Source organism: Photinus pyralis, unplaced genomic scaffold, assembly GCF_008802855.1.
Source record: "Photinus pyralis isolate 1611_PpyrPB1 unplaced genomic scaffold, Ppyr1.3 Ppyr1.4_LG4, whole genome shotgun sequence".
In the NCBI taxonomy this organism is placed as follows: Eukaryota; Metazoa; Arthropoda; class Insecta; order Coleoptera; family Lampyridae; genus Photinus; species Photinus pyralis.
Window position 1 is genome coordinate 15,044,311 of NW_022170511.1, and position 72,089 is coordinate 15,116,399.

The 72,089-nt window shown below is 36.3% G+C and overlaps 4 protein-coding genes across 8 annotated transcripts; 3 read left to right on the forward strand and 1 right to left on the reverse strand.

The window, feature by feature from the left end:
• Positions 1–11,005: 11,005 nt before the first annotated feature.
• LOC116167658 lies at positions 11,006–31,921 on the forward strand. 2 transcript variants are annotated; one of them, XM_031483091.1, is made up of 7 exons: positions 11,006–11,111; positions 18,777–20,956; positions 26,660–26,711; positions 26,983–27,207; positions 27,257–27,483; positions 27,537–27,841; positions 29,438–31,921. In XM_031483091.1, exons 2-7 carry the CDS (start codon positions 18,803–18,805, stop codon positions 30,897–30,899), a joined length of 4,425 nt encoding a protein of 1,474 aa, XP_031338951.1. In that variant the 5' UTR covers positions 11,006–11,111; positions 18,777–18,802; the 3' UTR covers positions 30,900–31,921. The 2 variants fall into 2 exon arrangements, with proteins under 2 accessions (XP_031338951.1, XP_031338950.1); XM_031483090.1 differs by having other exon boundaries at positions 11,007–11,111; positions 26,660–26,753.
• A 3,361-nt stretch (positions 31,922–35,282) lies between these two features.
• On the forward strand, positions 35,283–35,681 carry LOC116168097. The gene has a single exon (XM_031483762.1). It carries the CDS (start codon positions 35,283–35,285, stop codon positions 35,679–35,681), a length of 399 nt encoding a protein of 132 aa, XP_031339622.1.
• Positions 35,682–60,239: 24,558 nt separating this feature from the next.
• LOC116169228 lies at positions 60,240–65,106 on the reverse strand. 4 transcript variants are annotated; one of them, XR_004144906.1, is made up of 4 exons: positions 65,065–65,106; positions 63,663–65,000; positions 60,598–61,841; positions 60,240–60,421 (listed from the first exon to the last, which is right to left on the reverse strand). XR_004144906.1 is itself a non-coding variant. In XM_031485260.1 (3 exons), the coding sequence occupies exon 2, from the start codon at positions 64,994–64,996 to the stop codon at positions 63,665–63,667; it is 1,332 nt and encodes a 443-aa protein (XP_031341120.1). In that variant the 5' UTR covers positions 64,997–65,000; positions 65,065–65,106; the 3' UTR covers positions 60,240–61,838; positions 63,663–63,664. The 4 variants fall into 4 exon arrangements, 3 of the variants coding, with proteins under 3 accessions (XP_031341120.1, XP_031341118.1, XP_031341119.1); XM_031485260.1 differs by having other exon boundaries at positions 60,240–61,838; XM_031485258.1 differs by having other exon boundaries at positions 60,240–61,841.
• Positions 65,107–70,126: 5,020 nt separating this feature from the next.
• LOC116169229 (15-hydroxyprostaglandin dehydrogenase [NAD(+)]-like) lies at positions 70,127–71,382 on the forward strand. Its single transcript, XM_031485261.1, has 5 exons — positions 70,127–70,408; positions 70,458–70,584; positions 70,630–70,736; positions 70,786–71,122; positions 71,167–71,382. Exons 1-5 carry the CDS (start codon positions 70,253–70,255, stop codon positions 71,202–71,204), a joined length of 765 nt encoding a protein of 254 aa, XP_031341121.1. The 5' UTR covers positions 70,127–70,252; the 3' UTR covers positions 71,205–71,382.
• The last annotated feature ends 707 nt before the right edge of the window (positions 71,383–72,089 follow it).

The window sequence follows — 72,089 nt, forward strand, 5'->3', positions numbered from 1 at the left end:
TGGTCACGTTAACAGGGCGCCCTAGATCCAGTGGTCACTCTCAAATAGTTGACTTAGAAGGGCAATCATCCCCGTATACAACCAACATATTCTTTCAAGGACGAGTTCAAGTTACCAAGGCATATGTGATTAAACAACAGCATAATGAAAAATTGCATCAAAATTCAAAACAGCCCAGTCCGGGAATTTAAAAACGATCCCTCGTATGATTAACTTGTAACTGTGTATATAGAATCTTTTGTGTAGAGTATTGTCTGTAGGCTGTCGGCTTCTTATGTAAGTATAAGAAAATGTTTTGCTATGGGCCACCGTTTTCGAGTTATTTACGAAAAATTAAAAAAAATGGACCTTTACTCTGAAATATTTAAAAAAAATCGAATTTACGAACTATTTTTTTCTGGCTTTAGTATTTGATGGCGTTGTTAATTTTTTAATTCAACCTTTCGTCTTTGCTCAACCATTATCAAGTTCATTTTTTTAAATACGCCCCTTATATTCCGATATCATATTTTTAGAGCCCTTTTTATCCTTAATTCAATGATGTATAGTTTAGTTAGTTTGGCCTTTTTTGAGCTTAATTAAGAAAATTTCTATTACGGGCCTGTACAAAGATTTTGTTTTAAATAAATAATTACCTAGGACAATTACCAGTGTATGGTAGTTAATAGCAATCCAATGAGTGAATTCATACAACAATTTAATAGAAAAAAAACAAAAAAAGATCTAAGAATTAAAATACAACACAGAACGAATTGAATAAAACAACTAAATTTGGAGCATAAATGTTCGAAAAGATTTCCATTATTTTCTAAACAAAGATAGCACCTTCTCACCGTTGATTCTAATTCTAACATCATAGTCGACATTTGTGGAATAGCTAGCAAATGGTTTCCGAATGCGGGCTAATCACTTTTTCTGGAAATCGCATTGATAGATATTCCAGAACGGGTCTAGAATTATGTGCAGGTGCACCATCCTGCTGTATCCAATAGTTGCGAACTATCACTAAGGGCGTGTTATCAAGGGCATCCTCTAAATCGTTGTGCAGTAAATGGAAATAGTTCTCTGATTGAGGCTCATACTTAAATAGTCCTACCATCCTTGTACTGAAAATACCAACCCGCATCTTAAAACCAAAACAGTTGATGTCTTGACGTTCTTCAAACACAACGTGGATTGGTTTTTGACCAATCGTGGACATTTCGTCTATTGAAAATGCAATTACGTATTTCGTAGGTACCCATACTCTCAACAGAGCATATTAGTTGATAAAGAAAATTCATATCCTCGTGGCATTTTCTAACAATTTGACAAATTATTATTTGTATGGATGTATCCTTTGTTTTTGAAAATACAATGTGTTGTTCGCTTCGGTATACCAACGTCGTGTCCAATCTGTCGGACTGATATACCGGGATCCTCAGTGACAGCCAACAAAACATGTTGTACCGTGTGTTCTTTATTGGTCTTGCGTGTAGAAACTAGAGGGTTTTTTAAGGTACCATCTGCTTTAAGGTTTACCACATAATTTGCTAAAAGTTATTTTATTTGGGAGTTTTTTTTCAACATACTTCTGCAAATACATACGCTCCACAACACCACCATATCAAATTTTTGTTCGTTAGAAAATATAATGCAAAGTACGAGTATATATAAAGTAATATGGGGAAAAAACAACCTTACTGTCAGTTCAAATACCTTCATTTGTTTTCCAAAGCATTCTTTTTTCTTGGTGATATTGTGGTGTTATACTTTTTGACAATAATTAACTGTGTAATAATTAATAATTTTATCTATTAATTATGTTTTCTAATGAAGCAACGCTTCACGTGGTGGATGTTTCATTTCATCAACTGAAACCCTTCAGCAATAGGAATTTCAACCAAATGAAGTTGATGATGGGTCCGCCAATGCGAAACGACGGATTAAAAAATTAACAGCGCTACCTTAAAGAGCATTAAAAGTGTCATTGGTTTTGCTCTAGGTCAAGTATTGGCGCCAGAAAAAATAGTTTAACTTTTCTCCCATTTAATCAAATTTGTGTCTCTTACCGTTTCTGGAATGCCCATAGTGGCCCTCCATATCTCGAACACAATGTATTATGTATAGCGTTTTCCTTTCAAAATGGCATCTGTAATTATAAAAAATGCAAAAATGGCAAAATCATTCATGCAGATATCTAGGTGGAGGCTTAATGGAAGGTTCACTTTAGTTTTAGCATTTACCCCAAGCCACTATGTATGTACTACTTATACTCATTTCTCCATAAAATTCTTTTTACAAAAATAATACCCACAAATTTGGCTGGTCCGGTTGTCAATTGATTTTAAAAAACCGAGCCAAATATAAAATAAGTAAATTTGACACGTAGAGCTCGAGCATTCAATATGACACGCATTCCCATAAGAATATCGGAATCAGTGTGTGATAAATACAGCCGTGAATTTTGAATGAAGTGCTTAACCAAAAAATACAACTGTAAATAAGATAATGAAAATCCACACTTCTTTCAGGAAGATTGCACTCAATTTTAACATAAATCAATGTTCAAGCAGTTTTTTGTGTGAATCAAAGTATTGTGCCCCTATTCGTAGAAGGAAATTTAACAGGGGAATTATGTGTATGAGAATTTTTTGGAAGAAACGATAGACCCTCTTATCATACAATATTTGGACTTTACACTTTCAGCAAGATGGGGCTCCGCCGCATTATGATCTGACTGTTATAGGCAAGGTAATTGACAGAGGGCGTTCCATAGAGTGGCCACCACGGTCACCCGACTTGATTGTTTGTTTCTTTGATGGGGACAATTGCAAAGGGTAGTGTAGAGACTCCACCTGGCAATATTGAAAAGCTAATGTATAGAATAACTGAATGTACCTAAACTTTTATTCTGAACCTATTTTTCACCATCCAAATTGGATTTTGTGTATAATCATGTTTTATGGTTTTTAAAATTATGTATCACGTGTGTGTTTGTGTGATAGGGGTTGTAGAATATAATTTTAAAATGGGGATACAAGGATCTTTCATTATTTATTACAAATTACAATCGGTGGGTCATTCATTAGTGACTACAAATTAATGTCGTAAGGGCCTTTCAGTTCTTGAATTTAGATGAACAATTTAACGAATCCGCTGAATTGTCCTAAATTTATTGAACTGAACCTGACAGGATTCGGTAAACAAATCAAAATCTTTATTTAGTCGGTTGAACTCGGGGTATACATGGGGTCTAAAAAATAAGAATCGGGAAAATTTTCGGTGCCATTCGTTTTCAACTTGCAGAAACATAATTAATTCCGTTTTCATATCCACGTTCCATCTGTAATCCTATACAATCAATATAAGCAGTAGGTCGCGTTTCTGGAAACTCAAGGGAAACTTCCCCAGTAGGTCATTAATTTAATAAATAAGTCATAGTTACAATGCATGGCTGTGTCGCGATTGTCTATTGGGAATGTTGCAATCCGTCATTTCCTTATTTTAAACGATCAATTGTTATTAATTATTATTAGGGCCCGTATTTCTAATCCCGCGCGAAAGAAAATCGAAATAATAACGTAGAACTTGTACGTTGAAAGGTATATTGTAATAATTGTTGGAAATACAGCTAGCTCTAACGGTACCTCGAGCAGATTGACTGTCGAACAGCTTTTTCAATATGCACAAAACACTTGCCGAGCAATTTTTGTTTCTAGTTACTAACGGCGGAAGTACAATTTTAAGTTTTAATTTAAATCCACGAATTCCTTAATAATTTGTGTAGTAATTCTTCTGGTCATGTTAAAGGAAACTGCATGAACGCGTGAGTAATTACGATTTAGCAATAAAGTGTATACAAAGAGTAATTCACTTCCTTGTGTGTATCCAATTAGAAATACAGGAAATTGATCTTAATTTCTACTTTCAAGTTACCTAAGGGTAGTCGGATGAAAAAATCATGGTGTAGGTAAGATATTGCGAAGATTCATGCGGTACCTACTTTGCTCACTTTACGGTAATAGAATGGTAACCTGTGCACATCTTGTATACGTATTCCTTTCTCTTTTCCCATTGAATTGGTAGCAAGTACCGGCGCTGATGTGAATATTAAAGGTATTCTCATATTTATGCTTCTTTGCTTATTGGTAACGTGTAGCGTGATAAAATGTGTTAATAGATGAATATGAACCACCCTAAATATTTCAACCGCTGTAGAAAATCTAATAAGTAGCTATATGCGTTATTTTTCTGCACTGCTGTCAATTTAAAAACGGATGGCAACAATTGTTTATCAAAACTTTGCTGTGCCCATTTTATCCCTCGTTTAAGCAGCGAAAGCTTGAGCATACTTTATGAGATCGTAATGTCTGCCTGAATAAAAAGTTAAATTTGATTCCTAGCCCCTAAAACTACACGACTTTCATTTCAAAACGAACCACCAACTGTAATTAGTAATTGTAATAAAAATCAAAAGTTGCAAAATTGTTATTTATATATCAAGTACATAAATATTTATGTGCACAAAGCTTTATGTGCGACTGCAACAACCCTTAAAAATGAAAATTTCATGGAATTCAATAAACGATAAAATCTATGTATATATCATTGACAACAGATGTCAAGCATTACCTTGGATTGACATCTAAGTACAACTGTCACATTGACAGGCGGCTGTTTTACTTTATCATTATGGACTAAGCCATAATATTGCAAATTATGGCCTCTAATTGCGACTGTAATCACCGCATTATCAAGCAGTCCTACATAAACACGTTTATTTAGATAGGTTTTTGTTTCGTCTGTCAAATCTATGGCTGATGGGATATTCATTTTCGATGCCCCACATTTTTTACGTTGACTGGTGGATCAAATTTTTTTTTCGCTGATCCTATGCTTCTGTTATTGTGGTGAATAGAATCGGCCATGCTTTTGTTATGTTCCATCCTTTTACCTTTGTGTGTTACCTATCAATAGGACTCGAGCGTTATAGAATTTTTTTATTTTTTTATTAAAAAAGTAAGATCAAATACAATATTTTATTATATACAGGGTGATTCCTATAGTACCTGCCACCGTTTGGGAGCGTGTAGGTGGTGCGTAGGGGAGTATTTTGATATAGGACACTTGGGGTCGGAAATCTAAAATAAGGGTGCCAGAGCCAAATTTACCTTCTGGAATTTCGCGCCTGTAGGTAGGCAACCCAACCGGCCGGCGGTGCACACGGAGCGATCTCAGGCGGCGATGTGTGGCTGACACTTGATCAGAATTTTGTTTAAACCCACGAAATCCCGTCTGCAACGACGCGTATCAAGTGAATAAACACTATGGCACGTTTTACTAACACGGAATACGCGGACATGCACTTCATGTACGGATTGGCAAATGGTAACGCACGAGCTGCACGACGAGCGTACGCTGAGCGGTATCCAAACCGTCAGTTACCCTGCAGACAGGTCTTTCAAGAAGTTCACTTCCGACTGTGCGAGACAGGGCAATTGCAGGTAAGCTGACGGAGGCTTAACTTTACACACAGATTCGTGATGCACATCGATACTTGGGTCATTTAAGCACCCATTTCGAAAAGTTTGTTTGTTTACACCGACCTCCTCCTATTTCGCGTCGTTGCAGACGGGATTTCGTGGGTTTAAACAAAATTCTGATCAAGTGTCAGCCACACATCGCCGCCTGAGATCGCTCCGTGTGCACCGCCGGCCGGTTGGGTTGCCTACCTACAGGCGCGAAATTCCAGAAGGTAAATTTGGCTCTGGCACCCTTATTTTAGATTTCCGACCCCAAGTGTCCTATATCAAAATACTCCCCTACGCACCACCTACACGCTCCCAAACGGTGGCAGGTACTATAGGAATCACCCTGTATATAGTACGTGTTAACATATGTAACATATATTGTCTGATATATTGTGATATAGAGGGTGGCAATTTGAAAACTTATCACCCCCCATGTCTTAGTAAATAAACGAGATATTTAAAAAAATCGTTTCGGTAATTCGGAGGGGGAATCACGATGACATTGTTGGCGACGCACCCCCTTCAACCCCCTGCGCCCCAGCCACCCCAACTTTTAAATCTCAAATAGTGACCCCCCATGTGTGATACATCGTTGGAAAGCTTTCCAACCATACCAAATAGCATTACATTTAGGTTAGTAATTGTCGTGCAAATCAAAAAATAAACTAATATGATACATTTTCTAAAGTTGGCTTTTATTTCAATAAATGTTCAAAATGGTTTCCGTTATTGGTAAGAGAGTATAATCTATTCTAAAACTCTTGTCGAACCTTTTCAAATGTAGGTTTTGCAATATTTCGACATTCTTGAATTATTCTGTCTTAGTGCCTGAATACACTATGCATTTTAACCGGACCGGACTGGACCGTTTTGAACGGATTACTGCATCCAATGGATTTAAATGCGAGCGTTTATACTTATGCGGTTCTCCGTTCTACTGTAACTTTAAACCGAGCTTTAAACCAAACTTTATGTTGAATTTATATTGCCATACTCATTTATGCTGGGCATTTTCCCCTAACCACAATGATATTATACCACTTCTCCAATTAGGTAATTTTTTGTTTATGTTATTTATAAACTTTTTTGTATTAATGGGAATAAAGAAACTTATTTATTTATTTATTTGTAACAGCAAAATGTATTTAAATTGTTTATTGTAGTCGCATAAACAAATTCAAATCTCAAAAGACCGCTTCCATATTTTTCCTGCAATTTGTTAAGTAAACTCTTACTCATTTTCAAAGATTTTTCACAAATTTCAAATGCGTTTTTTGAGTTACAAAAAGGGACAACACCTGAATAGTCTGATATACACAGAACTTGTAGTTTTAAAAATAATAAAATAATAATAATAATAAAACTTGAATATTGATTCCAAGCTCTATTATATATCTTTTATCCTGGGTAAAGTAAAAATCAAATACCTTGTACATATTTTTCTGTCATCATTTAGTTCCTATAAAAACCTTCAACTTTTGGTGATAATACCATCAGTAAGATCTTGTCGGGAGCAACCATATTCCCTTTGTCGGTGTCCACTTCTGACATCCCATTCACCCGTAATTCTTGATTAAAGTTTTAACTCCACCATCAATAAGAACTTATCGGGGGCTTTGTCGGTACAAAGTTCCGACGTCCCGTTCACTCGCAATTCGCATTTTGGTGGATTTCGCTAAAAACTCGGCACAAAATAGTACTCAATTTTTGGGTACTTCTCATAGCTCGAGCTTCTATTGGCGACACGAGAAAGAGAGACCGCGATTCAAGCTCTAAGAAACTTTTGGGCGCCCAAAGTCGACTACCCTTCGAAGCGCGCGGTGCAAAAGGTGGTGTATTTCGCCCCTATGAAAAAACTGTAGAAGAAAAAATCTCCAGGTTAGTATAACACGCTCGGGGATGGCGCCCAGATGTCTCCGACCCCACATCTTGTAGCCCCGTCCCTAAAGTTGTTAATTGCACGGCCCCGATAGGTACATGTACACTCCTCGTCTTTTTACAAGCATTCTTCTACGGGCTCGCATTTACTGCCTGCCAGCCAGCCAAAGTGAGATTAAAAGCTACCTTTTTATAAATAAATTACAACAGTGCGCTAAAAGACGTACAATTACACCTAGAAATAAAAAAAATGCATTCAAATAAAGGGGGTTCCATTTAAAAAATGTACCTTTTCAACGTCCTACTTTGTGAACGCACCCTGTATAATTTAAAATATTTGTAAATCATAATACAAAAGCTATCGAAAACTCTTATCTTCAAGACATTAAGTTACTCCGCGCAATCGTTGACTCATCCTATACTTTATGATTTGCCAATTGTAGAATGACACTTTTGCTTATTAAATTGTAATTGTTAATAAAAAAAAGTAGTTTTGGAACTTGTCTTGGGACGAAAACTAAACGCATTGTAGATTGCTCAGAAGCAAAATAAAATCGGCAACAAAAATGAAATAAAATGCTGTTTAATCGATAGTTTTGCTTTTTATGATGCTCTGTAGTAGCCTGTAGCGCGGAAAACTAAAAAAAATACTTTTTTCTACAACTGTCAAAAAAAACCTGTCATTTTCTGACGATTTTCGAAACCCGAAGTACTAGATTTTTAAACGGTTAATTAATAAGTAAGGTTGCTCTTGGCAACGTGCGCGAAACCGCCAACAATGAAAACAGTATATTGAAAGACAAGTGTTACAATGCGACCTATTGTAATACGACTATCAAGATAGGAGTATTACAATAAAGCATTGTAACACGCGTTTTTCATACTATTTTTTCTATTTCGGTGCTTTAATTTAATTAAAAAAATCATTATCAGAAACTATAGGGAACATTAGAACTAACATGTTTTATGTTGGGAACACTTTTTATGCCGTTAAGTTTTAGGTTGGCAGCGTAGTAAGACTGACATTTTGAAGTTCAATCATGGAAGTACCCAACGAAGTACCTACTTGTACTAACTAGTAACTGCCAACTTAAGAGATTAGTTACCAAGAAAAAAGACTATAATCACTGTCTTTGTACAACTGTTTTCGGCAAATCATCATTGTGACACCGAAAAAAAAAAGTATTTCGCACACATGACAAAGTTGAACTTGAACAGCAAATTTAATTAACAATCGGTTCAGTTGTAGAAAAAATATTGTATATAACTTGTTATTATACCATGTATATAACGCTAGTGCGAAATTGAACTTCGCGCTCTTGTTATACATATAATACATAACATACATATAAATAACTATTATCGTTCGCGCTTGTAATGTTCCTAGGGGGCTATCAAGCCGACACTGAAACGTTGACTTACTCTATACTTACCGTTGGCAACTCTGGGAAAAAACGTGAGACATCATTGGGGAGGGAATTAAATAAAAGACAGAACTTTTGTGCGTAAGAAATGACAATAACAAATAAATACACAACAAGACCATGCCAAGGAAATCTTCTACGGGACAAAAACCGCGGCATAACCACACAAATACATGAAATAAATCACCTACAGCAATAAAATGCAAGAGAAAATACACATAAATAAAACATCTCAAATTGTATGATAAAAATCAGATAATCAAATCAAATGCAATTAAACAAGTTCATAAAAATAAAATACGCAAGACATCATAAATGCAGTGGAAAACATGATAACTCAATTCAGTACAAAAACACATCAAAATACCTGTACGATCAATTGAGCTAACACAACTCGTAAAATAATAAATTGCATGTACATAGGAAACATGTAAATGGTGTGGCTCTACTACAGTCTTCAGTTAACATAAATTAATTTAACACGAAAAGTACATGTGAGAATGCCAATTGCAAGTATTCATGTGAAAATCGATTATCGCTCAAGCAAAACATATTTTAAATAGAGTAAAATATGAGAGGGACCCTAATATCTCGCATTGCTAAGATGATAATCCGCACGAGACGAGTAGGCAACAGATACAGCGAACGGTCGAACTCTATTAGGTACCTGCTCCACGGAGACAGAATTAACCACTCGCACATACAAACATCGAAACATCAAATAAGAGAGCCCCCTTTCGTATAGCTAACGCACAAGAACTGCGGCGCGCCACGAATCAGAAAGTAACAGATACAGCGAACAATCAAACTGTATTAGGTACTTCCCTCACGGAATAGTTACGATTCAATCGAACAGAGCAACATCGCACTGATAATCAACTGCTCGTGAATACAGAAACAAAATTATGGCATAATCATCTGTACAGTATAGCAAACACGATTCATCTAACGGCACTCATAAAACAAAAGCATGCGGAGTTACACCATAATTGGATATCGACAGTTTATGCAAAATCAGCAAAATATAAATAATATCAAATTGTGGCAAGAAATTCAATTACAACACAAGAATAAAATGGTTACTACCTGTAAATACACCTTCAAAACACCATCACCAAAATAATCAAGAATAAAAACCGGGAACGCGTGATGCCTTCCGTCGACCTCTTCACCATCTCCTTCATTCTCCCCTAGCTTCGTTACGACAATCCCCTGGTTATATACAGAGCATAAGATTATCACACGCTCAAAAATTGACTCTCAATGTAATTTTTCTTAACTTTTTATGGGACCGAAACCATGTGGATTTAAACATGCTGAAAGTAGTTGCTTTTGCAAGTAATCTGAAAGAAGATATTGATCAAAAATCGAGGGCGGGCATGCCGGTCCAATTTTATTCCTATTTTATTTTATTTTTGTTTCATTGTGAAGCCGAAAATTGGGCCGTCGAGATGGGTCTGAAATATTATGATCTTACCGTTTGAGATTATAGAAGAGCAATTTCCAATAACTATTTACCCAGTGTTTAAGTGACTTAATCCTTCATTTTACCATCCATTTCGTTTGATAAAGTTAATTTTCTTTTAAAAGTTTGTTAATTTGGTTTTAAGTTTTTATATAATACAGCGCACTTACACTACAAATGGGTTTCTTTGTATTTTCTTCCACGTTTGGATATCTATGCGTCCAAGAAATGTGCTTAAGAAATGTGTGTTCTGCACCTCGAATCGAATTTGAGGGCAAGATTTTGGGTATTCACCTATATGAAATAGGTGCATAAATAACATCTTTGGCTCGCTAGAAGCCTATTGCCTCCGGGATCACTGAAAACCAAAACAATTCAACTATCTGTTCTCTTTTTGTGTAGGTAAATCTTATTTGCACAAAGCGAAGAAAAAATGTTGACCTTCAAATCTGTTCTGTAATATTTTCTTGATTTGTTGATTATTTAATATTACTTTGACCTTTATAACTGTATAATCTGAAAGATACCATTTCATCGGTTCTAGCAGATCATTTCATTCAAGAGGTAAGAAATTTTCACATCAATCGAACGTTGCTTTTTGTCTCACTTGGTATAAACTTGAAAAGTACGTGATTAATGCAATAATTTGAGGATGCTCCAAAGTAAAGAATTTGCCCAGAAAATATTTATTTAACCCGATTGTCGTGAAACTGCAAAATATCATAATTTTGGACAAGCGATGGTGTACAAACACCTTTAGGTGAACATAAATGCAGATCTTCATTTATTCAACAACTTCGACATAGCGCATTCATCTTGGGATATAAACAGGTACGTGTAAAAATATTCATTTATTCACCAACATTTCTGTGAGTAAAACAGGAAAATATTGTTTTGATCTTTTGATGCACAGGAACTTTATGATATTTCGTACTATGCCAGATTTGGTCGTCAATTACAACAAATTGCGCACTACCTTAGTCTTGCTCGGGATTTGGGACATAGAACTGTACTTGTGATCTATAGTCATGGGGCCATAATTATAAAATGCTTCGTTGGGTATGAATAATTTTGTTCATCATTGCCGAATTACGTGCAATGCTAATTTGCATATGAAAACTGGAGTAAAAATGCTCTCGTCCATAAACGCACGTACTGTGTAGACATTTGTATTTATCTCGTTTTAATGGAATTCGAATGCTTTGTTATGATATGTATAATGGTCGGCAGGACAGAATGCCGGTTACAGAACACCTGAAGCCGGTCTCCAATCGTATGGTTTACTATGAAAAACATACGATTGTAGACCGACATCAAGTGTTCTGGGACCGCCATTCTCTCCTGGCGAGCCTAATACCGTGCGATCAAAAATGAGTTCCTGTCGAGTCACCTTTGGAACTTTTGTTTACATGGAAATCGTACTTAACTTGAACTTCCAAAGGCTACTCGACAGCAACTCATTTTTGATCGCCCGTTATGTATAGTTAGGTTTAATGATGAACATGATTGAAAATATGTGTCCTCAATTCTTTCTTCTTTAAAGTACCGAGTCACATGCGCAAGTGGAACACGTCAGATTCTCGATTTTCCTAGGATGCGCGATAAAAGTAAAATTTTTGCTTCCACAGGTGTTTTCACTGTATAGTACCTAATTAGTACTTTATACCTCCTGTTTTTGCAATTGTTTTTGTTCAAAGACCCTGTTTCGGCTGTGCTACTATATCGGTGTGGTTTCATGAGTTCTTCAAAGAAAGTTTTCTTTGGTACACAAAATTTCGGAAATTCCCCTCATTTCAGTGTACTTTTATAAAATTGTGTACTAGAAAACTAGAATTCGAATGTATCTGATGTATGAATAATATTTACATACATCGAAAACTTTTGCAATGAACACCTACAGGGATAATTATAAATTTGCAAAATATTTAATGCTTTAATTACACGATTAGTAGGATTCTTGTTAATCTCGCACTCCATAAAAACAACTTTTCTATATGAAAATGCAGTCGCCAATGTCTTATGGAAAGTAAGTTTATTAAGGGCCATTGATTTATTTGGAAAAGCCTTGTCACAATTCGATTGCCCTCGTTTTGATGGTGTATACAGACGAAGTACTTTTCCCATATTACAAGTGATTAAATTCAACGGTTTACGTAATGTTTTGTTTTAATATGACGGGAAAAACGGTAACTAAAATTAGGTGGTTGGTTCGATATCGCCCAAATTGGATAATTATATAGGTAATGTGAACGGGTATTGATTTTTCTTAACTGAAGAACACTCGTTTCTGCTTTTTCGTAATCCAATAATGCGAATGTGTGAAAGAGTTGGGAAGGAACATCTATGCTGAATGACTCGAATTTTACATCTCACGCACAAGCATCGTTCGTTATTTAGAATCCAACGGTCTGATTACCTGCGAAGGTAAAATAATTAGGGCTAAGAATCTTAATCAAATTAACCCAAATTCTCGCTTCTCAAGCCGTTTTAATGCAATTAACGTGATTGACACTTCATCTGGTTCGAAGGACCACTACGTGTTCTTATTGTGGTGTACTTTATGAATCCAATGGTGTCTAAATAAAATTTAAGTTTCAAAGTAAGACTGTAACGAAACAGTATGCTGGATCATGAATTGATTAATCCGAATGAACCATTTTAATAAATTGAATACGGAAAACTTAATAAATCTTTCTTTAAACAGATCTTTATTTGTTTTAAGAAGTTGCATAAGATTAGACGCCTTTCAGAAGGATTTTGTCTCCGTTTTAATGAATAGCACTGAATGTAAAATTCACCTGTACGTGTGTTTGTAGACTGAACTCCTAAACGGCTGGACGGATTTTGATGAATTTTTAGCGCATCTTTAAGAATTAAAAAAAATTTTGGTTTTGCGCATGCGCGGTGCCAACTTTCTTATTTATGGAGGGATTTTAATGAAATTTGATACATAGCCACTTGGAATAAAAGCAAATGTAGCGCCATTTTCCAAATTTGGTTTTGCGCTTGCGCAGTGCCCACTTTCTTATTTATGGAGGCATTTAAATACAATTTGATACATAGCCACTTGGAGTAAAAGCAAATATAACGCCAGTTTCTCAAAATTTGGTTTTGCGCATGCGCGGTGCCAACTTTCTTATTTATGGAGGGATTTTAATGAAATTTGATACATAGCCACTTGGAATAAAAGAAAATGTAGCGCCATTTTCCAAATTTGGTTTTGCGCTTGCGCAGTGCCCACTTTCTTATTTATGGAGGCATTTAAATACAATTTGATACATAGCCACTTGGAGTAAAAGCAAATATAACGCCAGTTTCTCAAAATTTGGTTTTGCGCATGCGCGGTGCCAACTTTCTTATTTATGGAGGGATTTTAATGAAATTTGATACATAGCCACTTGGAATAAAAGAAAATGTAGCGCCATTTTTCAAATTTGGTTTTGCGCATGCGCAGTGCCAACTTTCTTATTAATGGAGGCATTTAAATAAAATTTGATACGTAGCCACTTGGAATAAAAGCAAATATAACGCCAGTTTCAAAATTTTGTTTTGCGCATGCGCAGTGCCAACTATCTTATTTATGGAGGGATTTAAATGAAATTTGATACATAAGCACTTGGAATAATAGTACAGAGTGAGCAACAAAGATTGAAGCGTGCCGCTTCAGCTAAATTGGCAATGTGCCGCTCATAGCATATGCTGATTTGATACAAGATACGAAATACGAATAGACGCACGTCACTGTGACAGCGCAGAACGTCATTTTCGTATACAACTCCATACAAAGAAGGTAGTTTTGATATTAATAGGAACAAGCAGTGATGACGCACGCTTCAATCATTGTTGCTCACACTGTATATTATATACCGCGGGACTGAAGTAGTACTTTTAATCCCGAAGGTAAAGTTTATGGCCCGACCGAAGGGAGGGCCATAATTTACCTGAGGGATTAAGACCACTACTTCAGTCGCAAGGTATATACGATATTTTTCGTACTTCCGAAACCGAAACACTTAATATGTATGGAGTTAGAGAACGCGTTCTTTCAAAAAATCGCTGCTTAACAAGTTACCATAGGAACGTTGCGTTGGTATGACAATCCCTATGCCATGGTAACAAAAATAATTTGGAAACTGTCATTGCTAGTGTCATAATTTTGGTGGTGGGTGACAAAGGTGTATTTGATATTGATAAAAAGCGGCCAAAGTAGGTAAAGAATTGATACCACCGAAATCCAAAAAACTATATGAGCAGCAGTACGATGCGTTTAAGAAGTAGTGCCGCATATAAAATGTGGAACAACCTACTGAAATTGCCTTGTTAGTAATTTCATCCTTCCGGGATTTTCGTCTAATTTTAATCCCGGCAGGACAAAAAGTGACACTTCAGTACTTGTCATAATGGAGTGAAGTTGTTACTTTAGTCCCGGAAGTACGAAAAAGAAAATTTAATACCAGTTTCAAAATTTGGTTTTGCGCAGTGCCAACTTTCTTATTTATGGATGCATTCAAATGAAATTTGATACATAGCCACTTGGAATAAAAGAAAATGTAGCGCCATTTTCCAAATTTGATTTTGTGTAGGATGTGCAGTGCCAACTTTCTTATTTATGGAAGAAATTTCGTAGGGGTGGTTAAAAAAATGCGCTTTACCTGCACAAGGGTTGTGCACAATTTGTACTTGTTTTATGTGCCTCTGTGTCTTCCCGGATGGTTGGGCCACTAGGGAATCATATATCCGTCAATCGTATCTTTGAAGAAAATTAACACATAATACAAAATTTTGGAAACTTAAACTTTCTGTTCGTCCGTCTGTGTACAGGGTGTTCCAAATTGCTTGTTTTCGATGTGTTTCGGGAATATTTTGAGAACTAAAAGAGAGGTATGCGGCTTGCACTTCTCGGAGTTACTGCCCAGATTGACGATGTCACTTTTGACGTATGACTAGCGCGAACGGGGCAGCAGCGCAAAAGTCCAAAAATGCAATAAACAATTTTACTTATAACTCAGTTATTTGTGTGAATATCAAAAAAGTAAAAAGAAATAAAGTTATGTAAAAATAGTCTCTTAGTAAGGGGGTATTTTGATATTTTCAATAGCCTCCTTAGTTTTTAAGATACAGCGACAAGTTTTGTTTCTTTAAATCGAATGTATAACATTTTTAACACCAATAAATTCCTTATTTTTTCGAATTAGAAAAATACATAGTTATCAATATGGTTTGTATGAAAAAAAAATGTGATAAATAGGAAAAACCATTATTCAGTTTTGAAAATGTGGATTAAATACAAGTAGGTCGTGGAATATATAGTTCATATTCATTTATCTCAAATCTGACTGAAACCTATGTCTATGGTTTATTCAGACTTTAGATTGATTTATATTGATTACAGAGACTATCTTTTAGATATATATATAATTTGAACTGAAAAAGATCAATGAGCAAATTGTATTAAAATACTGTTATTTCACACTGCATTTCCTGAAATATGAACTATATATTCCGCGGCCTACTTGTATTTCATCCACATTTTCAAGACAATAACGGTTTTCTCTACCTCAATTTTTTCTTATCAAACTTACCGATAACTATGTATTTTTCTAATTAGAAAAAAATTTTATACTTTCCATTTGAGGCTAAGTAGGCCATGGAAAATATAAAAATACCCTCTAAGAGACTATTTTTACGTAACTTTTATTCTTTCTACTTGGTTGATATTCCCACAAATAACCGCGCTCATAACTACATAACACTGTTTTGCATTTTTGGGCTTTTGCGCTGTTGCCACATTTACGCGTCATACGGTAAATCATCTCATCTCATCTTCATACTACGAATCATACGTGAAAATTGACGAGGTCAATGTAGGTAGTTTTGAAAAGTAATCTGGTGGAAACCGCATAACTCTCTCTTTTAGTTCTCAAAATATCACAGAAAAACTTCGACAAGAACACCCTGTACAACTTTCTTACTTGATTTTGCTGCAATGGAGGCACAACTTAACGTTTAATGCTTCAAATTTCAAGGAATTTCGCTACATCACTGAACTTAAACAGTAGTCTAAATTTAACATCCATTATAGTTTATACAAACACAATCAAACACACTATACTATAAACAGTGATTAATGCATGGCTTATTGATAAAATTGCTTTTAGATATCATGTTTTCATTATGATTTCTGTAATATTAACTGGCAGACGATACCTATTACAATTATCTGTGAATGTATCATTTTGTATAATTTATGTTATCACTTTCTATAAGCGATTTTGTTTTGGATAATAAAAAAAATGTTCACTAAAACCATTAACTAATACAGACCCCCCCCCCCCCCCCATCAATGCTAAAACTAGTAAATTGACGTACGCGTGGCGGGAGGGAAAATTCAATCACTGGGTAAAAGTAATTCTCATAACCTTCCCCATAAATCATTTAAATACGTTGTATTTAAAAAATTTAAATTTAACTTTAATCCAAAATTATTTAAATCTAACGTATTAAAGGATTTATGGGAAAGGATATGAGAATTACTTTTACCCGTGATCGATGCCACCCTATTTAGACAACAGTCCAAAACAACTTCAATATGGACCTAAACAATGATAAATAAAATTCACATAAATTTTAAAAATTCCGATTTATATCAAAGATGATCATTACTTTACTCCAGGCTAAATAGCTCTAAAATAATTTATTTTCAAAAAAAATTATTTACCGGGCGAAACCGGGGTTTTCAGGCAGGTGAAATGAATAGAAATTGGGAAAAAATAATTAAAACAGCTGAATTTTTCCGCGGGTGAAATCCCGGGGGTTGAAAGGGGTGGAAAGTGGGGTTAGAAATTTGGAGAGAACATAGCTTGTTTTATGATAAAAAAGAAGATAATTTTTGGGCCCGTAAAGTTGAACCGGTTCCAAGATCTCACGATTTCTGAAAAAATCACCTCTTTTTCAAGGGGATGAAAAATCTATTATTTTTTTTCATCGTACAGAGGTGCGCGGGGTATCAAAATTTGCGTAACAACTTACATTTTAAAAATAAAAAATAAAAAATATTATTCCAATAGAAAAATTTTAAGAAAAGCGGCAAAAACCGAGGGAACAGTTTTAAGATATACCGATTTTGACAGTAGGTAAATAGGCTTTTTTGCAAATAAATTACCGTATTGAATCCGCGCTAATAAAAAGTTTTTGAAATCTGTCTTCTCTCTCCTCTCTAATGTTGCTAAAATATTTTCTTTTGTTTCCTAGTGCCCAACTGCCTTAATTAAAACATATTTTTTATATCTTTTTTCTGCATTTTTACCGCAATAAAAGCAATTCGAAGTAAAATCGAATTCTTTTGCTTCCTGAACAATTTGTTAACTAACTCTTCTTCCTGCCTGTTTTACAGCTGATGGGATTAAGCTGGGCCTGTTGATCGTTAATTTACAGGAATTATGAATAAAATCATCATAAATTTCCAGGTTCCAGGTTTTACATCTCAAATCATTTGATTTGACCCGTAAAACTAACGTTCTTATTGCAGATTTTGCAAGTTTATCAACAGGCCCAACGCAATTGCATCAGCTAAACAGGCAGTGAACAAAAAGAAATTGTTCAGGAATCGGGAAGGAAGATAATTCGATTTTATTTCGAATTGCTTTTATTGTGGTAAAAATGCAGAAAAAAGAAATAATAAAGATGTTATAACTAAAACAGTTGAGCATAAGACAACAAAAGAGAATATTTAAGCGCTCATTAAAGAGAAGCAAGAAGATAGATTACGAAAAAATCTTTATTAACATCCAACATGTTGATTTATCATGTCAAAAACCGTGTATATCTTAAAACTGTTTTTCCAGTTTTTGGCGATTTTCTCGAATTTTTGCTATAGGAATACTATTTTTTTATTTTTGTTTATTAAAATATAGGTCTTCCCGAAAATTTTTCTACCCCGCGCACCTCTGTACGATGAAAAAAAAAATAGATTTTACATCCCCATGAAAAAGAGGTGGCTTTTTTCAGAAATCATGAGATCTTGGAAACGGTTCGACTTTACGGACCCAAAAAATTATCCTCTTGTTTATCATAAAACAACGACTTTTTTTCGCAAAAATAAGAATAAAAAACGAAAAAACCAGTTTTTCTGGTTTTTCTAGGAAAATTGGAGGTAATGTGAAAATAGTGTAGATAAAAAAGTTGCTCATTTTTTTAATCTCTATAACTTTTACGTTGAACATTTTCGTCTAAAATTAATAGTTTTGCCAAAATTTGCAAAACACCACTTTCAACCCCCGCGATTTCACCCGCGGAAAAATTCAGCTGTTTGAATTATTTTGTCCCAATTTCTATTCATTTCACCTGCATGAAAAACCTGATTTCGCCTGGTAACTAATTTTTTTTGTCAAAAAATATTATATAGCCTGGACTACTTGGGGAGCTTTGCATTTTTATTCATTTTTATCTGCAATACTATGAATGCCATAGTAATTAAAATCGTTTCTTTTGTTTAAGGTTCCAAAATTCACCATACAAATGTGATGGCCGGTCGTGAAAAGAAAATCGCAGTTGGTAGAAAGCAATCGACCTCATCGCCTGTACCATCGAAAGAGTCTACTCCTGAAGCTTCAAAACTGACTGTTGTAAAGACTGAATCAAATCAAAGCGAAGATGTTTCCACAAAGCCTACAAAAGCGGCGGCGACCAAATCCGGCATTAAATCTGTATCTGTTAAAAACGCCAGTGCTTTGTCAAAGAAAATTACTAAGACTGTTGGTAGAAAAGCAATTGGTAAAGCTCTAACCTTAAATATTAAAGCTAGGGAAAAGAAAAATGTTAAAATAAAACAACAGATCGCTAAAACCTTACTCAATAATGCGAAGAATAACCTGGAAGGTAAGAAAGCGGCCCTGTTGCAAAACGGAGTGAAACCAAAACGGGTCCGACGGAAAAAAATTGAAATAGAAATGGAAAGGAGGAGGCTGGAAGAGGCGAGACTTGCGAACCTAGAAAACGTAGTTAGTGATCCTAGTGTAGAAAAAAAAATTGTAAAAAAACGAATTAAAAAAGTGCCTGCTGGTGATAACACAAAGAAAGCTAAAGTAGAAACTACTAATGATTACTCTAGTGTAGATGAAACAATTAATTCTATATTAAGTCAAATTGTGGCGGAGGAGGATGCAAAAATAGCCAAAAAACAGAAACTAAAAAAGCCTAAAATGGATACAGCCGAAGAGTCTATCGAAGATGTGGTTAAAGATCTAACATATTTACTTAAAGCTGATGAAATAAAACAGGAGGAGGATTTAAAAACTGAAACGGTCAGGGCGAAGAGGCCGTCCACTAGGAAACCAAAATCGGACGTAGCAAAGAAAAGAGTTGTAAAAAAAGAGAGCCAAGCAAATCAGCTGGATGAAATCACTTTGGATGCATCCGCTAAACATCTCATCGACATGTTAGATCTTAGTGTAGATAAGGCTAATCAATTATTGTTGCCTACCTCCCCCAGGCGACACAGTATAGAGAAATGTTCTGTAGATATTAAGAATACCGTAGACGGTGTAGGTAATTTAAGGGCGCCCACGCCTAGATCGAAGCGTACATTAAAAGTTAGGCAAAGTGTGGATGCCAAATTAACAAATGCACGTTCTGATATTGTGCCCGTTCTTCGCAATGGCAAAAATCGCAAAAATTCGCTTTCGAACAGCACTGAATCTAGAAAAAGGAAGCGCTTAGGCTCCGATCTTAGTGGATCGGAAAAGTCGGTGTCTAAGCTATCCGGTTATGAATCAGATAGTAGTTTTAATGACGTAGCTTCCGGTGATAAAATGGACCAAAAAGATGAACAGTTTAAATTAGATTCTGCGGATAATTCACAACGAAATTCCGGACCAAAAACTGAAGTGGACTCTTCATTAAATGGATATGAAGAAGACAATATTAAGAAAGAGGACGTTACAGATAGTAACTCGAATGTATGTTCGGATATGAAAACGGAAGTTCCTGAAGAATCGTTGTATATATTAAACAATGAGGAAATACGCCATTACAATGGAGGTGTTAGCTCAAAAGTGCCTGAAAAGTCAATTATTTTAAATAAAATGAAACAAACATTCAATGATGTGATAAGTGAAGATCAAGATAAACAAACTGTAAATGTGCCCAATAAACCACCCGACAGTGCAAGTGTGCAAGTTACAACCTCCACATTTTACGGACACCTAACTAATAAAAGTGATATAATTTGTGATAATACCGAAAAAACCGAAGACCAAACACTAGAAGACGAAAATATAAAAAGCGACGACGACAATACCGTGGAACAAATAGCGGCCGATTGCGCAAGTATCATCGCCAGTTTGGAGGAGGAGGAGGAGGACTGTATCGACGCATCCCAAAAGGTGGACGTCGGCGCCCCATTGAACAAGGATGAAAATGTCGAAAATCTGACGCTGAAGGGCGACATTCTGCAGGCGTTAGGTTTACAAAGTTTGAAGGAGGCGGAGGAGGCGAAAAAGGAAAAGCCGAGTAAAAGTGACTATACTGGGACGCTGAAAACTGTGATTAAACTCAATCGTGGCGAGAAGAAGAAGGGGCGCGGTAGCTTCAAACTTACCCTCCAAAAACATAAAGGGAAGGCGAAAGAAAATGAGCCCAACGGAACTGGCGCCGATGATGAACAGAAAAACAAAGAGGTAAGAGTAATTCTGTAATATTTTTTTCTGAAAATAATTCTTGATGGCCACAACGCCCACTAGTGACATCTTCTACTGACGTTGATGATAGGTCTACTTTATTGTTATTCCATGACAACTTAACTTTCATTAACAAGTTTCAATTAAGTTTGCTATAATCGATTTAGTAGAAATGAATTCTTCTACCCTGGTAAATAAGGGTAGATTCTTGATGCAATTAGTTTTTAAATTTCATTCGACTTTGATTTAAAAGAAACAATCGAGAAACAAATGCTATTGTGTCATAAATCAAAAATATCTACAGTGATATTTATTAAGAAATAGACAGGGATTTTTGTATTGTGACCCCTATGTCTACTTTTATATGGCAAAATCGCTCCTGAAGGGCGCCTAATTTTATGCAACTAAAATAACTTCTTAAAACAAATAAAGATGTGACTGTCGTAGGTATTAATTAATTTGAATATTGTTGCTATTTTGCTTCACAGAAATTAAATCTCTTAACACTACCTTAAACTGTTACTGGCACTATACCAATTACGGAAGCCAAAGCAACAATATTCAAATTAATTAAATGACAGCCTGATCTATAGTTTTAAGTTATTTTGGTTGCATTGCCATTTAAAAGTAGACATAGGGAAAAATACATGCCGTAAATCCCTATATCTATTTCTTAATCAATTTCAATGTGTTTGGTGTTCGTTGATGAAGAGAATAAAAGAGATTACTATTTTTGGGAAAAACTGAGTTTTCAAATTTTTAAAAATAGCTATAGCTGAAGATTCTTAAACAATTACATATTAAAAGTCGAGCAGATGATAAGCAAAATTCAAACCTTAACGTTGTACTGAGTACCCTCTTTTTTTCACGTAACTGTTACCCACAGGACTGATGTTGATAAAATGAACCTCCACTTAAAATTATTAACCGATGCAACTAACCATTAATTTTGATGGCCAAAGCGAGGGCCAACTCTCTCAAAACTTTTTCAATGATTATTATGATATGATTCATTATGAGATACTTAACACATCAAATGAAAATTATTAACACTGATTTATGAAAAAACGAAATTTCAGCTAAATTGTATGATGTGTTGCCTACGAGGTTGCCTACACCATTGATTATGTAGGCAGCACGCAGTGCATTGTACAATGTAAATATTTTCAAATAACTTTTTAGCTCATTTTCCAACTCATGTTGGAAGGCGCTATTATGACCACTTTCTCCGTCCGTCCGAGGCCTTAACTACTACAGTGCTTAAGCCGAGGCTTAAGCGTTCTTTTTGCATTCGGTAGCGTATAGCTCTGATACCTCAACCTAGAAAAATCTTGATGATTAATGTGCGCATGGGCAGACTTTCTTATTTATGGAAATATTTTTTTGTAATTTTAACCATACATGCTTCTAGTAAAGATAAGCATATCACACTATAAAAAGCATATGTCCGCATCAATGTCATCTTTCTTATTTATGGAGATATTTTTTTAAATTTTAACCACAGACGCTTCTAGTACTTGATGTCAACTTTTCTCTTTCTCTCTCTTTCTCTCTCTTTCTCTCTCTCTCTCTCTCTCTCTCTCTCTTGCTCTGAGCAAAATAAATTTTTAAAAAAATGTGCTATTGTTTGCGTTTTGTCCGAGGTTTTGTCCCTCGTTTTGTCCCTTCCGTCCGGGTCCACTTCTGCGATTTTGAACTTTTTACAGAAATTGTCCTAGAGTTGGGGAATTTTTTGCACATGTTCCATTTTCTACCCCTGACATTGTTTGTGATTTGTTTCAAAACTTTTTGGTCTCTTGTCATTTTTAGTGAACTTTCCAACTCATGTTGGAAGGTGCTATTATGGCCACTCTCTTCGTCCGAGGCTTTAACTACTCTTACAGTTTCCAAGATATTTAATTCGTTCTTTTTGCATTCGGTACCTTAGGTATAGCTCTGGCACCCGAGCCAAGAAAAACATTGACGATTTATGTGCGCATGAACAGACTACGCAATGTGAACTTTCTTATTACTTATATAGATATTTTTTTGAAATTTTAACCACAAATGGTTCCAGTGAAGACGAGATATCGCATATCCGAAAAATCAGATGCAGATGCGCATACTGTGAAATGTGCAGTTTTTTATTTAGAGATATTTTTTTGAAATGTTAACCAAATATTTTTCTAGTAAAGGGAAACATATCGCATATTTTAAATATATCAGGTGTGCGTATGCGCTGCGCTTTCTTATAGGAATATTTATGCCTTTTTTTCCTTGGTAGACATAAATACATGACCTTTCGAGAAGTACTGATTAATTTATGGAAAATGCGTTAAAGATGAAAACTTTCAATTTCGTATTTGTGACCGTTATCGAGAAAAAAATAAAAATCATTTATTTATATTGTGCAAATGGACAGACAGGCAGACAGCAATACAAAATTATAAACGATCTCGAGGATAGTTAATAATTTAGTAGAGTGCATTGCCCGCCCCGCCCGTAGTGATGGTCGTCACTTTTATAAATGCTCAACGTGACCACAAAAATGCTTAAAAATGATCGTGTCATCGATCATTTTTAAAACTTCTCGGTCGTTTTTAAAAGTGACCAGCTTTTTCACCAATAATATTTTCCTAACCTCAAAATGTTAACTTTCAAACAGTAAACAGTAAAACTAAAAGTGTTTGAAGCTCTTCCGTAAAAAAACGGTAAAAACAGACACAATTGTCTGGAGATAATACAAAAAACTATTCAAAAATCAAAAAAATATGCTACTTGTACATTTTGTGGTATTCAATATGTGAATCATGCACCAAGAATGTCTGATGTTGGCAGTCTACTATCAGTGTTTAAGTTTTGTTTTAACTTTTAAGTATTAAGGGTATTATTTTGAATATGTGAATAACAAGTACAAATTGTGCACAACCCTTGTGCACGTAAAGCGCATTTTTTTAAACACCCCTACGAAATTTCTTCCATAAATAAGAAAGTTGACACTGCACATTCTACACAAAACCAAATTTGGAAAATGGCGCTACATTTGCTTTTATTCCAAGTGGCTATGTATCAAATTTCATTTAAATTCCTCCATAAATAAGAAAGTTGGCACTGCGCATGCGCAAAATCAAATATGGAAAATTGCGCTACATGTGCGTTTATTCCAAGTGGCTATATATCTAATTTCATTTAAATCCCTCCATAAATAAGAAATTTGATATTGCGCATACGCAAAACTAAATTTTGAAACTGGCGTTATATTTGCTTTTATTCCAAGTGGCTATGTATCAAATTTTATTTAAATGCCTCCATAAATAAGAAAGTTGGCACTGCGCATGCGCAAAACCAAATTTTGAAAAAGAATCGGTAGGTTATATTTCTAGTTCCACCCTCCCCCCCCCTACTTTAATAAGAGGACAGAAAGAAGGGCAGTACTCTGTAGAAAACTGTTCTTTTCATTGAGACCTTTAGTTAGAATACAATGAGGGATAACATTAATTTTTAACCCCCCCCCCCCCCCTCAGGCCCCGTCGCTCACCGGTACGCGTCAACTCGCCAGGGGCGACTCGCCACCGGACCACTCGCCACCGACTGACTCGCCAACGGGACAACTCGCCAACGGACGACTCGCCACTGCGACAACGGCGAGTTGTCCCGTTGGCGAGTCGGTCGGTGCCGAGTCGCCCTTGGCGAGTTGACCGTGTCCCTATCCCTCGCTCACTGATCTCGAAAACGAGTTGCACGGGAAGGTTATACTTTGTACAAACCAATTTATTTCGATGAGACCTTTCATTAGAATACCATGAATGGTAGAAAATGTGCCCCCCCCCCCATTTTCCAAAGTTTAACTTGGCACCACTAAAGGCATGCGTATGCAAAAGCTGAGACCAATTGGTTGTCGTACTACAGTTATGCACATTTTACTTTCAAAAACAGCATCTCAGGAAATAATTTGTGGGGGGGGGCCCCCTTTTAGACAGCGAAATTTGATGGCTGTCTGGCACACCTTCAAGGTATTTATCGACCTGTTTGTGCTATCGTCGTTCGTAATTTATCATTTTGTTAACGAGCTACAAAAAGCGAGTTTATGATTTTGGACTCTCTCTCTCTCTCCTCTGTGGACACGATAACTCACAAACAGTTTCGAATTTTCCAATTCTGTTTTTAGCAATAGATAAACAATGGTCAAGGGACTTATTGATTAAATTTTGATTAATATTCGTCAACCGGAAGTGACTTTGTCTCTCGTTGTCATTATTGGTACAGTTTATTTCATTTATGAAATATGAGAAAATTTGTAAAAAAAAGTTTATGGTTCAATAATCGCTTTTCCAAATAAATTCTAAAATGTTTCCTATGCGAGCTACGCCCTCGAAAATCTCAAAAATTGCGTTTTTCTCTGTAATTTTGGAACATGCGGCTTTGCATAAGTTTGTAAGTACCTGTGCTCTTTCTGTTTTTTTTTTGTCTAAATGGTGCAAATAAACGGGGGTGCGAATAAATATCGAATCCAAAATCAGTTTTAGATAATTCCGATTGCTTTGAAAATTAGTCTACATCTCGGTCTACATATGTATGTATTATAAGGATATAAAAAAGGCCGCTGTTGTTTTTTTACAACTTAGGCCACCAGGTCAAAAAGTTATAGTCCAAAAACAGCTCACACCTCCAGCAAAAGAGTTCCTTTTAAAACTCTTGCTAGAAACATTGATTATACACACTGTATAATCAATGCTCAATGCTAGAAATTATACAGTGCGAGTGTAAAGTCTGGAACTATCACAATACATTTTCAGTAAACGTTTTCAATAAAAAAATCAAGTAACCATGTAATAATTGCCGTTAAAATGATGATTGTTTTATTGTGTGGTTTTTGTGTAAGTAAGTGATGCGATATTTGACTTTGAATGAAAAAGAGCGAATTTGAAACAATATCTCGAATATTTCGAAATAAAGTATCATACTTTTAAGCGTATTTCAGTATAAAATATAGGGTGTCCATTAAAAAAAATTGTCGCTTACCTACTTCAGATCTCAAATACAAAAGACGATCCTGTACTGACAATTGCAGTGAAATATATCTCATTTAAGATAAAAATTGACGTGTTTGAGGATTTTTTTCAAAAACGTTTACTAAAAGTTTTATTGTGATAGTTGCAGACTTTATTTACACTCACACTGTAAGTATTTGAAGCTCCTGATTTCTCACCTCACCTCAAGCAACGATGCAGGATAAACTTTATAAATCACTAATACGCGATGTACTATGTATTTTTGTTGTCGATATTATAGACCGTTACAGAAAATCTTAGAACTGTTCTAATTCAAAAAATGCTTATTCTACCTTTCTTTATCATTAAACAATAATTGCATAACAAAGCGCCTGAAACGCATGCTGTAAGAATTCCAACTTGGATCATTTGCCATATTGGTAGGGCCACCTTGAAAATGGTAGGAGTATATCTCAATTTTGTATACCTCAATTGATCTCATACAGTTCTGTCTAGCAGGTAGCAGACCAGCTTTTGTGAAACTCCCAACTTGAGCCAAAATACTTTTTTCTCACAACTAATAACTCCCACTCTCCCAATGCTTTTTTAAAGTTGTTTTACAACTATTGCTTGTAAAACCTCAATTCAATAAAAAAAACTTCTTCCAAATTATCTGAAATCTATTAGTTGCATTTTCTGAAATAAAATTAAAAGTATTTTATTTTCTTTGCAGATTACGGGAAGTAGTTGGCGATCATATGGCGTGCAGTCATCTGACACCGCGGGTGCGCTTCGCAAGTCTCACTATTCTAACAGATCTAACATGGGTAATTAAAACACGGTTTCGGGCCTATCACTCTGTAATTACGTAGTTCACTCTCGGTTTTTTGTAACTGTAACTGTTGTAGAATCTTGCATGTTATGGTTATGGTACCTACCAGTAGTTTAGATCATTTCTCTTTTATCACTTGCACTACTTTAATTTGGAGTTGTATTGCACCCGTAATAGTTTATCGTTTAGATTTCATCCAACTTATAAAAACCTACCTTTAACAGATGGTAGCAGCGAGCATACGTCCGATGGAGATGGGGCAAACATCGACGGTGAAGATGTGGGAAAAATTCTCGTTATTCCGGAGAAAGCTAGTTCGTTTAGCATTCATCCGGATAGGCTGTGCAAGGATGAATGTTCGTACTGTTTTGGAAAGTTCGGTTTATTCGACACTCCTTGTCATATTGCGCAGATGAAAAGCATCGAAAGGCAAGATAAGATATTACAAAGTAGGTCAAATGCATTCTAAAATAATAATAGTAATAAATCATTTTTTAGCTGAAAAGCATTTAATGCGAGATTCGTGTTTATGTGATGCGTGCTATCGTCATGTCGACCGTAAGTCGAACACCCCCTCGTATTTAAACAAAGGAAGTAAACGAAATAGTATTGTTGCCCCCGGTCCGCGCCAAAATCACTGCCATGTTCTGGGATGCGGTATCGTTGCAACAAATATATTGCGACGCAAGTGGCTTATCAAAATGCGGAAAAGCGTCCGAGAAGTGGTAATGCTCCCATAAGAATTAAGAAGCCAAAAATACTGTGTCTTTTTCTGTAGATCAACATTGACTTAGAAAATCCAGGGCTTCATTCGATACCGATTTGTTCCGAACATTATCTCGCAGTCGAACATCTGATGGTCTGTGCGATGTGCAAGAGAAAACTGGCCCGAAATCATGTACATTACTTGGGCTCCGAGCTGACCGAATTAAGCGCCGCTCTTTGCGAGGAAGGCATACCTGTAAAATTAATTGATAGGCCTGTAGTTTGTAAATTGTGTAGATACTTTGCGTCTTTAGTTATGAAGCCAATTGAGGAACGTTCAGAAAATACGATAGAGTTCTTTACGGAGTATAAAAAGAGGTAAGTTAACACTTCGACTGTATATGTTTTTGTATGCATTTTTGTGTCCTGATGACACTATATAGCGCAGTGTAAAAAGAATAGATAGTGAGACAGACATAATATGACCATGGCGCGGAATCAATACAATTATTAATGATTATTTAGGTCCCAATAAAATGTCCGTAGTTTCTATACAGTGCTATTCATTATGAAGTAGACATAGGGATTTGTGCGTATTGTTTTCCCTGTCTACTTTTAAATGACTAAATGTCTTCTGAAAGACGCCTAATTTTCTGCAACCAAAATATTTCATGCGCACGCACTCTGCACTGCCATTTTGGATTTTGCAATGCATTACTAAAAGAATTCATATCTTAGTTGTTGTTTTTTAAATAGGTTGTTTGGCGACAGGAAAGAGTAGGTTAGGTTGTGATGAAAAGGTTATTAAATTCGGCCGCTATTTACCTTGAGTTTGTTATGGAATTCTCTTCCTCAAAAATTAAAATGTTCACTTTCACATCCTCCGTTAAAAATTAGGGTTGTTTACGGTGTTTTATGTGCATCACATTTAGACAACCACAAATTTTAAAGTAATCAACACCGAAAATAAGTCTCTTTACGCTCCTTAAACTGTTATCGTCACTATACCAATTGGAAATATTGTTGAATACATTCGACACGAACGAAACTAGAAATAAAGAAAGCCAAAACAAAAATTACATATAAAACTAACTGGAAATAGTGTCTAAAAACCGATTGCGCATGCGCCCTACATGCTCTCTTTGTTTATGAACCAGTTTTTCTGAAATTTTCACTGATTCTACTTCTTATAAAAGCGAATTGAACACACACATTAAAAAAAAGGATTTGCATGCCCAGAACCAATTTTTTTTAATGGCTGAAAACCAATTCGGCTGAGGTTTCAGTACGATTACTTTTGTAACTTGTGTTTTTAGTTTTATTTCTTCCTTTAGCGTTTGGTTCCACCATCTCATTTGCTTCTTATCTTACTCAATCACGATTGTACCACATATCTCCTTTGCTACCAATATTAGGACCTTCTTCAATTGCGGCCAGATATGTATAACCTAAGGTTAAGGTCAAATATATAACTATAGGAATAGGAATAGGAAAATGCACAAATACAAAAAAATAAAAGACCACTTTCTCATTACCACTTTTTGAGCTCTACAAGAGACTGTTGAGAGTTTTTCAATACAATGTTTCGTTTTGTGAAATAATTGCAAAGTTTATTTTTTATATGGCCCTTAAAAAATGTAGCATTTTTTATTACAAATATAAAAAAAACAAAAATTGATTTCAACAGGATGGTGCACCCGCGCAGAACGCCCTAATTGTGCGAGAATTTTCCAGGAAATTTATCCAATAGGTATTCTCGCACGATTAGGGCGTGGAGTTGTGTGTGACTGAATCGGTATCCCTTTTGAGGGTGTGCCAGACGACCACCGAATTTAGATCCCCCCCATGGATTATTTTGAGAGTTACTGTTAGTGGCAACTAGACTACCTTACCTTGTGTAATCGTCTCACTATCTTTTGTTTACTGTATGCTTGTACCCAACTTCGAATATTGGAGCATGTATTTTATTTTCAGATTGTTGAATGTTTATGACGTCGAAAAGGGCGAAGAAGTTATCGAAGAACAAGAGGCTGATCGAGTTAAAGATAAAGTTGAAAAGGAGCCGGCAAAAAGAAAAAAACGCTTACCAAAAACTTTATTAAATGGAGAACCATCTCGATTAGAGCAGGACATCCATACAGAAACAAATACCAAAACATCCGCAGACAGTAAATCTTCGCGTTCAGAGTCCCCTTCTGATTATATGGTTGACTATCATACTCTAATCCCCAGTATAGCGATGGATTGCGGGAGTGACGTTGAAAATTCGAAACGCGAAACAACTATCTCTCCCACAACCAAATACACCTTAAAAACTGATTCAAATGTTAATGAAAGAACGCACCCATCTCCAATCAAAGCTAAAAGTAACAGTCATGGTAAAAATACTGCAGTCGAACGACTAGGCTGTAATCCTTGCATATCTGTGCGCCAGTTATTCCCAGGTGAAGAAGAGCTAGGTCTGCAAGGTTACATCGAGTTCGGTAACGTTAAAGAAAAGACGCCGGAGGGTTGGGAGAAATGTTGCTCTATCATTCAGTACGATAATGACACAAAGTTACTGTGGCAAGAGTTACAAAAACCTTACGGCAATCAAAGCAGTTTTTTAAGACACTTGGTACTGTTAGAAAAATATTTTCGCAGTGGGGATTTAGTACTCTCGCCCACAGCGAGTCATCACTCTATTAATTATAGCGAGTCAGTTCAAAATCGTCTACGCGCATACGATAACGTACCTCATAATATTAGTTACGTGCAAACCGTAAAAAAAAGTAATCCTAATATCATATCACCCAAGCAATTGTCGCTAATTAACGCTGCCAATATTCCTAAAAATACACCCATTACAATATCACAACTTACCAATATCGCACCCACAAAAACACGCATTCCTCCTGGCTTAATTTCGTTACATCCTGGCACAACGCGCCCGGTTGCGCCGTCTCTGATGAAGGTTCCCCAATCTCAAAAAATTAAAATACCAATAACTAAGAATTGGCGACCGAACTTGATTCCCATCGACCCGAGTAAGTCATCGGACGTTGATAAGAAACCGGGCTTCGTCAAAGTAATGTCAGGTGGCAAGCCCTACCACATTACGATGGACGACTACAATCGCATGTGCGCCATTAAGAAAAGTTACGATTTAAAACAGAAGCGATTAGCGCATAATGCGAGCCCCCACTTTCGTCCCATTCTGCCACGTAAGAGTATACCCAGTACAAAAGCTACAAGTCCAAGTAAAAATGATTTGGAGACGCCGGAGATGGAGAATAATTTAGACAAATTAGATAAAACTGTGGAGAATCTTGAGAGTAAACTCGCCGAGTCTTCGAGCATGCTACTGCCGAAAATACCGAAATCGCTAACCGTTATTCCACAAACAGTTAGCAATAAATTATGGAATCCCAAACCAAAGTCTAGCACTAACTCATGATTGTTTCAAAATGCATTTAAGTGCCTCATTAAGTGTTAATATTTATTGCTAGAGGTTTACAAATTCTAGTGACATTTTGTTTGTTGTTACAATTAATATATATTTTTCTGGGAAAAATAAATTAGACTTACCTGTTATTTACACAGTTAGAAGCAAAATATTTTTTTATTGTTAGAGAATGTAAATATGTATTCTGTACCTACATAAATCACACTAGTTATAATATTTGTATATTGTAAATTGGCAACTTTATAGTTTATCTGCCGTTGAAATTTGCTCACGTGAAATTATATTTTTGCGGAAAATTTACTTAGCAATAATTCCAAAACTCTCCTTTTTGTTCTAATTGATATATAGTTGGTACAAAATAGTTGATATTACACTTTTCATTATAGAAAATGATAACTTTAGTAATTATTGGTGCTAAAGGGTTTCCTGCCACTTTCTTCTCCTCGTAAATTGTTCTTAGTGATTATGGTGAAAAGGTTTGCGCAACCTAGTCTTGAAATTACGATTTGTAGGGAGCCTATTCCGATTTCACTGAGTTTCAAAACGATGACCGTTGGGGTTGCTAATATCTTCTCGTAATCGCAATTTATTTATTAAACTCTATTACACAACCATTTTTTTTTGTATATCACATTTTTATTTATTGTAAAGTAGCTTTAGTATTATTTATAATAGTTGTAGATTCTGCTTATTTTGTAACTGTTCGATGAAGAATAGAGGACATTGTTGAGAGAAATTTAGATGTATTGACGATCGTTCGAAACTTACACTTTACGATTTGTTCTTTGAAAGGGAGTGATTTATTATATTGATCAACTGAAGGGAAACAATTTGATCAGAAAGATTTGATCTTTACAAGGCTGAAATGTTTTAAGAATGAACCGTTTATGTTACTATTAACTCACTTTTTCCTTAAATTGTTAAGAGTTGACTTTTTTTTAGTACCATGTATGTAATTATTTTAATAATGTATATATCTGGGCGTTCTTTTAAATAAATATTTAAATCTTAAACTTTCTTCCATTTCCTTAATCCTTATTAAATTATAATTCAAAATAACTATTATAGTGTCAATATTTAGTATCTCCTTCAAAGAGATTTTTTTTGTAAATGTTGGTCCCTATAATTCCATCTGGGTGCGCAGAGGCGGGTGGAACCAACAATTTGGGGGGGGGGGGCAAAAATTTAGAGGCGAAATTCGAATCTACCCCTGTCAAAATCAAAATAATTTGAAATTAACAATATTGCATAATTCGAATGTGACCATGATTATAATTACACACTGAAAATTAACACAAAATACGTTTATTTTAACATTGTCAATATTTTTTTGATAGAAAAGTCCTCTGTACTGTCAGTAAATAGCCTTCTGAATAGCACAAATGTTGTATTTGTAAAATATTACTTTGGCGTGAGAAGGCAGATTCAAAGTTATCTAAGTTTGAGAATTAAGAAAATAACTGAAATTTATTAAATTAGTTTGAATATTAATTGCACACCAAATTCAACGTAGTTTCCGCATATATGACAAGCGTGCAGTTAATTATGTTTAAATTTTATTTAGCTTTATTTTATAATAGGGGAAATTCCAACCAAAGGTACTATATCACCTGACACAAAAATTCCTGTAATGGAAAAGCTTAGTACCATAATGTGTCCACTAGACCATGTGGCGATGCGCAACAAAAAGACGAAATGTGCTACATATGGTCGGACTTGTGGAAGTATAAATGGTGGTGGGTTGTGAAAAAAAATTTAGTTCAAAAGTCTGCAAGCGGCCCCAGTGATATATGGTTGGAGGTCCATAGAGAAATGTTGCAGCATTGTATAAAACAATGGTTGCAGGCAATACCATAAAACAATTTTTTGGACAGTAAAAGTTTATTTAAAAATAGTGGCTGATTAGAAAATAAATAATGAACATGTGCGGTATTAGGGGTTTATTCAAAACGAGATGCTTGTGGCGGGCCCTGTGACGTAATAAGCCCGACCAATCAGCTGCTAGAACCATTCAGATGACATACGACTTGGCAATATTACAGGAGAATGTCATTTGTCCCTTGCGTCTGTCACAGGCACTTGTTGTTCGCTTTCCCGTTTTGATGCAGTTAAACTCGATTAGTCTATCGACATAAATGCAAGTCCTAGAATTAAGTTGGCTGTACCTTTTATAATAAAGAGAGTCATCCACCTGGCCCCGACATCTCACGCCTCCTCTATAAACTCATGGTTCTGGAATGAGGCATACGCCTGTCTACTTTACAACAAGTTACCTTCTGTGCTGCAAATTGCTGTGTAAGGATACCTCGTCCATCACTCATGTTCATGCATACTGCGTTCCCCCCTTTCTTAGTGATACCGACGTTTCCACCCCAAGCCACGAACGCCACACGAGCCAAAAACTCGTCGACCTCTGAAGGTACCGATAGTAATCCCGACGCCCCTTGGATGTCCATAACAAGGGATTGAGCTTCTTCTGCCTCAATTACGTAACTGGGTTCGCTGCTTCGGTGAAGCCCTCTCCCTTACCTGGCGCAGCCGGAGCACTCGCTTTCATCTCAAACGTGACGTCCGAGACCCCCGTCGTGTGTGTTTGAAAGTTCTGCTGCTGGAGTGCCCGATAGGATGAGGAAGAAAGTCCTGAAGCCAAGATTTTGCTTCTGGAGGCGCTTTAAGATTATGACCGTGACATGGATAGAAAATGTCTGAGGCGCATTGCAAATTGAAATTACCCTCAAATTTTTTCCAAACTTTTCAATTGCACAAAAATTTTTGCTATCTAACATTCCTAATTTTTCAGATTTCCACAAAGTAACACGTTTCGACATCAAAACAGACATTATTAGCGAACAACTATATAAATATGCTTGTTTGATAAAAATATGATTTACTTTAAACCAGGGACCCGGATCGGACCGTAAAAGAACCGAAACCGGTATTTTTTTCTGGACCGAAAACCGAACCGAAACCGTTATTCCTTCAGAAATGGAAACGTATTGAGAACCGGAACCCATATTACTTTTTTCGGTTTTTTTACGGTGGATTATAAATGTTTAATAAGGTGTCGAAATTGAAGGTATTACGGGTGGCGGTGGCGCTAATTTAGCAACTACTGTAAATGCAAATAATAAATGGAGGGGCGATGTTTTCGAAAATAAAAATAAAAAACAAGTCGTATTTTTCTTACTTTTTGTGTATTTTTCTGTTTTTTAGTAATAAATTAAGTTTAAATACACATTTCCCTCTTCCTCCTTTATTCCCCTTGTTATAAATTACTAGCCACACTGACGATACGTCACGTTTTGGTATTCATGACTTCTTTTTCGCACCTATTAATTAACAAATCACGTTGTTATAATGAATTTTTTGACTGCCATACTTTCTAAAAGACTAGAACCGCAAATAACCGTTATGGACCGAAAAAAATGCGCAGAACAGAACCGTTATTTCTTTTTAAAACCGAAACCGGACCGGAACCGTTATAAATATTTTCGCTTAAATATAAACAGAACCGGAACCGACATTTCATTTGGGTCCGGATCCCTGCTTTAAACTGATATTTATGGAGTTTTATTTAACATTGACTTAACAATTTGAATTCGTCTCTCGTCACTTCATCACTCGCGACCGCTTCCAGCCGCCATTGGCACTCGTTTTTAGAGATTTTCATATTGCTCTCAAAAATTAGGTAATGTTTGGGTTGGTTAATAAAATCTGCAGATTGTAACTCAAATACTGTGTAACTTTCCCCATTTATGTTTTTAATTTAACAACCCATCTAAAATAGAAACTCGGATCTTGTCATGCGGGATAATGACATAGCTTTTTTTGTGCAAATGCAACCTAATCGTGATTGATACATCAGTCAGGAATGTTGAGCACATACCATTATTTATAGCTAGATACTTATTTTTATAAGACGAATCGAACCCGTACGATTACGGATTCCGATGAACGAGTTACATGTTCAACTATAAAGTTCCCCCATAATTTGTCATTTTGTAATATAAAATTGCTTTCATCTTAATTTTGAATACAAAATTATATTTAAAGGTCATGAGCACGCCACTGGCGTGTAATGGGGTGTCGCCATCTACGTTTGTTAAAAGGAAGCAGCGAATTTATCTGAAGTCTCGACGTTGGGGGCAGCGCTGTTCCAATGTTTATTTCCGATTGAAACGCATTTCGTTTTCCTCCCCCACTTTCAATTTCAACCAATGAGGTTTACGTATGTAGTACACTACGTCGGCGGCGTACATAAAAGCAAAAACTAAAAGTGCAATGCTTCATTCTAGAAAATTTTCATGTGTGGTGTTAATCGCGTGTAATTTCCGAAGTGTCTATTCAGCAATAAAAAAAAACCCGAAGTTCGAAATGGCTTTCATGATGCCGGTGGTTAAAAACGACTGGGATATTTACAAGTGCAATCGAAGCCGCCGTATATCGGAGTGTTCGAATACCCAATCGTGTAGGTCAAGAAAAGTGTCCGAATGCAAATCTGAGGGACCGAGTTTGTCGACATCGCCGGGGTCCGATTTTATGGTGGGTTCGCCTGGAAATCGCAGTGGCCCCGTGAACATGTCCCGCCAGTACTCGAGGATGAGTTCAAGAACGTCACAGAACAGTTTGCAGAGTCCGTGTAAAAGTATGGGGTCGTCGCCTCCCAAATCGGACTCGCAAACCAGTTTAAATAAGTTCCACAATCGTCTTTTGGACAAACTGAAACGTTCGTTAAGAAGTAAAGACAGTGACGACGAACGCACCAGTTCATGAAACGGACGTATGGATGTTCAGTCATCGAAAGATGAGCATCCCCAAAAGTAGTGTTTACCCTGTGGTTGGGTTGGGTGCTTCTGCGACCGTCACTACTCCACGATAACGACTACGTTGGGTGTTCAGGTTAGCATTGAAAGTGACCTGTGATATCTATGTAGTTCAATAATTCAAATGGGCTTTAATACATGTTGTAAGTAGTACGGTCAAATTTGTTTTTCATTGGGTATTTGAATGGGTGTAACATACGACTTTTGGAAGTTTTTACCATAAGACTGCATATTATTACGTTTTGCATAATTTATAAAATGTTAAGCTTTGCATAGTTAAAATACCTACAATTCGGCTAAGTACTTGATTGATAGCCGTGCAATGTTTGTAGCACATTCCAGGTAATTGGTGTGAAAATACGTTTTATAAGTAAACGAATATAATAAGTACAATAAAAGCTTGTTAGGCTGTTTTAAAAATCAAATTATATTAGGTATAATTACATAGATAATTAGCTTAAAATTGTTCGATTGTATTAAATAATGTGGCTTTATCGCTTCTATAAATATACCTATTAGTAAACAAGTTTTTCAAGTTTCGGATTATACACAAAATGTAATAAATAATAATAAATGATATAATAAAGTGGTTGTAGCCACTCATATTTTTATATCTAAGTACGTATTCAATTTTTATTTTGAGTGAAAGGAAGGCGCATTAGTCAGTTATTAGTTTTTAAGTGACATAGTATTATTATAGTATATTATGTTGATACTTTTGGTTTATCAAATAAAAATGATATGTAATTTGTCGGCTTGTGCATACCGTTCCTAATATTTATGCAGTGGAAAAGTACTGGCAATGACGTGCACGTAGCGAATTATAAATAGACATTTAAAAGCTGTAACGGTTGTTTTCATTCTCCGAAGTCCGAACATTTCGTCAATCTTTGGGGGGGGGGGTCTAAGTAGGTAGGTATATTATAATTGTGTATCCCCGCGGCCGATTAATAATTTTATTTATAAACAATTTTTTGAAAAATGCGGCAATTGATTTCGCAGTTTTTTGCCTCGGAACTTATTTGTGTGGCCCTGACCTAGCCCTCTTTCAATTAAGAGTTCTGAACCTGTATACGTAGTGAGTATAGTGAATGGTTGGTCCAGAAAATGAACGAATAGGTAAGGTAAGTGAGGCTGAGGGTAACTTCTAAAACTATTTTGTTAGGTAGAATTTATAAAAAACAACTATAACTCGTTTTGATTATTTTTTTTTTTTCTTTTTACACTTTTTTATTTTTATGTAAACAAAAATACCAAATTAAAATAAAAAAAACAGTAATAATAAACACAGTCAATTGTTTTGGATTAGGATTACTAATAAAACCATGTGCCAAATTTTCCTTACAGAACAGCTTCCTAGACTCAAACCAAGTATTGAAAAAAAACTTTTTTTACAGTCTTTTGAGTCTTGCATGATACATCCTTTATTTCTAATGTACACAGCCAAAAGAAATATTAATTTGCTGATATTTGTGTACGCCGCCAACACACTAATTGTTCAAATTCCCGCAGGAAAATTTTTGTTGACCTCTTACAGAATTCAACGCAATTTGGATGTTTTATCTTAAAGAATTATTAATTACGGTCAATTTTTTTATTGGTACATAATTGAAAATTGCCTTGTTTTGGATTCCTTATTTTGTTTTGAGCATCTTCTTCTTAACAATGGACAACGGCCATACCACGTTGAAAACACCAGTTCTCGTCCGTGCGCGGTCAGTACTTGGATGGGTGACCGCTTGGGAACACCGCGTTCTGCCGAAAAAATATCTTAATTTTTTTACTGACATTGCCGTTGCGGTACTCCAAAATGTTTTTTTCAAAAATTTTTGGTTTCCGCATGCCTAGGTTCATATTCAAAATTCGAACAAAATCCATCTCGAGCTAAGTGACTATTGCGATCACCATCTTTAGATATATGAAACTTTCACCAAATGTCGACCTTTTATATCATTTGCGAAGAAACTTTTAATGAATAAAAATGTTTTCCGTCTGTATGTATGTACCGTGTGTCCCATTTTGATTGAGGCTTCAGTGGTTTCAGCTGTTTTTAAAGATAGAGACTTGCGGTTTTCGATTCACACACAAACAGAATCACACCTACAGGTTTTAGAATGATAGTGACAACCATACTACAGGACCATAAAGTGACATTCTCCATTTCCTTAGCACAGTAGGTAGTGCTATCTGTTACGAATAATATGCTACTAGAAATTATAATTTACACTCCATTTTACGTGTTCTATAACGTTATATAGTAGTGACAACCGTAGTCACTGTACGGTAAATTCGTGGGGGGAGTGTAAAGGACGTCACTATTATAGTAAAAATTTGAAATCGAGTGTTATTGGTTGCTACTATCATTTAAGTCTAGACTGTGTTTAAGAATGCAATGTTGCCACATCCCATTATTCTTACCCTTTATGTTTAAGTAATATATCATTATTAACCAGCTCCTAGTGAGTTTGAAATTTTGTAGTGCCTGTCCGTCCGTTATCACGAAATCTCGAAACCGAGTTCACCGATGACGATGAAATTTTGCAGGTGGATTCCCTATCAAATTTGTAGATCAGAGTTCGTGAATTGGCAATGTAGGCCAAAAAATAAGGAAGGCCCTTTTGACTTCTCCATTAGTTATGAACCGAATTGCATGAAATTCAATATGTGCATAGCTTTAACCATATCATACGCAATTCCAAAAATTAAGTTTAATTGATTCAACATTCACAGTGCCCTCTACGCATTTCGACTAGTCAGGCGAGATGTAGAATTGCTAAATCAATCAATCAAACCTTATCAACGCCGTTTGGCAAAACTTTTTACACTTCTTACACTTCTCTTCCGGCACTTCACTCCTGCTTCTCCTTTCCTTTTCCACCTCCTTACTTTCCCATAGCATGTGATCTTTCCCTCTCCACATATTATACATTTCCTTTCTTCTTCTGGTCCCCATTTTTGCACCCCTCTCTCCTCATTTCCGCATCTAAACCTTCCCATTATCTTAACACTTTTTCTTCCCTCCCATACGGTATTTCGGCAACTACCCTCTTATTAGCTTCTTGTACCCACTGTTTTCTCGTGAGCTCTATCTTCACCCTCTGTTGTACTTGTACATCAATATCCCCTTTTGTCAGCTCATCTTCCATCCTTTTCCCCATTTCCCTACTCCTTTCAACCTCAGTCCGTCCGTTCTTTTTTGAAGAAATTTGTCGTTGTTGTCCATATTGGTTCGAACTATGAACATGGCCTTTTGGTTCAAAATCATCTAATCCATGCTCTAATGACATCTTGTTAACAACAAATTCAAAGAGATCATTACCAAACAGTTTTGCTTATCTTCTTCCAGTACAGGTACGGTAGGTGGTAACCGCTTGTAAAAAAGCAATCATAAGAACTCTAAAGTTATTTGTTTATAGTTACATGTAACTTAATAGGTTGTTCCATATTTGGTAATGAAATTTGCAAAAAGTTCTTTTTTGAAGAAATTTGTCGTTGGCCATTTTGGTTCGAACTAAAATGAATGACATCTTGGAGATCCTTTTGCTGGTTCAAAATCATTTAAAGTTATTTGTTTATAGTTACATGTAACTTAATAGGTTGTTCCATAAATGAAATTTGCAAAAAGTTCTTTTTTGAAGAAATTTGTCAACAACAAATTCAAAGAGATCATCACCAAACAGTTTTGCTTATCCTCATCTAGTGCAGGTATGGTAGGTGGTAACCGCTTGTTAAAAAGCAATCATAAGATCTGTAAAGTTATTTGTTTATAGTTACATGTAACTTAATAGGTTGTTCCATATTTCGTAATGAAATTTGCAAAAAGTTCTTTTTTGAAGAAATTTGTCGTTGTTGGCCATATTGGTTCGAACTATAAACATGGCCTTTTTGGTTCAAAATCATATAATTCATTCTCTAAACATAATGGTCCATGTAAAATTACAAGATTTTAAATTCCATCTTTTGAACGATATTATCTAGACCCTGGCGCTGTTTTCTTGGACTTGGAGTGTTTCTCAAAGAAAAATCCGATACAACTGAATACCGAACGATCCTCGAGATCTTCATACATATATCATTTTTACAATATACCGAAGGGGTTGACTGTATCCCACCAGATCAGCATAGCTTGTAAAACAAATTTTTTAAATCTGCATTAGTTTTACTTTTATTCGAGGTGCGTATATACAAAATTTCATTTAAACATCAACAAATAAAAAAATCTGACTGCGCATGCGCAAAACATATTTTTCGATTCGGCATTTGTTTTATACGAGGTGCCTATATACAAAATTTCATTTAAATATCTTAATAAATTAAAAAAACCGACTGCGCATGCGCAAAACATGTTTTTCGATTAGGCATTTGTTTTACTTTTATACGAGGTGCCTATATACAAAATTTCATTGAAATATCTTAATAAATAAAAAAAACCGACTGCGCATGCGCAAAACAAATTTTTTTGATACGACATTATTTTTACTTTTATTTGAGGTGCCTATATACAAAATTTCATTTAAATATCTTAACAAATAAAAAAAATGGGATTGCGCAAATACAAAAGTTGGAATGCGCAATATTTTTTTTTAATCTGCTTAGTTGCCTAATATTTAAGGAATACTAACACAGAAAACCGGACATTCATATGTTCTTTGTAACAAGAGTTATAAAAGAAACCCTTTTTGGAGGTTTGGGCAGTTTTTGGGCTGTAACTTTTTGGCCCGTTGGTCTACGTAGCCAAAAAACAATAGCGACCTTTCTTATATCCTGAAGAACATTTGTATCAATTTTCAACGCGATCGGACGTTTCTACACAAAGTTATCGTGCACACGGACTGACGGACAGACAGACAGCAATACAAAATTGTAAACGATCTCGAGGATCGCAGAAAGTATGTAGGTACCATTTTATAACGACGTACGAATCTCTAGATTAACGCTAAAAATGCTTACCAATCATATCATGATGAGTTGTCACTTTATGGTGTGTACATGAAATTAAAAGTAGTAACTATAAAAACGTAAAGTGACACCTTACACACCATCAGAGCCACCGGCACCCGGGTGCTGCGATAAAGGGGGCGCCGTGGCCGTGTAAGGGAAAAATAAAAAATATATTCACATACGCATTTCAAATGGATATACTCGTATATCAAAAATGCTTATAAATCGTATCACGATGAGTTGTAACTTTATGATGGTGTGTACATGAAATTAAAAGTTATAGTAACTGTAATAACGTATAGTGACACATTACACACCATCAGGGCAACGAGCACCCGGGCGCCGCGGCCTCTTAAACCATTGCAAAGCCAGTTCAGTGAAACCAATAAATTTTAATTCAGCTAAGAGAAGCCCATGGTTAACAAAGTCGAAGGCTTTGCTTTGATCAAGCAGTACCAAGATAGTACCCATAGACTTATCCATGGCGAAATGAATATCATTGGTAACAGATGCCAGTGCCGTTTGAGTACTGTAGTATTTTCTGGTTTCTTCATTTTTTATATCTGTCCAAATCGCAGTAGAAAAAAATTAAAAAGAAATCGGAATATTTCAGATTTTCTGGCATATTTTCGGAAGTAATCGGAATTTTCTGGCATGATCATAGTTCTTTAATTGCGAAACTTACTTCTTACTCCTTGTTTAATCAAATATTTAATGCTTTTTGACTCATTTTGAGTTCTAAATGTCATTTTAATTTTTTTAATTTGTGTCTGTGCCTTATTCGAAAAAATCCTTTTTTGCGTCCTTTATTTACCACAAAAAAATTAAAATAAAAATATATTATATAGTTTGAGATTAATTCCTATATTATGACAACTGTATACACATTAGACGACTATGTTGCAACACTGTAATGACGTAATTTTTGAGTAGTCACCTCAATGTGTGTTTCTACCAGTACCTACCGCCGGTATAAAGGGGTCGCCACACTGAACGCGGTCTGCCCGCCGCGGGCCAACGTTACACACGAATGCTGTAACTCCGAAACGAAGGGGTAATTAGGAGAGGTGAAATCGCTAGATTACTAAAACGCCGAATAGAATCCAAGAAACAACTCATCGGATAGTCATAAGACATTATCGGACAAATTATAAGCAAAAGATATAGTGACAACCGAGTGTAAGTTGCCACTATAGAAACTGTTGCCACTTTACAGGAATATTCACACACAAGTTGTCACTATCATTGTGAAACATACACAATCTCGTTACGTTTGTTTCTGAGATACAGGGTGAATACGAAAAGTTTGAGTTTTGCCAATCTAAAATTCTCGCACATATCCTTTAATATAGAATTACGAGCATGTTATGATGAGGATTCAGAAAGTGTAGGTTTACGACGCAAGTGAATTTATTATTTAAGGCTTATTTGTGTTTTACTTTACATATGGCGTTATACGGTTATCATACATACACTTTTTCTGGGCCGAAATCCCCTAGTTCCCTAAATTCGGCTAATCATTATTATTCGTACCTAAATGATGCGGTAGTGTAGAAAAAAATGTTAAAGTACAACTGTTACTTATTGAACAAATTATCGAATAAAACTCGATAAATCCGTGAGGTAATCATGTTTATGGTTTGAATTTGGAGCGTTAGATTTGTGAGTCGACCGATATGTTTATTCAACAACATTCTTACGTTATTCACATAAAATTTCTAAATTACTAAAGTAGCGATACCTAAGTGCGTGTCTATAACCGTAAAGTGGCACGATTTCTAAAAACTTAATCTCAAGGAGAAATTCCTCTGTTAAAAATCATACGGAAACACTTTTTCTTGTAAATTTGCCATCTAATCATATGAAAGGTATAACGAACAGAATGAACATTGTCCACCGAAGTGAATACCGATACCATTAATATCGATTACGCCACAACGTATCAAATCAATATCATAATTACAAACTCAAGGTAATCTGATGGACAGTTGCTAACTAAACATGCCAATTTTCCACTTGTCGCCTTCGTGTTATTTTGAATTGTCTAAAATTAAAAGGCTGCTCAAAAAGTAACAAATTAAAGGAACGCGACAGATAAACTACCTACCTACTGAAAAAATCGCAATACGTATATCTTCTAAAATGTCGGAAAGCGAGTATTTTTACTAAGGGAACTAGACTACAGGGTGCCCATTATGTATGGAATATAGTATATGTATCTCGATAAAACAGCTGTATACCTAAAAAATTTTCTACATAAAAGTTATGTAACATTTTATTTCCCATAATAAGGCAGCATGCAGTTGTTTTTATTTCAGAAAACAAATGACTAACGAAACACAATTGAATTTTTTAAAATGGCAGTGCACCTTTTCATTAGGCTCAATTGATCTATTCTTTTTTCGATGATGTAACATGTTACTACCTCGGTTACTACCCTAATACAAGAAAATTTTTGTCAAAAAAATTCATTATAATTACGTCAATAACATTAATCTAGATATCCTACATCAAAATAAAACAAATGAACGTGTACGTTTTTTGAAGGCAACACGAAACTATAGCAATAATTGCCGCAGCAATTTCTCCCAGAATACCTACTAAGAAATTAATTGCAAGCTTTCCGTCATAGGTTAGTTCGCTGCCTTGCAGTTAATAATAAATTTTTGGAACAGCTATTGCAATGAAAACCATTTAATTGCTAATTTCATTTTGTTTTTAATAAGAAACGTACGCACGTTTATCTGTTTTATGTTGATGTAGGGTATCTAGATTAATGTTATTGATGTAATTATAATAAATTATTTGAAAAATTTTCTTATATTAAGGTACTAACATGTTACACCACCGAAACGAGAAAAAATCTCGTATCAAATGAGCCTAATGAAAAGGTGCACTGCCATTTAAAAAAATTCAATTATTTTATTTTTAATTAAGTTTTTTTTTCTGAAATAAAAAAATTCTCTATCAAATGACACAAATAGTAAAAATGACTTGCATAAGGGAAAACAAAGTTGATGATGGTTGACTGGAGACGAAATGTCTAACTTAAAATTTAAAACTAGCATCTTGTAGACTGTAGAGGGAAAAAGGTGGATACAATAATGTGTCGTTTATTTTGAAATATCTTTTTAAATAATTTCAGTAAAAAATAAAAACGAGTTTGCAAAATTTCGCTTTTTCGAAAAGTGTCTTGAAGGTCTTTTTTTCACTATTTCTGTTCAGCGAACAGATAATTATTATACGTGATTAAATGGGAGCTCATTACTGGCCAGACTTCAATTATTAACAAGTATAAATTGTGCACAACTCTTGTGCAGATAAAGCGCATTTTTTTAAACCGAAATAGCTTTTGTTTTGGCATCACCAATGGACCCTCTTCCGACAATCCGTTCTTGAGGTATAACGGAATATACCCGATCACGATAAGAGGTCGAGGAGGAGCGCTATGGTTGGTAGAAATTAATTCTTTTCGTTGAGATCTTTCATTTGAGTACTATGAAGGATAAAACTAGTTCCACCCCCTCCCCCTCTACCCCGTACTTTGATAAGACGACAGAAAGAAGGGCAGTAGTTGGTAGAAAACGGTTCCTTTCGTTGAGACCTTTAATTAGAATACAATGAGAGATAAAATTTATTTTTAACACCCACCCTCAGGCCCTGTCGCTCATTGATCTCGAAAAAGAGTCGCACGGGAAAGTTGAGTTTGTACAAACAAATTTATTTCGATGAGACCATTCATTAGAATACCATGAATGATAGAACCCCCCCCCCCATTTCCTAAAGTTTAACTTAGCATCACTAAAGGCATGCGTATGCAAAATCTGAGACCAATTGGTTGTCGTATGTAAAAGCTATGCACGTTTTACTTTTAAAAACAGCATCTCAGGAAATAATTGTTGGGGGGGGAGGGGGGCTACTGCAAAAAATTCCAGGACTCTAGAACCATTCCCCTAGAAGTAGTAGTTTCAGCAGTTTCCGGACGGACGGACAAAACACAAACAATAGCACATTTGTGTCGAAGAGAACCTCCTCATAGAATGTCCAGTATATCTCGGACTTTTTAAATTTGCCACATGTTGTAACGAGTGGTTTTATTTCGCGCCAAATTTCATTAAAAATTTCGAAATTTCTTGTCATGATAGTGCAGGTCACCCTGTATATTTCATTATTTGTTCCGGTTAGAAATTTTGGGTTTGGGCATTTCGGTTCGCTCAAGACTATGGTCCGATAGATTTAATTTCGCTCAGATTTAATTTCGTCGTGGGAAGAGTGCAAAGCTGATTGACGTCATCATGAGTAATGCGAGTTTTTTTGTCGTTCATTTATCAACTTTGGCGCCGTCTAGACCGAGAAAAGGAGCGGATGTAGCACCGAGCTATCAGAGATAAGGGGCCTTTTTAACGTCATCAGCAGAAAACCGTGAGATCAGTTGGTCAGCAGTTCTTTGAGGTTAATGACGAAGTTAGAGTGGGTTAAGTCTTCTTTATCTGAACCAATGGGAGAATTTCTAGCGGGAGCCATTTTTGTTTTATGGTAATTTGGGTGTGGTTTTTTCATTTCAATTCTGAAGAAGGGGATCGTTTTAGAGAAGACTCGCGGTGAGTACATCGAGGGGTCAACACGTACTTTGAGTGATCGCGTTTTAGAGAAGACTCGCGGTTAGTATTTCAAGCGGTCAACACGTACCTTGAGCGATAGTTTTGGTACACTTGGCGGTTTGAGCCACCGGCTTTTTTCGGTTGCTCCCAGTTGCGTGCTTTTTGCACCCGTTCCGAAGTGTTATTTTCTTTGCGCGTTGATTTTTTGGCGAAGAAGACCCAAGTTTCAATCAGGTGATATTTTGGCGAACCCTTGAGCTTCACCCCAGTTTACTTTGGATGCAGTGAATCGCGTTAGGATACGTTGTGTTTTCTCGAGGATACATAATTCAAAGTGCTGATGCCCTAGTCCTCAAGGCGCAGAATTTCGGGATCCGCCCCAGGTGGAATTTCCTACTAGTGCCGTAAGGTCATTTGTCGAAGGAGCGCTGCGTTTCTGAGAGATATTTGCCCCAAGAAGAGCTGGTGAAATAATACCTTGAATCATCGCGGTTTACCGTCGGATAGTGATCATAAAAGTTTGTGTTCTGCCGTACCGCTAACTCAAAAATCTGTATTCCGCAGGCGGTCAAAGCTAATAAACTAATAAAATAAAATTAAATACACTGTGCTGTGTAGAAACTTTGGCAACTAGCCGTCTCCCACTCGCCACGCGAAGGATTTCCGGGACTAAGTTTCCGTTTCAAACACTAAACTTTGCTTTCGTTCCGAGGAAGGATAGGCACCGTGGATTTTTGTTTCCGTGTGTTAAATTCAAGCCACCCCTAGGAAGTCACAGAGACCTAAGTGTCAGGTTTCATCACATCCACCCTGTACCAGAGGAAAGAGCAGTTCACAAGATCGGCTGTACAAATGTTGTAAAGGTTAGTCTAATTAAATTTGTAATATTCTGTAAAATTCCACTTTTTGGTAATTAAGGTATAGTAAAAAAAAAATTTTTGAGTTATTGTTTATTAAAGTCCAATGAACGATTACCAAAGAGTAGGATAAATTTTTGTGTTTATTTAAATAAGTCCCAGCCCACGCTGGATTAAAAACGATTACCTGTTGTTGCAATTTTCAAACTGTAGAGGATGGCCACCCCTTGAGTAAATTAGTTTCACCTGTTAGGATTTTTTAGTTAGTAGTTGTCATTGTTAAGCTAGTGTTTTTACAAGGAGAAGAGAAGAACTGCTAGATCCCTGTAAATTGTTTGTATCGCTAATTTCATTTCAATATATTATCTATTTGGTTTCAACGAAGAACGAGGGGAAGGAAAGGGAGGAGTAGGAGTTGAGGCAGGAGACTGGTAGGCGGCAGTTTAAGGTTTGTTACACAGTTTCAAAAGAGTTAAAAGCCCACCGATTTGAGTTAGCCAGAGCATTTATTTTTATCGATTGAGCAGCCTAAGAAGAAGACGGTTTGCCTTGCCGGGCGGAACCGATGGTAATTTTCAAGTCCAGAAGGAACCCCCGTAGCAATGTGTGTGGGCAGGCTTGAGGGGAGGTTATATCAAGTGAGAAAACGGGACCTCCAGCGACCCCATCTTGTTGTACCATAGTGTCAGAATAGAATACACTATGGTAGTACACTGTAAAAACGAGCAGGCATAGCTAACGGAGTCGCCCTAGTATTTCAAAAGAGCGCTCTGACCTTACTTAATTGAATGCAAAATAATCATTTCATAATTGAAACTGATTGCCTACTCTGTCCAAGTATAAAACATTGTTGTGCAAATGATTGGCGAAGATAACGTCTGATTGTACTGCTTTTCATTAAGACAATATTAAATTGAATCAGGTCGCTGTTCCATGTTTCATATCCAATTATGTCAAATTGGGCGTAAAGGATATTTTCTAAATGAAAACCTCAAAATTTCCTCGTTCCCAACACTATAGATAGGTATGATACCGTTTTTTCTAAATAAAGCCAAATATTTAAATTACCTACTCAGTATTTCATTAAATTGCAATTAATTTTAATTTCCAATTGGAAGGTCACTTTATTTAGTAAAATGGAGTTTTCCAGGACTTCATCTACGAATACATTTAAATTAAGGAGATTACGAATCATACGTCATTGTTTTATTGTCTACGTAAAGCATTATTGAAACTGACGCATCTTTATTACGTATTGTGGTTGAATTTGATATGGCGTATTAAAGAACGACCTTGCATGTGGAATAAGTACCTACAACAATTAATCAGTTTTTGCGCACTTACCCTATCGATTATGTATGAGTTGCCATTTCAAATTGTTTCGCCTATTTTGAACGTTCGATTAAATGGTGATATGACTAGGGCAATCTATTTCAAAAATTGTGTAATTATGAGCAATGTAACGTACTACCATTGTATTTATAAACGAATATAAATACAATGGTACTACGTAACACCTTCCAATGAATAGTGGCTGTGAACATGGAACGGAATAGGGGAATAGGAATATTTTGTCGTACACCCCAGAAAACTAGCCCACAGAAGATTAACTACCGGAAGAGTCGCCCTCCGAAGATTTTTTTCCGAAATATTGGTCCCTGGCCCAAAATTGTGCCCCATCGAATTACTAGTTCCAATGGAAATCTAGGTACATTCAAAATACCCAGACCTACCTCTAAAGAAATAACTCTATTAACTAAATACTGGTGTACTCAATTCTACACTTTCCTTCCCTTTGATGTAACTTGTAAATTTGCTTCCGAAACATCCTTATCCTTGTTTGATTAATATGCAACGCCGAGTACATTTGGAGTATTTCGACTTTCCTTAATAAAATTGTTTTTAGGTTAGTAAATTAGAACACATGGTTGCAGACTGTAGACTGTATTAGGGACCATATAATTAGATTTTGCTAGTAGAATCACCGTTTTCCTCAAACTAAGGGTTTAAAGTTGAATTTCTTTAAAGTTGTGCGGTTTTAGGGGTTGAAGTTTATAAGGTATACGGGGCCGTTTCATTATAGGGGAGGTTTTTCTAAAATGTCGTCGCTCTGTTGTTTTCATCGCAATGGGTATGCAGTAAATTTCGTTCTATTATTATTAAGACAATGGTTTCTAGATTAATTAATTAATTGCGTGAGAAAGTTTGGTCGCACCAGTGACCAGTCTGGTGGGAAAAAAGGGAGTTAAAATGCCGGTTTCTGATGAATAAGATCCGTTTCGCCACTGAGGGAGAACTGCTTACTCAGGGCTTTGACTTCAGAGGTTTCTGTCTAATGGCTTTTCAAAACGAGGAATTGGTTAAGAAGAATGAAGTTTGTTGGTTGAACGAATAATCAATTAGCCGCCATTTTCAAAGTGTTCTTGAAAAAGTTGGAAAAGTGGAGTTAAAGCCGAGGTGCGTGATCCGAAATTAATTAAGGTTAAGCGAGAACACGATGGAGTTCCTAACGATAGGTCACGTGTTAGAGACTCGACGGCACGTGACCACACTCATAGAACCATTCTGTCATCGAACCGAATACGCAGAAAATTTTTGTACCAATAAAATAAGATAATAATTCTTGTGTATTAGTGTATTCAATCCATTTCCGTGACTTTAAGGGTAGAAACGATTTAAATTTTTAATATTTGAATAGTAAGAAATGAAACCCTTAAAAGAACGGCACCTTCATGCTTAAATTGTATTTGTATATTAATCCAAACTCGCCTAAAAGTGTGTATAGATGGTTTCCCACCTAAAAGGTTAATTTTCAACAGTAAATATCTTGTAGTGGCTTCATAACTTTTAGTTATAATCCCGCGAACTGTGCTTCAAATGATAGGTGCAATTTGGCATTGTTTAATTGGAAATTATATAGGAAAGAGGGGTGGCCACTCAAGTAGGTTATTTACGTATCGATAACGGGATCAGTAGTTTAAAGAGTTAATCAACTTATTATGTAAGTAAAGGAAGAAGTTGCCTTTTTTTAATTATATTTTCATTTTTATTATATAATAACCTACTAAAATTGACGCTACGGATAATACACGCAAGTAAGTTGGACAATGGAACCAAAACTAAATAAAATTAACAGGTCTGGCGAGAAATTAATACATTAATTAAACGGAAACCTAACAGGAACATAAACGGAAAGGTAATTCAGGTCCCTGGTCTAGTAAAACAGGTACGGGAATAATAATAATTAAGGTTCTGCAAATGTGTTGTCTAGAATTTAGCGGAACACCATTCTTGTCGGTAAGTAATCTCGGAAAAAGTTCATGGTGGAATACAAAATCATGCTTGTACATTTACAGGGACAAGAAGGAGCACAGACAAGTGGGGAACTAAAAAGGAATTTAATTTCAAAGGATGGGGACGACACAGGCGACATCTAACGTAGGTATTTTACAACACTTATTACAGTGGTTTAAAAATAACATTTCGACAGAGTTTTCAATATCCATGTTTTCAAGATCTAACAAACAAAAATTTACTTGTAACAGGACGGTTATTTAAAAAAAATATTGAAGGTCCGATAATCCCCACTCTTGAAATCAAGAGGTCTCTGATGAAGCTGTGCGGCTGTTAGCATATCCTGTAAAATGTAAGTGTTGAGTAACGTGTGAGAAGGTTATCCTCTGAATGTTCTTGGACCACAGCAACTTTGTAAGGGTAAAAGAAAAAATCATGATTGAAAATCTGTCAAACTGACCGATCTGGCATGTGAAGGAAGCGAGCAGATAAACTTACAGTAATAAAAGAAGACCCGGATGCGGCCGTTTGAAGTAAGATGGTTCCAAAAACTAGGACACTGTTGTTACCTCCCTCTACTGCGGTGATGCCAACTGAACAATGTTGCCGGATTTCTTAAAAGTCCTGGGCTGGTAGTCTGCATATTCAACAATCTGTCTGTCTGACAAATCGGCGGTTTCCACAACATACTTTTTTAACCCCTAACTTGACACCCTTAGGTATCAATTGTATCGACAAAATGCGTATACACCATGAAATTGGAAACGTCGCCATAAAAGCTATGCTGGGATGAAAACTTCGAAATTCGAAAAATCGAATGTTTCAAGAGCAAAGAAAAATATCGTGACGCTCCCTCCCGTTGCAAATGGGAAAAAAGAGAACTTAAAATGGTTACATCATAGTAGATACTCAATTTGGAAATTTGAGTATCTTCAAACATATATTTGTATGATAGGTAGGTCATACAAAAGCATAAAATTATAGTAGGTAATGCAGAAATTGAATATTTGATATCGCTACTTCAACTTCAAGACATTAGTCAATACCTACTCGTTCCTCTTAACTGTAATGCGTAGCAGGATTTCTACTCGCCCTGTGCATTAAGTATGATTTATGGTTATAGTGTATATAACGTGGAAACATGTAGAAACTTTGACGTGCTTCCCTATCCCTAAGGAGACTCGTTCACGTAAAAATGAGATAGTAGTACTTATCCGCGCGTAATTGTGAAATTTTCGTATTGATTAAATATATTTTTGCGTTGGTGAAAATTCCACAATGTACGGCGACAACTAATCGAAACTATTCATCATTTCAGTACAAATGCTCTCACTACAGGGTGGCTTATGCAGGATTCACTTGCCATGTCTCTTTTTTATAACTCAACCTACTAAAGTGGGGAGCGCTAATGTCCTCGATTTCTTTTCGCGCGTCCTATCTGTGCACTATAAAATGGACCCCCCATCAACCCTGAATTTTCGCGCTATATCGTAGCGTATGCTTTTAGTGCAAAGCACAGAAAGCTTTCTATGGGAGAAAGTAGGTACTAACAAAAGAAAAGTGGATGTATCCGATAGTGAAGTCAAAACTTCAACCGCGAGTATCTCGAATACGAGGTGTCTGAAGAGTACTTACAAAGGAAAAATGGGGGATCTTTTGAAATCATTTTCGGTGAACAACTGCTATGTGATTTTTAAGGAATGAATATTCGTTTTTTGTAAAGAAAGCGTTCGGTGGGGAATAAAGAGTAAACTTGCATAGTAGACATGGTCAATTTCGTACTATTACGAGTCGAATATGGTTCGATTGTATTATGTAATTTAGTCGAGCCTTAATTAGTGGATGGAATTCATCGTACGAGTACTGTTTACTGTTAATTAATTTGAATGCGTAATTCAATAGTTTGCCTTTTTTAAAAATTCACGAAACTTGTGTAGACAAATTGCCTCGAAACAAGTGGATAAATGTAACCAATGAGAACATGCATCGTGGACATGATTCAATTAAATGATTAATTAAAATTTAGCCCTTGTGCAACCATGCGTTCGGCTGTCAATTAAATGTAATTGGAGTTAAGTTTTCCAATTACGCAAGCAACTAGTAAATTATATTAAGCTTAGCTGAAAGGATTAATTAATTCCATTTGCTTGTCCCTCTTATAATTCACTTATATTCTAATGTTATCGCTTCATGCACACTATTGGATTAAGGTTGGTTGTAGAATACTTATTACAGCTGACAGTAAGGTCAAATTGTGCCTTAAATTTGGTTCTGTAAGAATTTTACTGTAGTCAGTGAGGCCATCGAGCCCCAACTTTGGTTCTGAAAACCGCTACTCATTTATTTCCTATAAACAGTTCCCCGTTCCCGTGGACAATCGGTCTCGAGTACTGTCATTTATCAGCCGCTCGTAGTAGACCGCAAACTTAAGGGCTCAGTCAACGACAACAGTAAGTATAAAGTCGCCACCGTTTCACCGTTTGCTGAGAAACATAAAATGGCATACACCAATAAAATCTGGTCCGAAAGCATGGAGAGTCGGGTGACGTTGCGGTCTACCTACCATTGTCTACGTTCGGTACCCAGGTGTACCACTGTAATTTAGAACGCGCAACATTTGGTTGACTTTGCTGTGTGTGCTGTGTAGCTTATGCTTAGATTAAAGCATGAAAAGCACTTTTTTGGACTGGAAGAGATATCCATAGGAAAACTGTCTCCTTTTCACGGCGTTAATAAAGCGATGGAATAAATGTATTATTGTAAATACAGACTGGGTTGAAAATTAAAAGTTGTTTTTATCTATTTTATTACTTTTTGTGACCGACTTACGGACTTTCTCGCATATTGTTGCTAAAGTTGGCGAGATAACTGGTCCGGTTACTTATAAACTCTTTGATTTAGATATCTGGTACATAAAGACCTAAAACCATTTCTTTCGGAATTAAATGAACCGAGGAATGCGGATATGGAATAAATTTAGGTTCTAGGATGTCGTACTACAGTTTTAGGTTAAGTTAGGTGTAGATTACTTAGCCATATATTTGGGATTAAGTCAATCTCTACAACCATTGTACTTAAATTTAAATGAGGCTCCCCAAAAGCATGTTTGTTGTCATCTAATTTCAAGATATAATTGTTGTCACTAAGAGTATCTTTGTGCTCTTGCTTTAGTGTTTCCAAAAGAAGTAATACCTCACACGAACTTATAAGCAAACTGGTTGGTAGTTACTCAGAATCCGGTTAACTTTATTTTTGTTTATTGGGACTCACCAGTGAGTTTTACAGCAGTAGGTACGTTTTGTGAAACTTCCATTTAAATTGTTCGTACGTATAATATATTGCGATTTTTATGAAAGTCGCTGTTTTGTTAGTTTCGATTACTAAATGAAGTAGGAGTAACATCGAAGTATTTTTGTGCATTTGTTGAAATATCTAACATATAAATAAGAATTAGTCGGTAATTGTTGACTTCTCTAATCACTTCCAGCTTTTATAGTAATGCCAACTACTTGCCAATTGGCAAATGAAACACGCGATAAAAAACAACAAAAATCCAAAACGTAAAAAGTGCATATAATAATTATTATCATTCGGTAATGTCGGTCAATGTTGTGTGCCCAATCGGCGCCAAAGGTTCATAAATTGTAAAATTACATAAATTTCGCTTTCGATCTGCTGTGGAACCTACGAAAAGTTCTAAGTTGGTACGGTACGAAGATGTAAAGATTGTTTATTGCAGAACGCCTCCGCTGACGCAATTTGTGTGGTTCTCAAAACTTGGCACAGAGTGTGAATAATTTGGCTAGATATCAGAGACCAAGAAACGACACTGGGCGTGATTTTAAATAGCTTATAATAATAGAAATCATTTTTAGATTTTGAGTAGGTACGTTTATGGAAATTGGTTACAAGAGTAGATACATCCGGTTAATTTACTTTTTCGTTATTTAGGACGTAGATGCTTCCATATTCCCATCTCCACGCGTCGCGGATGACTCAGTGGGGGCTTTTCAGTTTATTGCCAACAATTTTCCATTGCATTAAGGTCACGTCTGTTTACTAACCAGGCTGTTTTCGAAACGCGCATTGTATCTCGAGGTTTACGACATCGCCCAACGGCGCACCTGCGATTTTTCGAAAGTAGGATCCTTGTGTGACTTGATCAAAAATCATCAAATGTCATAAAAAGAATACTATCGCAATATATTACCAGAGCCGAGCATACCAGAAGAATACGAAAGGGTTCCAAAAGATGCCGGAGATTATTCCATAATTGACTCACAGAATAGCAGGCCGGGGCTAGTGGTCACAATTTTGGTTTCAGTCGTTATAACTTAGACGCCTTTTAATATTTTTGAACCAAAATTACTCTAAATACTCAGTTGGTATGTAGACTGCCCCTTTACATTTTTTTGAAATTTAGATACCAACTATTAAAATATAACTCTCGCCAGGAAAGATTGCCGGTCACAGAACACTTGATCCCGATCTACAATCTCTGTTTCTCGTAAGGTGCTAGCGACTTCCGGGATAGTATCGTGTCACTGTTGAACGAAAAGACTTTTTGTTCAACATTAGCACGATCCTATTCCAGAAGTCGCTCGCATCTTAATAAAACAAAGATTGTAAATCGACACAAGGTGTGCTGTGACCGGCAATCTTTCTTGGAGAGAGTTATAGTATGGTTTTTTAACCTTCAGTAGAATTCTTGTGACAACATGCCCCTAGCTGGGGCATGTTGTCATCACAGTACCTGAGGCAAATTGTCACAGTATTACAAAAATAAAGAAAAAAAGAAATCAAAGGGTTGTATTCAGAAAAAGAAGTTACAGTGTCGAAGAAGTGTTACAATCGTCTTCTGAGTCACAATTGTGACATACATAAAACGATGAAATTTATTTTCTCTTAGCCTTTGGGTAGAAGACAGATTTTTTTAGCGCTTTTAAATTATTTTACTACTTGCCCCGTTTGATTTCTGACAACCTGCCTCACTTCACCTCTCGAAACTTAATGTTAAATAAAAAAACATTTAAATAATAAATATATCAAAATATTCCTACATATATGTAGTCTACAAGGTTTGGCTTACCTTGGTTTCACATATACACCCACAGCACGAGCTGATTACCGATTAAAAATTGTACTCGAGCGACGGCAAAATACACTTATGTAGGACTGCTTGATAATGCGGTGATTACAGTCGCAATTAGTGGCCATAATTGGCAATATTATGGCCTAGTCCATTATGATAAAGTAAAACGGCCGCCTGTCAATGTGACAGTCGGACTTAGGTGTCAATCCAAGGTAAATTCAAGTATTTTAGAAATACTTGACAAATGCTTGACATCTGTTGTCAATGATATATTCATTTATTGAATTCCATGAAATTTTTATTTTAAGGGGTGTTGCAGTCGTACATAAAGGTTTGTATATATCGCGTCGATAAATAGGCTTTATGGGGACTCGCCTTGTTTAAATAAACGGCTCGTCCATAAAGACCCAGTTTATGTACTTAATATATAAATAGCTATTACGATCATAAAAGAAATAATTACCGGCCGATGTCAGAATTATTTTGTGTGGAATTGGTGATAAGTAAGTCCTCTCGACTGTAGGTGGTGGAGTGTGATGCTTTCGTAAATGAGGGAGAAATCGACATTGTGACAACTTGCCCCTGTGACAACTAGCCCCGGTCTCACCTACTTTTATTTTTCTATACAACGCCAGCAATGTTATTTAAAAATTAATCTAATTAATTAATTAGAAGTTTAAATGTAACTTGTGGGTCAAGTTACATTTAAACTTCTAATTAATTAATTAATATTATTACGTGCAGCATCTAGTGGACGCGATCCGAAGCTTCCAAGACGTTTGAAACAGAGTTGGACTGGGTCAAGCATACAGTGACCCGGTGACCCAGTTAGTTTACTGACCCAGTGACCCGGGAACCCAGTGACTCGGTGACCCAGTTGACCCGGTGACCCAGCTTGACCCGGTGACCCAGCTTGACCCAGTTTGACCCGGTGACCCCGCTTGACCCGGTGACCCAGCCTGACCCGGTGACCCAGCTTGACCCGGTGACCCAGTTTGACCCTGTATCCCAGCTTGACCCAGTTTGACCCAGTGACCCATCTTCACCCAGCTTTACTCAGTGACCCGTCTTGACCCGGTGGACCAGTAATTAAATTATTGTTAGGTATCGTCCAAAACAATTTCAAGTAACTTTTAATTTAAAAAAAAACTTCCTCAATAATATTCGTCAACAAGCACGTAGCCCAATTTCATTCAAGAGAACTAATACCTACCTAAAAAAATCAAATGCATTTGTTTATAGTTTGTAGTCAAGTAGTCAATGAAAGTATTTAGAGAAAAGATTTATTTGGATTAAGCTAACTGGTAGAAAAAAAATTAAATGTGAATGAACACCTGTAAGCAAACTGGTAAGCCCTGAAGCAAAGAAACGAAGGAGGGAACTGTTTAGAACTAACATTATTCTAATACAATTCGGGACATGGAAAGTTTTTTACGGCAGTATTAAAGCAAACAGCACAGAAATGGCAGTTGTCAAGCAATCGAGTATTATTTTCAACAAACCAGCATTTCATTTATTTCATAATCTGTACACTTGAACCGAGGGCACTGACTTAACTGCGTTATTCGATCAAACTAGGTTACTGGGTCGAATTGGGTCTCCGGGTGAAATTGGGTCGCTGGGTCAAACTGGGTCAAACTGGGTCACTGGGTCTAACTGAAAAGAGTATGACGTGACCCAGTGACCCAGTTTAATTTAGTGACCCAGGTGACCCAGTTGACCCAGTGACCCAGTCCAATTCTGGTTTGAAAGCCTAGTTAAAGATACATTTCTTGTTTCAGAGATATCGCCAGATATTTTCCTCGCGATGTATACCGGGTCGGGCAACACAACGACACGTTTTTGGGTTTTTAAGTCATATATTGCAACGAATCTTAAGAGCATAAATCAAATTTGGACACTAGCTGAATATGGGGATTTATTATCAACGTCTGGTAAATTTTATATGCAAAATCGTGTCAATTTTCAAGAGTACTTATTGTTTTTTTTAAATGATTTTTACGAAAGCAAAAAATAGATCAAGACCAAAAAGAAATAGATAAATAGGTATTCATTTCTTTAAACATACTTTTTATTTGGATTTTCAGGTGTGGCCCGTGGCGCATATGAAAAATTTTATTTTGGCGCTTTGGAAAAAACGTTGCCCACGCCTGCTCTAATATGTACAACAGTTATTAATTACACGCATGGTATGGCAGTGTTGCATATCAGTTTTTGAGAATTGGTAACATTTATGTTAAACTTTATATAACTGTTATGTAGGAAAACGTATTTTGATTAGGTAGGTACTACTACACTCAGTAATGTGCCGTTAAGTTTATGTCACCCACTGCAGGGTGATTCGTGGCTAACGATTGGAATCTCCGCACCGGTAAATACAACGTAGGTAAAATTGGGGCAAAGTTTCCCCATTTTGTGATTAAAAAAACGGTTTTAAAGTTTTTGAAAAATCTTTGACTGTTTAAACTGGGGAAAATGAAAATCAATGTGGCATTTTTAGTTTTTCAACTGTACTAAGGACATGTTATTAATTTTGGAAAAATGACTGCACAAAATCTGTATTTTCAACTAACAGCGCTGGAGAAAGATAATATCCAATCTTGAAAAAAATTGTTTGTTTACGGCGAAAATTGTTTATTTTTGTAAATTGTATACACTGCCTTCTCAACTTGTTTTATTTTTAAACATTCTTCAGCACTAGTTTGTATACAATTAAAAAACATAACAACTTAGTAATCACTAATTACTGATACTCGATTAAAATTACCGACATGACGCATCATAAACATTATACATGATTTTAAAAGTTTCAAACAAAGAAGTTGTGTAGATTATACAAAATACTTTCACGGTGAATGTTTTTCACGATTGAAAATTGCAGATATTGTTTATCTTGTTTCTTTCCGGTTTAAATACTGCAATATTGGTTATAGGTACCTACATAGGTACCTATAGGTGATTTAAACTGTAGTTCTGTTAATATCTTAATCTGATTTGTACTCTTCAAATTCGACTTCAACAGTCATGTCTTCTTAGATTTCTTCTTCTTCTCCTTCTTCTGGCTGGATGAAGGATCTTTATCCGCTTGATCGCCACAAAATAAGCTCTTTCGATACTTGCATCAATCAAAGTTTTCATTCCACGACTAATAACTGTAAAGACCCTGCCAGAGAGAGTGCGTTCTGCGATATTTGTATTCTATGTAAATGTATTGTACCTGTCAGAGAGCGGTTGTAAAATTTTACAGGACTCGCGCGGTCCCACAGGTATTTTGAGTTGTGCTTACAGATTATAGGATGTCTGATCACACTGAGAGATTGATTTCTTTCGTTCGAGAGTTGGCCCCATTTCCCCTTGCACCCTTGAGTTGATGCAAACGAAAGAAGTACCTCTTCGTAGGAAGGATTGATAGACATTTTTTTTAAAGTACCTACTTGACTAAAAACACTGTTACAAAATTTAAGCAAAAAAAATGATAACAACAACCAACCACACTCGATCAACGACAAATATAGACAAATATCGCCAACCTTAGACCGGCTTCTGCGTGGTCACTATACTCACTATACAGGGTGTTTTTTTGGGAGCTTTAGTTAAAAGTTTCTGGGAAAGTAAAATAGGTAGGTTTTTGAAAATTTGCACTTAGGAGTTACTCTGATGGCCGAATAGATGTAAAATATTTTCAAAATGGCCGCACTTCCGGAGACACCGGAAGTAGATAGTAACTTCGTTATTTTAAATGGCAACCCCTATTATTTTTTATTGCATTTTTGGATTCTACGTGAAATTTCACTTCTTTTGATACCCATATATCGATATCTACCATTTATGGTTTTTAAGTTATTTTGACTTTAAGAAAAAAAATGGCGGACGCAGATGGTACCTTGATAATTGATTACTTGAAAACGGTTGTAGTCATGGCAACCTATTTTTAGCAGTGCATAGAGAATGCTTTCTTTTAGTGCACTTAAAAAAAAGTTAAGTTGCGTACGACCGTCCCTATGGATATCCAAAGACTAAAAACTCAGTTTTTTTTAAATGGAATGGCCATGTTCTTACTATTCCATGAGATAGAGAATCGAAATGGGCATATTTTGACAATACATGTTCCTATAGCTATCTTTAACAGTTTCTGACTTATTCCCATTTTATTGAATTGACACTATTTTTTTCGGATTTTCTTTTTAGTAGTCGGCCATGATTCTATAACAATTGAATTTTAAACAAATCTAGTGACACTAATCCATCACCCACTGTTATAGGTTAACATAAGTTTTTCAAAAATCGAAAAATGACTCGCAGTGGTTTCACCTATTTTGGAATTTAATTGTTATTTATGGTGAAATGGGCAGAATCGCGGCGCGTGCTTTCGGTACATTCATTCGAAACCTGGAACGAAATTGTATGAATTTTGGAAATTTTGTACCCCCAAATGCACTACAAATCGTTGAAGCACAAGTGATACAAAGCTCTACAAGAGAATATTTAAGAAAATGAATTGAATTGCAAATGCAAGATTAGCAAAATAAATTCAATGCAAAATATAAAAAACTTCGTTGAAACATTTTTGGTATGGAATTGTTGCTAGAACAGATATCGCATTACCTCTCTTAATTTCCAGACTTATACGTTGTTTAAGAAATTCAGTTGAACGACTGTTTAGATTTTTCAAAAATTTTCCGTCCTATATCCTTAATAAATGAGTTATTTATTAATGAATTATTTAGACTAGAACTAGAATCAATGGTATTAAAAAATCCATTCCTTGATTTGTTTAAAATTCGATTGTTATAAAATCATGGCCAACTACTAAAAAGAAAATGCGAAAAAAAATGGCATCAATTCCGAGATCAATTCAATGAAATGGGAATAAATCAGAAACTGTTAAAGATAGCTATAGGAACATGTATATCAAAATATGCCAATTTCGATTCTCTATCTCATGCAATATTAAGAACATGGTCATTCCATTTAAAAAACTGAGTTTATAGACTTTGAAATTTCTTAAATTTGGATTTCCATAGGTGCGGTTGTACGCAACTTAACTTTTTTTTAAGTACACTAAAAGAAAGCCCTATTCATTCTCTATGCACTGATAAAAATGGGTTGCCATGACTATACCCTTTTTCAAGTAATCAATTATCAAGGTACCATCTGCATCCGCCATTTTTTTTTCTTAAAGTCAAAATAACTTAAAAACCATAAATGGCAGATATCGACATGTGGGTATCAAAAGAACTGAAATTTCACGTAGAATCCAAAAAGTAGAAATAAAAAATAGGGGTTGCAATTTAAAATAACGGAATTACTATCTACTTCCGGTGTTTCCGGAAGAGCGGACATTTTGAAAATATTTTACATAGATTCGGCCTTAACAGATTCACCTTCAGCCAATGTTTCAAGTAATGCAGTATCAAAAGTATTCTAGAATCTTCTCTTTGAGAGTTACGTATTGTAGACCCGAAGCGGAATTACATATTCAATGGTTTTTCGTCACTCGTTTTCTCTTATTTCACTACACTGAAGAGATCTAATCTAATCCATTCGTGCATTCATGTCATGTCGCTCGTGATTGGAAACATGCAGATAGAAGCAAATTTATGCGTGAGTTAATTTTGTACCTTTCTGTAAAATGAAGACAATTTAAAATATTTGTGCGTGACATGAGACACGAACCTAGAATCGTTAATAGTATTTATAATTATACGATTAAACGAACTTACCTAAGTGAAGTTCGATCGTAATTATATGAGGCGTCCAGTCCGAATATATTATCTTGATTATTTACCATGTAGTCCGCTCCCAGCGCTACTCTGCGTGCACCATAATAAACTAAGAAAGCAAACTTACTCCCTTTTCCCCTTACCACGTCTAAGCGGCCACCGCCGGAAACCCGTTACTCATTCTTTAAAGAAGTGTTTACTATGAGCAACTTGGGGTACTTTCGAACGGGAGGGCGGGAAGATAATATATTCGGACTGGACGCCTCATATAATTACGATCGAACTTCACTTAGGTAAGTTCGTTTAATCGTATAATTATATTCGCGTCCAGTCCGAATATATTATCTTGATTATTTACCATGTAGATGTTCAAAGAAAAAAAGTTGCGAATAGAAGAACACCCCACACAGGTAATCTTGTGAAAAAAATGTATTATAAAGATACATTGTTACAGTAAACTAAGTCAGAAAATAAAGTAATTCTAGAAAAAAAAAACTTTAAATGGAAAACGTAACAAATCGAAGTTAATAACTTCGTAAAGCTTAGGTAAGTATAAATTAAATGTATGTAGATACACTTATATATAATTCAAGGTCGTTTGGATAACCTTAAGATTGCATTGGCAAAAGCAGTTTTATCGCCAAGGGGTCGATTGTAGAACTTAGCGAACGTCCCTGTTTGCTCTGACCATCCTACGGTTCTACATATTGATTCTAAAGAAACCCCTTGTCTTAAAGCAGCTGAAGAAGAGGAGTGCCTCGTAGAATGAGGTTTGAATCTTGAAGTATCAATGCCAGCTGAGCCTAAGGCATGCTTAACCCATTTGCTTAATGTTTGTTTAGATGCAGTGGAATGAGGTCTCTTAGTTGTGACGAACAAAAAGTCTTGATTCGGTGCTCTAAGGGGCTTTGTTGTTGCGAGATACTTCTTTAAAGTTGACGCTACGCAAAGACTGGGCTTTTCACTGTAGAACGGAATATGAAGCGTGGGCTGTTCCTTATTAAGTCCTGATGTTTTTATTGGATCCGTGATATTAATCTGGATTTCCTCCTGACTTTCACTTATATTTGAGAGCCTAATCAGGGAAAGAGTTTGAAGCCGACCTCCAGTAATAAGCGCCAATAGAGTAATTAACTTTTGAGAGAGCATTCGGAGGCTCAATTCCTTCGGTAAACCTTCGAAATACGACAGCAGCAACTGAGGATCCCATGTGTTTGAATATCTTGGTTGAGAAGGCCTTAAACGAGACATTCCTTTCATGAATCTTTTAATGATCGGATCTGAACCTAGATCCTGATTTAAAATAAGGCTTAGTGCCGATCTATGGCAATTAATAGTTCCGTATTTGGTATTATGCTTCTCCGAAGTTGTTTGTAGAAAGGTCACCACCTCCTTGATCGAAGGTTGAAACACTGGGGTCTTCTCTGCCAGACAAAAGGCCCACCAAAGGTGGTAGGTTGAATTATATTGTTTAAATGTAGATTCCGCGATCGACGCCATCGTGGTTTCCACTGCAATCTCCGGGACACCTTTTCTTAAAAAAGACTCCCGGATAATCTGGCGGCCACCAGGGAAAGTTGGTAGGCCAGAGGATGATTGCTGCTAGAAGGCAAAGACAACAAATTAGGGGCAGGGTTTAGATATAACTTTTTCCCTATTATTAGTCTGGAAAAGAGTGGATACCAGGCCTGAGAGGGCCAAAAGGGAACCACTAACATGCCCTCAGCCTTGTCTTGGATTATCTTTTGTAGGCTCCTTAGAACTAAGTTAAAAGGAGGAAACGCATAAAAATTTAAGTCTTTCCAGTTCAAGGTAAATGCATCAACAGCAAAGGATCCTGGGTCTTTATGCCATGAAACGTATTTATCGCATTTGTTATTAATATGTGAAGCAAAAAGATCAACCTCAGGTTTTCCCAAATTGTCGGTTATAAGGTAAAAGGCTTCTTGGGACAATGACCATTCATTTTCAGAGAAAATCTGTCGGGACTCTTGATCCGCTACAAAATTGTCTGCAGAGCTTATATACGATGCAAAAATCCAAATATTCCTAACTTCGCACCACTGCCAAATCTCTCTCGTTAACTTGGAGAGCTTTGGAAATCGAACGCTGCCCATACGGTTAATGTAAGCTATGGCGGTGGTGTTGTCGCATCGTAGAAGAATATTACAGTTAGAAAGAAGATTTGCAAAACATCTTAGACCGTAAAAAACAGCCTTCAGTTCTAAAAGGTTTATATGAAGTGTCTTTTCTGATTCGGACCAAAAGCCGTGAGTTTTCTCAGAGCCGCAACATGCTCCCCAACCTGACAAGGAAGCGTCAGTAAAAATCTCAGTAATAAAAACGTCGTTTCTAATGTTATTAAATGAGTTTAAAATCATTTCTTCCCACCAGTGAAGATCCGGAAGTAAGGAAAGTGGAATAGACATTGACGCTCCAAAGTCACCGCCATTTTGAGAGAGAGCTAAGAAATTTTTGTCGCTCCAAAGATTTAGTATGGAGCCAGCCGTATTTAACAGCTGGACAAGCTGCAACTAGGAAACCAATAAACCTTGCAAATTCTCGAATTTTGCATGTGGAAGTTTTCTTAAAAAGTGAAGCCCAATTTTTAATATTTAGCTTCTTTTCTAATGGAAGGCTAATTTTCATATCGGTGCTATTAAAAATGAAGCCTAAAAATCTTTGCGATCTGCTGGGGGTTAGAGAACTCTTTTCCTTATTGACAAAGAAACCCAAAGACTCCAACAGAGCGACCAGCAAATGTGTGTTATCCGAACATTGTTTGAAAGAATCCCCAAGAATGAAAAAATCATCCAGATAGTTAACACATAGGATGCCCTGTTGACGTAAAGTAGACGTTACTGGTTTCATCAGTTTCGTGAAACAGTAAGGCGCCACTGAAAGTCCAAAAGGGACGCATGTGAATTCGTACAATTGATTATCAAATCTAAACCTTAAATATTTGCGATAATCTGGATGAATCGGGATGGAAAAATAAGCGTCTTTGAGGTCGACCGTTGTCATGAATAAACCTGTTCTTAATAACCCTTGAGCCGTTCTGTGATCCTCCAATTTAAAATGAGGAGCAACAACATGGACATTTAGTTTCTTAAGATTCAAAATAAACCGCATTTTTCCGTTAGATTTTTCTGTTAAAAAGATTGGCGAAACAAAATGGTCCGGTAAACTAGTACATTTTGAAACGGCTCCTAAGGTTAGAAGCTCTTTGATAGCCGCGTCCAAAAGGATAATTTCGCTGGCGGAAAAACTATGTTTAATTGGACCATCCGAAAATGGAGGGGTCTTGGAAAAAGGTATTTTATAACCTTCAACCCAAGACAAGACTGTGGGATTTGAGGTCACTGTTTTCCAGACATTTTTAAAAAACTGCAGACGGCCTGCTAAAAACAAATTATTACCTACCATTAACGGTATTTCTGATGTATTGATGATTTTTGGGGCATCGAGAGTCGCCCTCTCTGTGACCTTACCTCTCTCTTTCGGTAGGTCGGGCGTCTCCGGTTTAACTGACCACTAGTAGCTGTATGTGACTTCTCTGCCCCCCCTCCCTTCTTTTTCTGAAACGCAACTGAATTCTGTTGGTATCTGTTGTAGAGGGGCTGGGGTACACGAATCTCCTTTCCGACCTTTTCCATAGTCTTAATGGCTTGGATCTTGTCACCTAAATCGGGCCCGAATAAAAAATCTCCAGGAGGGATTTGTTCCACTAAAGTCTTGATATGTTTATTCATGAGAGGAAGAATAAGTTGACGTCGCTTAAGGGAAATATCGTTGAAAAGGCTACAAAGCAAGCGTCCAGAATCCGCGATACTTGATAAAATTCTCTCCTTGGAAGCTCTAGGAATATTCTCCTCCTCCTCCAAAATCACATTCAAAGAAATGCCCAGGGCAGCTAAAGCCTTGCTCAGCCGAAATTGGTATTGTGAATGCGTTTGGTCCCTGGTAGAATGAAGCGTATTCAAGTTGGCCTCGACCTCTGGGTTAATACGAGGGGGTGTAAGAAACTTACAATTGATAGGGAGCTCGTATTTTTTGAAGAGCTCATCACACTCTTCTTTAGGAAGGCCAAAACCTAAAATATGAGTCCAAATTGGCTCTACAGCCTTGTGTAAATTAAATGTTGACTTTTTCTGCTGGTTTGGATCGGGACCCAAAATAAGTCGAATTTCTTCAGAGATGCCCGCATCATCAAGCAAGATTAGAGCAGGAGACTCCTCTTTTCGGGGAGAAAAATCAGCAGAACTAGCCACAAGCGCCGCACTACTCGAGTGACGGCCGCCAGGTCCAACGAAATCGATAGTTGCGCTATTAGCTGCGCGACTCGTGTCAGTACGAGTAAAGAGAGAGAGAGCGACGCTGGGGCTGCGGCTTTCTTGTTCCCTTCGAAAGGGAAGCTTTGTAGAAGTCGCCTTACTCGAAGAACGACCTTCACGGCGACCTTGAGTGTCGCGCCCGGGATTCAAACTCGTCTCACTGGGAGAACGACGTTGGGACCTGGAGCGCCGCCGCCGCCGCCTTGAAGAATCCGACTCACTCGGAGAACGGCATTCTCTATTCCCTCGTGAAATTGTTTCATTACGAGAACAACTTTCGCGGAAGCGGGAAAAATCTCTTTTAGCCCTGTCTCTCTCCTTTTCCAACTTATCCAATTTCCTCTTGAGATCTCTAATTTCTTTGTTAAAAGAACGCTTAGTCGACGATCTACTCCTAGATCTGTCTCTTTTATGTTTACCCATTGTCCTGTGTTAAATAATAGATTAAATAATAAATTACTTACGTAATCGTAGTCTAAAAAACTACGAACCGCTGAGTAAATGGAAAAAAACAAAAAGAACCAGTTGACGCTGCAAAACAACGGAGTACAGTACGTAGGCACGGAAGAAACGACCGCACAGCAGAGTGCACCAAAAACGAATGAGTAACGGGTTTCCGGCGGTGGCCGCTTAGACGTGGTAAGGGGAAAAGGGAGTAAGTTTGCTTTCTTAGTTTATTATGGTGCACGCAGAGTAGCGCTGGAAGCGGACTACATGGTAAATAATCAAGATAATATATTCGGACTGGACGCGAATATAATTATTTAATCGATCGCTCTCTGTTGGAGTATTTCGGTTGTCGCCACGAATAATTTAAGACACCCTCAAATTTGTTACATTAATTTTTAAAAGGAGGAAATGAATGGAAACTTTTCCGTAATCACAATAGCTCCAATTTAATGCTTCTCGAATTACATAGATGTACCAAAATAAGCTTTCAAAATCCTTTTTTAATGAAATATCAAATGGTTTTGTACCAAGATACTTTATAAGTAAATATTAATTTGAAAGTAAGATGCTTACGTAAGTAGGTATAGAGGGACATTGAACTCTGTATAATTCTTAATATTGATAGGGAAGAAGAACAATAATGGCTACGTATCCCGGCGAATGAATTCTGTCTTATTTTCCCCTGGCTTCGCTTCCAAGACTCTTCTACGGTTGCAAACATTCGCAAAATACAGAATAGACGATACAATAAATTTAAAGGGTACATGGTTTGAATAACTAGGGGGAAAACGGCCAAAGACAAAGTCGGTGATGATGACGGAGGCGGTGACAGTGGGCGAAGATAAACCTACACTAATTCAGTAATGAGCAGGATATTGCGCTAAAAATACCGAGTTTGTGATTGTGGTCTTCATCACATCATCTTTTAGCATTGTGGCATTGATTAACATTAATGAATATGCTCATCAATGGCTGGCCCCAAGGCGGTACTTCAAAGGAGATGTTGCCCTACAGTGTGCACACTGCGTCTTCAGTGTAGACGCGTATACGGGTCAATTTTACATTTTCCATTCGAGAGAAGTTATTGAACAGCATGGTGCCTGACTGAACGAACACTGGACAAACACCGGAGAAGGCAGGCTGGTCGATGTTGACCAACAGTTTGTCGACAATGTTTTCTCCCCACGGAAACAAGTTAGCCAACAGTTGCCTACCTGTTGTTCAACTGTTCCACAACAATGTTTGCTTGGTCTATTCCCACCTTTAGATAACAGAACGAGGATCTTAGACAGTAGCGGAGATGGAATATTGTGGAGAATATCGCCAAGGACCTGATTCATCTTTTTAATATGCGCTAGGCAGCTTTTATATGCTTACACAGGGTGTTAATACTAAGTTACCTATAACGAAGTTATTGGCGTTCTTTTGATTTTCGAAAAATCGTCATAACTCCCTTATTTTAAGGACTTTTGAAGAAAACTTGTAAAACTATCTTTCAGCTAAGTATCTAAAACATGTGTATTTGCAATTATTTTTTATTTTTTTAAGTGTTTGTTTACAATGAACGTATACGTAAATATTTCATAAACCTTACATATTCGTATCGTTTCCGTAAATTTACTTCGCTGTTTACAGTAAACCAAAGCTCATACTACATAGTACTTACACTATGGTAATAGGTACATAGTGGTACATAGTAGTATGATCTTTGACCGTACCATTGTATTTAATAAATACAATGACCGTACGTAACTGAAACATTTTCAACTTTTGCGAATATGCGCAAGACTTACATATCGCTATACGTAGGTACGTAAAAATTACGTTCATTATAAACACCTTCGTATGTTTCTATACTATTCAACTTTACGAAATGTTTAAGTTTTATGTATTTCTTACGTATACGTTCATTGTAAACAAGCACTAAGTTACAAAATAGTGATTGACCAAAGTTTCAAAAAAAAATGTTTTGAGAACCACCCCATCAATTTTTGAAAGGAAAACATTTATTAAAGTCACTAGATATAGAAAGTACCGCAATCATCCGCCATTTTTGGGCAAATTTGCTGCCAACTTAAAAAAATTGACAAATAAAATCTGAATAGCTGTAATTTTTTATAACCTAATTTCATAGTACTGTCATGTTTTATAAAAATATATACAGATATCTCCAAACAGGTGGAACAATCCCTAACATTAAAGTTACTAGGATCTGGTAACCGCCATTTTTGGGCAAAAATCTTGCGTTCTCTCTCTAACACACGAGCCCAATGGATTGCGGTATGTTCTATATTTAGTGACTTTATCATTTATAAAATCCCTACGCCATCTACTACAACATTTTGTCCTAAACAATTCAATTTCAATTTTTTTTATTTCCAAAATCACTCTCTTTCGCAGGATAGATTGAAAAAAAGCATTTACAGGTGGTTATCAAAACATGTTTTTTTAAATTTTCGATCGATCGCTATTTGATTATTTACAAAAATAAAAAATAATTATAAATATAAATGTTTTAGAGGGTTGAAAGAATTTTTGTTTTTTTTCAGTAGTCCTTAAAATAAATAATATGAAGAGTTTTCGAAAAACAAAAGAACGCCAATAACTTCAAAGCGTGGCGCCAAATCAAACATTGGAACCAAAAAAAGTTGTTTGTTTTAATGAGTTCAAATTGCCGTTTTCGGGTGTAACAACTTATTGTTAACGCCCTGTATATACTGTGTCCAAGATAAAGACGTCTATTATGGGTATCTCGTAAACCATAGAAGATATGATCATGGACAAATTAAATTAGCGAAAATTTGCACAATTAAAAAGTTATTATCCCGCTGTAAAGAAAACCAGGTAATTCCGATTATTTCCGAAGATATACTAAATAACCGAAATTTGCCGATTTTGTTATTTTTTCTGATGTTATTTGAACATATACAAAATAATAAAACACTTTCCCGTTGCCATTAATTGAGCTCTACAATACAGCGTTGAAAAACCTTTAATACAACGTTTCGATTACGAGAAATCATCATCAATTTTTTGTATGACCCGTAAAAAAAGTACGTACTGTATTGAGTAGCGTTTTTTATTACGAATACAATTATGTACGGCACATAAAAATCAATTTGTGTCAAACTCTGTTTTATTTTCCAGTAGTGTCCAATAATTTAGATAGCTATTTTGGTTTAAAAAATACGCTTGATTTGCAGAACAGTTGTACACACTTTCTACTGCTTTTGTTCAGTTACATAATATACTTTTGAGCGCATTTTCTAACGAAGTTGGGTGCGCGATTGTAGTTACTTTCTCTGTCCGTCCGTCCGTCCGTCCTTTGGCACTTCAGTCAAGAAAAATTTTTACGATTAATGTGCGCAATGCCAACTTTCTTATCTCTGGAGATATTTCTTTGAAATGTTAACTAAAAATGCTTTTAGTAAAAGCAAACGTATCAGATTAATGTGCGCATGCGCAGGACCCGCAATATCAACTATTTTATTGTTTTATTATGTTTCTAAAGCAGTTTCAGAAGCAAATTGATCGAATATATTAAAAAGCTCTCGACAAAATGCTAGTTGCTTGTTGTTTGTTGGTTGTTGCTTGTGGCACCTTAGTTGCTTGTTGCATGTTGCTTATTGCTTGTTGCTAATTGCTTGTTGGTTGTTGGTTCTTGCTTGTTGCTTATTGTTTTTTGTCTATTATTTGTGGATTTTGATTTCTGAAATTTTAACAGTGTCACTTTTCAATAAAAGCAAATTCATCGATAATATTAAACATCTCAAAAGCTCTCGACAACATTTTTGCTAGTTGCTTGTTGGTTCTTGTTTGTTGCGCGTTGTTTGTTGTGTGTTGCATAAATTGCTTGTTGGTTGTTGCATGTTGTGTGTTGCCTGTTGTTTTTGTTGTCTATTATTTGTGGATTTTATTTTCTGAAATTTTAACAGTAACATCACTTAATAAAATCAAATCGATCGATTATATTAAACATTTCAAAAGCTCTCAACAAAATGCGGAAAAGTTAAGTTTTGAAGAAAATTTAAGGTTCTTCTCATAACTTTGAAATGTGTTTTATGAAGACTGTATTGGAAATAGTTCTTTGAAAACCAAAATTTCAATATTTGAGAGTAAAAAGAATCCAGAAAATTACTTTATTGAAAGTCATTTTTTGGGGATGCACAACAAAATTTCAAGTCGCAAGTATAAAAGAATTTTGAACACGGGTTGTACAAATGTTCTCACTCAGATATCTCAAAGTCGCTGAAACGTATCTCAACTGGTTACTATACTAATTCTTGTAGTTGTTACTCAATCAAATCAGACTTACCTAAAAGTTTTCCTACACTCTTTCAGACCCCTCGATTTTTTGAAAATTGTATGGAAAATCAGGTTCCAAAAAGAACAAACCTGCAAACAGTTACTGTACCTTCAGGATTTAATGCACCGAAACTCGGTTTCATTGTACCCCTGCGGTCTGGAGAAATCCGGTTCTGAAAAGTCACTAACAACTTAACAAGATGGTCAATAGGATTTTAAATAAATCATCGCAATATATACCAATGTACCAAACCAAAACACATGGGAGGTTATCTAGCAGGTAGGTTTAACAGAAACAGAAGGACCGTACTTTTATTTCAATTCAGATTAACGTGAGGTTCGTTGAAGCGAATGAATTATAACTTTTTCCTGCTCCTTTTCGTGCTCCAGCGATCGCTCAAGGGCGTTGACGAAACAGAATTTTACATGAAGTTTGAAAAAATATTTAGGTATAACTTCAGAGACTATTCAGAAAAAAATCTTTTTCGAACGTTAGCAGTTGAAAGATCCCATATAGAGAGTTGAGATGATCTTTGGATGATTCTTAAATGAGTACCTTGAGAAAGCGTTTAAGTCGTTAATAGAACTCTTGAAAGAAACTTCATAGATAAAACTCTCTCGAAAACAAAGTAATTTTGTGAGGTTTTTGCGGGAAGATAAAAAATAAGAGAATCCTGAGAATGTTGACCGAAATTTCAGAACAGATCAACTTTTTGGTCAAACGTTGAAAGAAAGAAAGAAGAAATTTGCATTAGGTGAATAGGTAAGTGCGATGAAGAAATCCTTAAAGGATGTTTATTTTTTGAATAAATTTGAACGTTAATACGTGGAAAAGACCTTCACATAGAGTGTGGGGTCTAATGTCAAATAAATAAATATACATATAACCTCGACCAGAATATGTGAACTCAGTCGGAGCATAATATGATTACCCGAAACTTCGTGATATTATGGGTGGCACTTGGGATTCCAATTTGTGTTACGCCGCTCGAACTCAATGGGAAAACGGCCTTGGTAACTGGAGGGTCGCGTGGTATTGGATTTGGAATTGCGCGCGATCTTTTGAGTAACGGAGTTCGGGTATGTAGGCGTCCAAGGTAAAGGTGAACGCCACCAGGGATGTTTGTAGGGCGTAACACTGGTCAATGTTAACATCAACAAGGGGCAAAATGCAGCGAAGTTACTCAACGAGGAGTTTGGCTACGGGAAGGCGATCTTCATTCCAGCGGATGTTAGCGATGGAGATCAGTTAGAAAGTAAGTCTGTTTTCCGAAATTTTGGCATTGAATTTTATGTTACAGGTGCGTTTAAGATTTCGGCACGCCATTGGAACGGCTTGAACTTCGTCATCAATAACGCTGGAGTAGGTAATGAGAAAAATTGGAAGTCTGCAATTGATATAAATATCGTGAGTACCAGTTGGAGATAACGCATCATGATCTGCAATACTTTATCAGGTTGGAACGCTTCAGGGAACTCTCTTGGGTATCAAGTATATGAGTAAAAATAGGGGAGGCCAAGGAGGCGTGGTCATAAATATATCTTCTACTCTTGCCATAGAACCTGTTTTTAATGGCCCCGTGTATAGCGCAACTAAAAGTTTCATCAACGCCCTTGGTCGATCGTTGGGGCACCAGGTTTATTACAATTACAATCAAGTGGGAATCATTACAATTTGTCCAGGCTTAACAAATACGGAACTGAAGGATTCCCTTCAACAGGGGGTTTCGGAAATGTTACATCCTAATCTTGTCGATGAAGCTCCTAAATACAATCCGCCGCATTTTTCAACTCGTAAGAATCACAACGCAGTACCATTGCAAGAAAACTGATTTTAGGGTTTCCGACGTCTCCAGAGCGGTGGTGGATATTCTAAAAACAGGAAGTAACAGAAGCACTTGGATTGTTGAAGATGGCAAATGGTATGAGATTGAATATCCCGATAGAAACGCAATGAGACTAACCCGTGTCTAAGAGATAATGCGGTTATGGAGAAAGTGGTAGCTGTAAAGTTAAGATGTATTTATAATTAAATGAATCGAAAACCTTTGGACTAAAGAAAAGTCGTCTCCATATGTCCGTATCAACGTCATAACTCGGGAATGGATATTTTTAAATCCTCCAAGGATTTTTTAGTACGGTTGACGGGTTTCTTAAGAGATTTTCTAAATGTCCTATTTATCCCCTTAGGATTATATTTATATTCGCCCAACAACCTCTCAAAAATCTCTACCTTTATTAAGATTTTACTAAAAAAATTAACGATTGGGTACATAAGTAGCGCACCGATAGATACGTCTCGTCCAGACCCTCCATTTTCGCTTCGAGAATACCCCTCTTCGTGTTTTTGAGACACTAGGATTTGAAGTCTTGACCTCACCGACAAATACATCGCGTCCTAACCATCTATTTACCCATTGAGAATGTCCTCTTTCGGCAATTCGGTTTCGAAATATCCGAATTTGAAGTTTTAAACTCATCGCCGGATACGTCGCATAAACTCACTTAAGCTAAAGCGTTCGTGAAATAGCACAGCTTTCCGACGTTCTTCCATTGAAATTGGCCCATAAGTAGCGATGTTTCACTCAATTCTTCACCAAAATACTATCCTGTGACAGCCAGGAGTCATGCGATCGCGGTAAAAAAATAGGAGGTGCATATCATTGACAGAGATATCACAAAATAGCGAACACAAACTTAAAAAAATTTAAGCCGGTTTCCCGCAATCGCAGACACGAGCGAGACGCAAACTTTAATTATT

What these genes read in the sequence shown, in the direction of transcription:
- LOC116167658 (XM_031483090.1), top strand. Translation starts at nt 18,803, where the DNA reads ATGGCCGGTCGTGAAAAGAAAATCGCAGTTGGTAGAAAGCAATCGACC. An exon ending in ATGAACAGAAAAACAAAGAG is followed by an intron (nt 20,957 to 26,659) that starts GTAAGAGTAATT and finishes TTTTCTTTGCAG; the next exon opens with ATTACGGGAAGTAGTTGGCG. An exon ending in TTTACGGAGTATAAAAAGAG is followed by an intron (nt 27,842 to 29,437) that starts GTAAGTTAACAC and finishes TTTTATTTTCAG; the next exon opens with ATTGTTGAATGTTTATGACG.
- LOC116168097 (XM_031483762.1), top strand. Translation starts at nt 35,283, where the DNA reads ATGGCTTTCATGATGCCGGTGGTTAAAAACGACTGGGATATTTACAAG.
- LOC116169228 (XM_031485260.1), bottom strand. Translation starts at nt 64,996, where the DNA reads ATGGGTAAACATAAAAGAGACAGATCTAGGAGTAGATCGTCGACTAAG.
- LOC116169229 (XM_031485261.1), top strand. Translation starts at nt 70,253, where the DNA reads ATGATTACCCGAAACTTCGTGATATTATGGGTGGCACTTGGGATTCCA. An exon ending in TTTTGAGTAACGGAGTTCGG is followed by an intron (nt 70,409 to 70,457) that starts GTATGTAGGCGT and finishes GGATGTTTGTAG; the next exon opens with GGCGTAACACTGGTCAATGT. An exon ending in CGATGGAGATCAGTTAGAAA is followed by an intron (nt 70,585 to 70,629) that starts GTAAGTCTGTTT and finishes TTTATGTTACAG; the next exon opens with GTGCGTTTAAGATTTCGGCA.